The sequence below is a fragment of the Labeo rohita genome, chromosome 7, assembly GCF_022985175.1.
Source record: "Labeo rohita strain BAU-BD-2019 chromosome 7, IGBB_LRoh.1.0, whole genome shotgun sequence".
In the NCBI taxonomy this organism is placed as follows: Eukaryota; Metazoa; Chordata; class Actinopteri; order Cypriniformes; family Cyprinidae; genus Labeo; species Labeo rohita.
The window spans coordinates 8,378,554-8,438,533 of NC_066875.1; the positions used below are offsets into that span (position 1 = coordinate 8,378,554).

Consider the following 59,980-nt stretch of genomic DNA (forward strand, 5'->3'; position numbering starts at 1 on the left):
CTTTATATTACTGCGTCACTACCACAGCTAACGCGAACCACGAAAACAAAACAGAGATAAACTCTTTTCTACTATTAGCGCGAGTCACTCTCAACACTTTCACTTTGTGCTGTCGTCCTTTATCCGACGTAAGCCTCGATAATCTTCCGTTGAAGCAACTTTATCGAATGAGCTTCCCATAAAGACACGACACGACACGACACTCAATTCTATGTGCGACACACTCATATAAAGCGCTCTTCTAATCCCCTCTTCTTCGGCTCTCTTCTTCGGCTCTTTAGGCACGCACAAAAACTGGATCACTCGTCAAAATAAAAGTACCTCCAAAAATTAATCACTTCTTTAAACGAGTATATATTTATATATTTATATATCCGTCACATTCCCCCCTGCTAAACCCTGCCACTCCATTGACATCTCCAGCAGGTTCATCTCTGAAACACAAAATAACATATTAGCATCACGTTAAACACCTATAACTTTGTCATTACTCAGTTACAGAAACCTCTGAATTCTTCTCTGACATCTATTTCACAACATAATCATGTCTGTACTTCACAGGCAAGATACCCTTGTTTTGCCTCTGAGAACGTCTGAGTTCAGGAATACTTTCTCCTTCAGCTTCTGAGATATCAGCATCATCTGACTCATCTTGTACTCTCAACTCTGATTCTGCTACTACATTCTGATTCTCATTACCGTCACCCTGTTCTACTTCCTCTGACTCCCCTTGACCCACCCTTGTGTGTGCATGGTAAGTGGGGTGTTGTGAAGTTTCAGGAAAGCAGACAATGTCTGACATGTCTGTTTCTGTTCTGTCTCTCATACTGCGTCGGCAACGCGGTGTTGTGGGTGATGGCAATGAACAGTGCCGAAGCTGATCTCGGTGTACTACCTTTGTAGAACCTCCCTTTCTGGTTTGATGGTGAACACAGGTATGTCTGCGTGGTTTTGCTTTATCACTATGTATGGTGTGTTTTCCCATTTATCCTGAATTTTGTTTCTACCACGGTGTTTGTGATTGCGCAGTAGCACCCGATCTCCAGGCCTTACAAGAGCTCCAAATGACTTGCGGTCATAAATCCTCTTTCTCTTTCTGGAAGCCTCTTGAGAGGCTGCACTGGCCACCTCCACAGCCGTCTTCAACCTTGCATGATGACCTTTCACCCAGTCATCCAGGTTATCCACTTCATCCTCTTCTAGATCTTTCTCCCCAAAAATGTCCATTGGTAAGCGTGCATCCCTCCCGAACATTAAATAGAATGGAGAATACCCAGTAGATGAATGAACATGACTATTGTAAGCCAGTACCAGCTCTGGAAGGTGAGTTTTCCAATCTCTCTTTTTCTCTGGTGGCAAGGTTCTTAACAAATCGTGCATAGTACGATTGAATCTCTCACATTGAGAGTTTCCCTGAGGATGGTATGGGCTTGTACGACTTTTTCCTATACCATAGATCCTGCAAAGCTCTTTGATCACGCTAGCCTCAAAACACCTGCCCTGGTCAGAATGCAGGCGAGCCGGGCAGCCGTAATAAACGAACCAGTGCTTGAGCAAGGCCTTTGCTGTTGTGTTTGCTGTCTGATTCCTGGTAGGAACAGCAACTGTGAATCTGGTAAACATATCGGTAAGAACAAGCACATTTTCATACCCTCCAGCAGACTGTTCAAGCTGTGTATAATCCATCGCCAGGACCTCTAATGGAGCTGAAACATTACTGCAGGTCATAGGGGCTCGAAGTCTGGGAAAAACATCTTTGGCCAGTGTACATCTCTTGCACTGCCTTATCCAGCCTGGAACATCCGTAGCCATGGTAGGCCAGTAATAACTTCGTCTCATTCGGGTCAACGTACTTCTCTCTCCGAAATGACCTCCGTGTTCATGTTGTCCCTCATACACTTCACGCTGTAGAGGTCCTGGAACAACCATCTGCCAGATCTCTTCTCCATCCCTAGGATCTAGGATGCGTCTGAACAACACTCCCTGACGCAGCTTAAGACGGTCAAACTCTTTGGCAAGCCTTTTCAGTTCTGGCTCCATACAACTGCGATCCATTCTACTTGGTCTCTTGTTCTCAGATACTGCTTTATAAATGGGTCCAATCACAGGATCGTTTTTCTGCTGCTTTCCTATCTCGTTCCAGCTATACCCAGTTATTTCTCCTCTTATTGATGCTTGCACTGCAGCTTTACCTTCAGGTTCCTCTTGATCAATCCTCTTGCCTGGCCACAAACATGCCCTCACCTCATCAGCTCCTAGCCAGATGAAATCCTTCCCATCATCGTCCTTCTCCGGTTCCTCCCTGGAGGGAATCCTTGACAGCGCATCTGCATTCGTGTTGTGTCGGCCAGGTTTATAGCATACTTCAAAGTTGTATTCTGCCAGCTGCGCTACCCAGCGTTGCTCAACCGCTCCAAGATTAGCTGAGTAGAGGTACCGTAGCGGGTTATGGTCAGTAATCACAGTAAATTTTGAATACATAAGGTATTCTCTAAATTTTTCTGTGATCGCCCACTTTAAAGCAAGCAGTTCCAACTTGAACGCACTATAGTTTTTGTCATTTTTCTCCGAACCTCTTAGACCTCTGCTGGCATATGCCACGACACGCTCAATCCCTTCCTGCTTCTGGCTGAGGACAGCCCCCAATCCTTGGCAACTCCCATCTGTGGTGAGTGTAAAGGGCTCACTGAAGTCAGGATATGCCAGAATTGGTGGGGACATCAAACACCCTTTCAACTCATCCAATGCGGTCTGGCATTCCTGGCTCCAAGTGAACGTTACAGGGGTCTTGTTTCTCTTTCCCCCACTTACCAGCGCATGTAGCGGTTTGGCAATTTGAGCGAACCTTGGGACAAATCTTCGGTAATAGCTCATAAAACCAAGCACTTGCCTGACTTCTCTCACGTTTCTGGGAACTGGCCATGTTTCCAGCGCTTTAACTTTCTCATCATCCAATTTAATGCCTTCTGCGGAGATCCGGTGCCCTAGAAACTTTACTTCAGGCCTTAGAAGAAAGCATTTACTTGGCTTTAACTTCAGACCATGTTGCCTCAGACGATTAAAGACAAGTTCTAACCTCTCACAGTGGCTTTCGAAGTCTCTGGAGAAAATAATGACATCATCCAGATAGACCAGAAGAACGTCAAAGGCCAAGTCACCTAGCACCACCCCCATAAGGCGCTGAAAGGTGGCCGGAGCGTTGCACAACCCAAACGGCATCCTGGTCCACTCAAACAGCCCAAATGGGGTGGTGACAGCTGTCTTCTCTCTATCCTTCTCACTCACAGCTACCTGGAAATACCCGGCAGTCAAATCCAGCGTAGAGAACAATTTGGCGTTGCCCAACGCGTCCAAGGACTCGTCCACCCTTGGAAGCGGGTATGCGTCTTTATACGTCACTTGGTTCAGCTTTCGATAATCGCAGCAAAAGCGCACGCTGCCATCTTTCTTCATAACGATAACTGCGGGTGATGCCCAGGGGCTACTGCTCTCTTTGAGGACTCCTTGGGACACCAGATTCTGGACATGCCTCTTGACTTCCTGGAATATCTGCGGTGGTACTCTACGATGACGCTGCTTTATCGGTGGTGCTTCACCGGTAGGGATATCATGCACCACAGCCGTGGTGTAACCATAATCTTGGTCATCTCTGGAAAACACATCTCTGTGCTTTGATAACAACTTAGCAATCCTTTCACATTGTGTTGCTGTGAGACCTTCATAGTTTATTTCAACAGGAACTGATGGCTGCGTGAGTAAGTTTTTGTCAGCCTGGAACTTGTCTTGCTTCAATTCTTTGACATGAAGTACGCCGTCGTCTTCCTCGAATTCAAGAACATCCTTTGTGACCACCTCCTTTGGCTTATAAACGGAAGCCACTCTAGCTCGGGGTGCAATTCTAACGGCTTTTCCACTTAAGTTCACCATACGCACAGGAACCTTTCCACAGTCCGTTTCAGCGAGAACATGAGCCACGAAGAGTCCCTTCGGCAAACTTGTTCCAACTGCAGGCTCGACTAGCACATTACTCTTCACCCTAGGTGACACTCCACAGAGTCCCTCAAGTACCTTCTCACAGCGGGGAGGAATAGTGACAGCTTGTCTTCCAGCAATCTTAACATACCCAATCCTTCCATCAGGTCCTAGACGTGCTGCTTCCTTCTCAACTCTCGCAAGTATCCTCAGGACTTGAGCTTCATCTCGCTGACTATACTTGTCTACCTTTTCCATCCCCTCTGATGGGATGAACAGAGACTGAACTTCACTAAGTATATTCATACCGATGATCCCAGACACTCCTTTCATTTCCTTGACGTCAGGGCTTGAGTCAGTCAGAACAAATATACACTTCCTAGGAAGCACTTTTCCCAGACATTCCACATCGGCCTGCAAGCAACCTAAGACAGGAATATCTAATCCGTTGGCCGCTGTCAGTTTAACCCAGCATGCGGACGACAACTTCAGCTTTTGCTCCCCAAAGTGCTGTCTGAAGTGCGACTCTGAGATGGTGGACACCTCTGACCCGGTATCTAAGAGGCACTTGGTCTTGACACCTGCTATCTTCACCTCAACAGTGAGACAATCCCCAAAAGCGCTATTCTTCAGTTTTTCAGTAGTCTCATCAGCCAGCCATTCTGCCGTGTGGCATCTAATTAATGAGGGCCCCGGGCTTTTCTGTACTGCTCCTCCAGAATCTTTCTCTGTAACTTCTGTTGGCTCTACTGTACACTGTGGTGGAGTTGGTCCTCTTCCCGCCTTGCCACCTTGTGGACAATAGCGACTGGTATGTCCGGGTTCGCCACATGAATAACAAATATAACGGCCTTCACTGTCTTTTAACGGTTGTTTCTTTGGACGGACCTGCTGTGGCCTATATCTCTCCTTTGCATGAACGGCTTGATATAATTCCTCTTGACGAGCAGCTATTTTCTGGATCGCCTCATGCAATTTCTCCAGCGACAGAGCATCCTGTGCCGCAGCAGCATTCACTACTCCTCTGGCACGAGTACTGGATCTTACATTACTAGGAGGCTGCGCTTCTTCCTCCTCTGACCAGGTAATTGCTGCTTGCATCAATTGCACAAAACTCAAATCCGGCTCAGCCTTAATTCTGCGCTTCATCTCTCGACGCAAGAAGTCATCTTTAAGGCCTAGCACCAACTGCTCTTTCAGAACTTTTTCAGCATCTGCCACTCTACCTGGCTCTCTGCGTTGAACACGATTAAGTCTTTCTCGAAGATCATATGCATAGGAGCGTATTGTTTCTCCTGCATTCTGAGCACGGTCATAGAAATCTTTGAGCCTCGTACCTATGGGAACTTTATCTCCATAGGTGTCAAGGAGAACAGTGAAGATGTTTTCAACAGACTCCTCTTTTCCGTCCATCATGAACTTTACTGTTGCTTTGGCCTCATCTTTTAGGTGCTGTTTCACCAGCTCAACCCGGTCCTCAGTGGGCACCCTCATGACCTGAAACGCAGACTTCATCGATGCGACCCATTCTTCAATACTCAGATCCCCAGGTTTTGACACGCAACCAGTGAAATCAGGGAGCTTACGGTCCCGAGGGATATAAATGGCAGCTGGGGTCGTTTGCGCAGAGGCCTGGCTCTCAATTACCACCTTTGCTAGGGATAGGGCTTCTCTCTGCTCTGCCCTGGCCTGGTCAAGTGCCCCTGCCTGCTCAGCAAACCTCCGCTGCATCTCTGCCATATCTTTTCTTAGTTCCTCTAGTTCAGACATCTTCTTTACTGGACAATAAACAACTTGTGGGCCTGGGGACGTATGACTACTTAAATCCGCTTAACTCGATCCTGTTCGTGACGCCACTTTTGTAACGGGGTTTTAGCCCGTTGTGTAGGGGAAAATGAATAACGGCTGCCCTGGCAGTTCGGATAGCGAAAGGATCTTAGTCCCCGTTCTCCAAGCTTTTTAGTCTCTTTACACACTTATGTATGTATGTGGTTTCTCACCTTATTGTGTTGTGTCACCAAAGATCGACAAGGGTAGGCTTCAGGTTTACACGGTAGCCTCCTGAAGTAATTTGCATATGTGAGAATACTGTCTGATATGCCCCTCCCTTCCCGGATCTAATAAAGTAAGTGAGACTCCCCTACTCCCTGACAGCTTTCCACAAAAAGATACACTATAGATAGGTGCAAAAGGAAATAAGATTTATTCTTTTAGATTTCCTTTTCCTATGATTACTTATTCTCACTGTTTGAGCAATCAAGTAAATAACAAAAGAATAAAAGGGTTTACAGTTGTTGTGTTGTCTTTTGAAATCACACTATCACCTTCCAATACAACAGTTGAAACGTTCACTTACAGTATGACAAATCCCCTTTCAAACATCAAAATGAAACACTTCCAATTTGTCAATGTGTAAACTCACCAATTCTCAGTTTCAAATGATCACCTTCGAATAATCACATTTGAAAAATACAACAAATAAATAAATTAAAGCATTCACAAAGAAATCTCACTTTAAGATGAGCACTTATATGAGACGTCCTTACTTTAAACGTTTACTCACAGTTCTGTAGTGCACTTGAATTACCACAGTTCACTTATCAGTTCAGTCATCCAAAAAAATGGGGAAAATGAAGAAAAATACCAAATAACGAATTGGAGTGCGTTGTCTGGACGTGGGGTGCGTTGAAATAAGCTGAAGATCACGTAGCTGAAGTGGTTAACTTTCAAAATTCACTCAACTTTGTAAAGACGTTCCACAGATGAAATGTATATTAAAAAAAACAGAATTAAACTGGAGATGAGATGAATCAAATTGAGATGTCACTTGGAGGGCAGGGCAACAAAACAATCTGCAAACTTGAATCTTCTAAAAGTTACGTCTCTGCATCAACCTTATCTTACAGCGGTCGCAGTCTCACATTTGCGGGAACTCAAATACACGCGAATAGTCCCGTTAAAAGTTATTTCTTGGCGCTGCCTTCAATCAAAACACGTTACCAGTCTATTCGGATGACGAGAATCAAGCGGGAGTTGCACTTTAAGCGTATTCACAGTTTTCGTGGCCCATACTTTGTATTACTGCGTCACTAACAGCTGACGCGAACCACGAAACCTAAACAGAGAAAAACACTACTTTCTATTATTAGCGCGAGTCACTCTCAACACTTTCACTTTGTGCTGTCGTCCTTTATCCGACGTAAGCCCCGATAATCTTCCGTTGAAGCAACTTTATCGAATGAGCTTCCCATTAAAGACACGACACGACACGACACTCAATTCTATGTGCGACACACTCATATAAAGCGCTCTTCTGATCCCCTCTTCTTCGGCTCTCTTCTTCGGCTCTTTAGGCACGCACAAAAACTGGAACACTCGTCAAAATAAAAGTACCTCCAAAATATCACTTATACATTTATATATTTATATATCCGTCATCACTTCTTTTTCTGTGGGGAAACGAGTATATTGAGAGTATATATTTATATATCATTTATTAATACCGGCCTCCGCTGTCACTGTTTTAGTACATTAATCCACATAGCGTTTTAGGATTTTCCCAAATCGTGCCTTAAACTATAAGCAATTAAATGACTGTATTTCTATAATAGGCCACTTGAGTTCAAGTTCAGTATAAAACTTATATGAACCGCTCCGTTGTGAACATACTGAGCTGAGTAAACAGGAAGTGTTTGTCCGAACCCAACCGGTTTTGCGAGAGAACGCAAAAGTTTTGCGAGGAAACGCACAGTTTTGCGAGGGAACGCAAATGTTTTGCGAGAGAACGCAAAAAAATCTGAAAAATATTTTTCCTCCCACCCTGAATTTTTTTTTCACCACCATGTCCCTTAAGGGGCTCCGTATTACGTATAGTGGCATATGACAGTATGCATAATATATTGTAGGCATGATCAGTTTTATGACGGTTAGTGCTGTTTGTATATTATTTTATTGTTGTGTTAAAATACAGAAAGTACGAGATATTACTGATTAATTAATTTTCTTTGCTGTTTTGATTAAATTAAATTAAATTAAATATGACACAATAGCCTTTTTAGAAAAAAAAAAAAGGATTGGGTTCTGAAGTTTATGGAGTTTACAATTAGATTTGGAGGTTTAAGATTTAGGTTGTATTTCAGTATACTGTTTGAAAAAATATTTGTTTTTATTCACCAGCAGTACTTTAAGTTAGCATGACTGTTGACTTCAAGCTCTTGTTCTTAAACATAAGCAAGAAAAATAATAATGCATAATAAACGAACAGAATAAATGAATAAATAATTAATGATAAATTAATTATATATTTAAGATGCTAAAAATAATCAAATTAAATAAATGGCTAAAAACTAATGATTACAAAATTATATGAATAAATGATTATAAATTAATTTGATGCAGCCCACAGTATGCGTTTGATGATCCTTAGATACTTCAAACTATTCATGTGGCCCATTTTTAACTTATGCTATTTATTCAAAGCTGTCTGTAAAATTAATGCTGTAATATTTTTTGTGCACTTTCTTTTTTATATACATTGTAATATTACAATTGATACAATTTTGTATCTCAGTTTTCATAAAAACATTTAAAGTAATGTGTATCTTTTCTGTCTGTCAGTGTTGTCTATATTTTTAAACCGCAGGGAAAAAATGGAAATAAGTAAATAATAAGCAATATGTAATAATAAATAAATAATAATATTCTATTTTATTTTATCCCCTGCCGAATAAGGTATTCCCCATTATGATTTGTTCGTCTGAACACTAGGTGGAGCCAAACTTCCATCTCTGAATGCATATAGACTCCTCATAAAAAGCGCACTCTCGTGAAGGTTGTAATTTAATTGGACAGAACTTTTATTTAATACAAACACCTCCAAATATGATGACACGCTTTAAAAAATATAAAGCAATATATTTTCTTTTACAAAGACCAATTTACTGTTTATGTGTGAATAAATAAAACAAAACAAACAAACAAAATTGATACATTTTCTAAGCAAATTCATGTAAGTTTGTCAGAGTACTACATATGATCTGAATAATGGAAGTCCATTTCCACCACATAAGAAGAGAAATCATGCATTGGAAAGTCTAAATGACATACTTAAAGGGGTCATCGGATGCTAAGTTCACTTTTTCATGTTGTTTGAACATTAATGTGTGTTGCCAGTGTATGTACAAATCTACCCTATAATGATAAAAATCCATGCAGTGGTTTTTAATTAATCTGTAAAAATAATATCCCCTTTTTCAAATCGAGCCATTCTCAGATGCCTGTCGGTGTGATGTCACACTCACAGAGGCCGCTCCCACGATAGTTGATTGACATGAGCGTCTTATCTCAGACCAGTGGCGGTTCTACACGAAGGCCTAGGGAGGCCCGTGCCTCTGTAGACATGTCCCTGGCCACCCCTGTGCTGACCAAATAAAGCAATTATGAATTTATTAAGATTTTACACACGAGCGCCAAAAGCGGAACTAATGCGACGCATCGTTCTACACGGGTAAATTAGAGCGGCGCACCGAAACACTGTGGCGCTGCTCGGTGAATGAGAGCGCAGCAACAACTAACGGTGTATTTCCACTACAGCGTCAAAACCACGCTCAGTGCCGCCGGCAACGCTACAACGCCACTGCTTTGGGGCGTGTGAACTTTAGGGCAGAGGACGCCTCTGTTTACACCCTATTTGCGTTTTATCTTCGACTTTTAAGGCCTGTTCGCAAACTAAACACTAGCATATAACGAAAGCATGCAAAGTGCATTTACTTTTGCATGACTTGTTCAATGATATGTGATTTCATCTTAGTAATCCACCAGTTCCGCAAACACTCGGAAGCATACGTCAGAATCTACTTTTCAAAGCGATTGGTTGACGCCCGGCGTTTCCGCTCGAGATCTGCATAAAGTTCAGGAATGCCCCATCTTTTTGACACTCTCAGCCGCTCTAAACGCTTTCTCCGTGCCGCTTTCAATCCCATAATGCACCTCAAGAGCGTTTACGCTCAGCTTCCACAGGAATGAATGGAAAACGCTCCACTCCGCTCAGCTTGCTACGCTGTAGTGGAAATACACCGTAACGGTGTATTTCCACTACAGCGTAGCGAGTGGAGCGGAGCGAAGCGTTTTCCATTCATTCCTATGGAATCTAAGCTTAAACGCTTGCGCAGTGCATTATGGGATTGAAAGCGGCGCGGAGAAAGCGTCGAGAGCGGCTTTTTACCAGCAATTTTACACGCCCCAAAGCAGTGGCGTTATAGCGTTGCCGGCGGCGCTGAGCGTGGTTTTGACGCTGTAGTGGAAATACACCGTAAGGCCTCGATCACACCGAACGCGTTTTTACAGCGAGAGGCGCCTTTTTTGAATTGTGTTCTATTGGCAGTGAGCGTTATGCGCCGCGGGCGCCTCGCGTTTTTGCCGGAGCGCTCTGAGCACCTGAAGTTGAAAAAAAAGCAACTCTGAGCGGAAAAGCGCCCGACGTCATAGCGTTTTTTTCCATTGTCCAATCGAATGAATGGAGAGGCGGGCCTTCTATTGTAGTGACGAAAGTTTTACCGTTGCCTAAAAAGTCCGGAGACTGCAGTGATGGAGGAGAAATTTTTGGTGTCTATCGCGGGTTACCCTAAACTGTGTTTTTTAAGGTTTTTGCTGATATGACAGTTTACTAAACAGCTAAAAACCAAAGATTTTAGAGCGCTGGCGCTATAATCCTTTGATTAGATTGACAGGACGGCTGATTTGATGGTTGCCTAGCAACATAAAAAACCACAACGCACTGCTCTTTTTTGAAAAAGTCACCAGAAAGAGGCAGTGCGGTGCGCCTCGCGTTTTTAGAACTAAAAAACGCGTTTGGTGTGATCGGGGCCTAACTACTCTTGGATAGAGGAGCTACGATTCATTTCTCCTGTTGCAAGAGGCGAAGGTAAGCGAAACAATTTCATCTCGTGAGTGACTTGTTGTTCTTGCACATAACCGTGTTACTTTTGTTTTTCACACTGATAATGAAATCAAGTTTGTAAATGGCTGGTTTCGAGATGTTTAAAAGCTTGGTAACACTTTTACATTTGTTACTGTATTTGTTAATCTTTGTTAACGTTAGTTAATAAAAATATACAGCTGTTCATGTTAGTTCCATAATAAATGTTTGTATGATTTTAAAGTAAAATAAAGTTTATAATCTTTAAATATCATTTGTTGTCATTTTTTAATGTGCCCCTCTGGTTAAACACTGGCCCCTTCTTGGCCCCCCTAGTAAAATTTGTCTAGAACCGCCACTGCTTCAGACCAGCTATCACAGTTCAGTAACTTTCCGTGTTTTGATGCCAGAGCAGGGATGTAAGTTAGAAAAGAATATCTCCGATGGAGGTGTTGTGTTGCTGGATGTAATAATGAACATAGTGGTCGTCATTTACTTCCGACATCCGAGCTGCTGAAGATGCAGTGGATTAGGTTTGTTTGTGAAGGGAATGTGCCTCCCCATCTACATATATCCCTTTATGTGCACACGAATCATTCATGATCCAGCTTCACTTACAGCAGAAGTGAGTATAAGGTTTTTTTAATGAATCTTTGCGATCGCCTTTCCTTGTAACGTGGTAGTTAGCGGCTAATGTAAACAAGACCGTCTTTCCACAGACAGTAGAGAGGGGCGGGGCGAGCAGAGCTCATTTGCATTTAAAGGAACAACCCTTTAGAATGGGATGATTTTTGGAGAGCTGATTTTGGCAAGGTAAAAAGGGTGTTGTTTTACAAAACCATTGAGCATTTTTAATCAAAGTATATTATAGACTTTTCATTAAGACCCTAAAGAATCAAATCAACTTGTGGAAAATGGGCATCCGATGACCCCTTTAAGTCGTAATTGTAACATAAGTTGAAATTGACTTAAAAGGTTCCCCTAATGTTTTATTTTATTTTATTTTATTTTATTTTTATTTTTATTTTTGTGAGAACCAGGAAATAACATTCTGGGAACGTTCTTTCTAGGTTTTATTTTTTGCAACCATAAAATCAGGTTCTCAGAACATTGCGTTTTATTGGTTATTTTTGTGGTTATTTTTTAATAACCTTTAAAATTTTTTATTTATAAAAAATAATTTATACAGAATGTTCCCTAATGGTTATTTTTAGGTTACTACTAGTCAGCATTTGAAGTGGACTAAAACCTTTAATCACAGTTAACCTAAAACCAAAACAATATCTGTTCTTGTATTAGGACAACTTTGACTTGTTCATTTATTGATCTCTTTACTGAATGATTACTTCAAATGAATACAGTTATGAGAGTAAGTATAATTTCAGAGGGATTTGACATAACAGAAGAGAACATGAAGATTTTGTTTACAGATCAAAAAACGAATGTCCGACTTCTGGGAACCAAAAACTAACATTCTGGAAATATCATATTAACATTAGCAGAATGTTGCATTAATGTTGTACAAGCCAAAATCTGACATTCTATTTCCATGATGAAAACTTTCAAAATAACATTCTGGGAACCAAAAACGAACATTCTGCGAATGTTATTTTAACGTTAAGGGAACTTTAGAATAACGTTCTACAAACCTGTAAATGGTATACTTTATTAACTTTTTAATTCTGTACTGTGAACTGTGTACTAAAGTTGGTCCATCAAACTGACAAAAAATTTGTTTTAGAATGTCCCAAATAGGCCTAGTCTTCACAAATCAGAGATTAGACCATCTTGTGTCTTGTCAGACCAATACAAAGTCATTGAAGTCTGTGTAAAGCAGTAATTCACATAGATTCACATATAATGTACTGACCCCCTTGTCATCCAAGATGTTCATGTCTTTCTTTCTTCAGTCGTAAAGACATTATGTTTTTTGAGGAAAACATTTCAACATTTTTCTCCATATAATGGATTGAGAAAGGCAAGACGAGCCTTTGAGATTAAAAAGTATTTAAATTGTATTTTTTTAAATGAAAATAACAGATTGTTTCACTAGATAAGACCCTTATTCCTCGGCTGGGATCGTTTGAAGCCGCATTTAAACTGCATTTTTGAAGTTCAAAATTGGGGCACCATATCAGTCCATTATATGAAGAAAAATGCTTAAATGTTTTCCTCAAAAAAACGAAATTTCTTTACGACTAAAGGAAGAAAGGCATGAACGTCTTGGATGACAAGGGGTGAGTATATGTGAATATTTGTTTTGGAAGTGGACTTCTCCTTTAAGTTAGAATTTTGACTTTTGAAGTCATAATTTTGACTTTTTATCTCATAATTTTAACTTTGAAAGTCATATTTTTGAATTATTACATGTGCCTTTATGTCATAATTTCAAATGTTAAATTTTAAATTCATATCTTGTAATTCGACTTGTCATAATTTTGACTTTCTATGTCATAATTGTTTACTTTTTTTCTCTCATAATTAAAGACAGTTTGACTTTTTAAAATTTATAATCTAATAATTATGACTTTTAAAGTCATTATTTACTATTATTTATTTTATGGCTTACTTAGTAAGTTTGACTGAGTAAGTCATAGTTTCAACTTTTTATCTTGTAATTATGATGTAAGTATGTTGTAACTTTGACTCAGTACCTAATAATTTCAACTTTTTATCTCGTAATTATGACTTAAGATTGTCAGAATTTTGACTTTTTAATGCATTTATTTATTTATTTTATAGCATTTTTCACAATCCACTTTACACAGAACAGTGTTACAACTGCCAGTAAGATGGCTAAAGTGGACAGCGGCAATGAAAAGATGCAACAAAATATTCTAGATGAAAGAACTACAAAGAAAAATAGATCAACATTTAGAAATAAATATTTACTCTTTATAATATCATTTGCAGATTCCCTTCAGTGCCCTCTTACATTTACCGGGAGCTCTGTGGAGCCCAAATTGAAAACCACAATGATCCAAATGAATAAAATAATAATGAACTAGAGTGAGATGTAAGTGTGCAATGTTATCAAACAGCCGTTGGTTATTTTGTAGTCACATATTCTTCATTACTGTTGAAGTTGACTTGAATGGCTCCATTTGATGAGCTGTGTTCCTCTTTCTGTGTTTGACACATGACAGTCCAAAACCACAAGAAAATATAGACACCTAGAGGATGAAATGAACAGTATTAATGTTGGATAAAATATTTTATCAGGTGTTTCTGCTTCGCATTGTCAATTTAGGGCTAAAACCCCAAATCAAATAAATAAACAACTGGCAAAAGGGTCTAAAATATTCATTAAAATTAATTAAAAAAATGATGTCAACATTATAATATATTATAATATAATATTTTAAATAGTCAGTCAAATTATATGCTTAATTATCATAAAATGATGTTTGTCCACTTCATGAGGTCAAACTAATAAGACATAAACTTATAATAATACATTAACTCTAACTAATGTTAACATGTGAATTATGCTGTGAATGTGTAACTTCCTAGCAATAAAAATGAAACATAAAAAATAAAATAAAAAAATAATAATAAAAAAAAAAAAAAATAAATAAATAAATAAATACCAGAACAGGTAACAGGATTGGAGACTCTGACTAAATTAAATGGTTACTCAGTTCCATAAATTGGGAAAAAAGGTAAAATATCAGTTTTCTTGCAATAATATTGCTGCTAGCAACGTTGAATAGTTGAGCTTGATGTTTACATTTAGTGCTACAATTTGTGCAAAATTTGAGAAAATTTAGATCATTTTTTTGTTTTCCTGCAATGCTGTAGAAAGGTTCAAAATTGTTATTTCCTGGGTGTCACAATGTTATGAACTATAAAATTGTGGCATCCAAGAAATGACATCATCATGCAGGGCTGCATCCAAGTGGTCAGATTTTGTTTATGGACATTACTGCCTTTAATCCACAGACTGGGCAAACGGTCCTCAGTGCGTTCAGGACTTTCTGGAGCACAAACTTTCTCTGTTGCATAATGACATATGTGCTTGCGTATACTCAGCTGACACAGTTTATTTACAATAGAGAAGGAGGACTTGTGTGTGGACTTTCACCAGCAGTACTACCATTTAAAGCTAAAAATGTAAAAATCACAATGTTGATGATCATTGTGAAAGAGGTTAGAATTTAATTTTATGCACAGCCCTACTTGTGTGAACCAGTGTACTCTGACCAAGAACAGTCACTGTAACTTTTACATTGTGACCTGTAGACGTTGGTGCTGCTGGTGAAGGTCTGCACCACTGATCTATAATAGAGAACTGGATAGCTCATGACGTCATAGAAGTGAAGCCACTGCGCCGCCATATTGCTATTCCCTAGTATTCGCAAACATTCTATTGAATGAATGGGAAATAATACGACTTTAATGAGAAAACATCACCTAACAAGTCAGCGTTTTCATATCTGACGTCTCACTGTACATTCTCACAGCTCAAACGTCCTAAGCATGTAAACGTTTATTGTTTAATGTCGGGAATTCCCTCTGCTTATTAAAAATATACATTACAGTAGCGAACATCATGAACATGATAAACATCGGACGTTCACCATGTTTACAAATGACAAAATGCTCATTCTAAAAACTGAAAAAATTATGCTTTGTATACATATAATTTGCCTTGCACAGTTTGTGCTGTTTTGTTATAGTAATTTTATTCGTAAGGTTACAGGCTAAATGCATGTTTCAACAATGATTTCGTTAACATCATTCTGAAGCAGGTAATGATTTAAACGTTTAATTCAGCCTACATAACATTCGTGTTGAGATAAATGTTAATAATAAAGGTTAATAATGCAAAAATGTTAAATATAACATTTACATTTTAAAATGATTTAAATAACTAAAAAGATAAAATGAAAATGAAACTGTCAGCAGATGGCGTTAAGTCACTGATTTTATCACTGAATCATTTTTTCAGGAATGAAGCGACTCTCTTTAGGAATGTGTAATTGAATCAATGACTCAGATTCGTTTAAAAACGCCCGTTCATTCATAAACGGAACACATCTGTGTTTGAATAGAGATGCCGCTTGTTGTGACTTTGTTTCAGACTATTTTCATTGACGAAATTGAGCAAAATCAGGTAGTGTTATAGTCAGATAAATGTAATTTAAGGCACTTAATATAATAAAATTTGCGCAATCTTTAAGAGTTTAAAATAGATGTTGCTCACTTAGGGACATTAAAATATGCACATCATAACTTGGAGGAATAACGCTGACTAATTTCATTTGGTACGGATTTAAAGACATCATGCTTTATTTCCAAGATTTGAATTTCAATACAGCATAGAGCAATACAACAGGCTTGTATTGTATTTTTTATTATATGTTCGAATCAATTTTAGATACTAATTCCAGATATATGTTCATGTTTACTATTTCCTGCGTAATTCCTTATGTTAAGAAATATATTTTGTGTTAAGATCAGAACTGTGTCGGCAAATGCGCAGCTGACACACCCACCTGAACGATTTCAAAACATCGCTTATCCTGTTCGAAAAGACGATAAATACTGTAGATAAGATTTTAAGTAAAAATTAATTTACATACACATATCATAAAAACTAGTCCTGTGTGACTGATACGCTTAAAATCGGGTGATTTCAGGTCAGTGGTTTAGCTGTGCGTCAATGGTGCTCTCTGCCGGTAGGGAATAGTAAGATGGCGGATCGAACACTTCCGGTGGCTTCACTGCCTCATGGCAGTTTAGAACGCAATGAGCGATCCAGTCATATATATAGATCAGTGGTCTGCACACAAGTCCACACTGTCTGTAATAAACAAACAGTGTCAGCTTATGTGCATGCGCCCATGCATACGTCATTATTCAATAGTCGTGAACGCGCTGAGAACTGTTTGCCCAGGCTGTGGATCAAAGCTAGCAATGCTGTAAATAATGTTCAGTTTCTTGCACAGAGCAATCGTTTGGCTTCATAAGACCTCAGTGTACCATCAGGAGCCACAGGTATTCATTTGAGCCTGTCTGTATATGTTTTTTGACACTTATAAACTGGCAGCCAAAGATGTGCAGTGTATGAATTGTCAAGGACAATGGTTTTTCTGTAAATATCTTCTTTACTGTTTTACTGCAGAAAAAAAAAAAAAACCTACATCTTGAATGGCCTGAGGGTGAGTAAATCAACAGCAGGTTTTCATTTTTAGGTGAACTATCCCTTGAAGAGTGTTTCAACATGACATAATTAGCACCAGGTCTGAAAAATGCTAAAACTCAGAGCCCTTAACTCCCACTAAATCCACACTATTTCTAATAGTGCATCAGAGCTTAATTTGAGACAGTGTGTTCAATCATTCATCAGTTGGGATGGGCCCATCGATACTCATAGGCTACTTATATGGTATGGACACCATTAAAAAAATAATGATACTAAAATTTATTAATCACCATTTAATCACAGTTTTCACCATTATAACCTCACGTCATAAACAGTCAGGTCCATATATATCTGGATACTGACACAATTTTGACTATTTAAGCTGCTTGAAGTAATGTGGGCATAAAGTGCACACTCTGAGCTTTAATTGAAGGATATTCTCATCAAAATTGGAGAAAAGGCATAAAAGAACTATCTAAACTGCTAACAGATTGGAGATTAAAATAGTAGCAGATTTGTCTCATTTTAAATAAATACAAAGTTTAGTTTGTGCCCCATTAACTCCTATTGAGGGGTCTCATACTGACTTGTCTCATACAGTATAACTAATAGTTTTCACTCCAAAGAACATGCTTTTGTTTCAGATAACACTGCAACAAATTCTTACCCTGAAAACTGTTGAGAATGGTGAAAGCATAGAGCGAAAGGAGACTCAAGGGGCCATAGTTGAAAAAAGCCAGTATCCAGGGCACTCCCAGAACACAGCAGAACCCCAGTAGAAACACCCATTCTTTCCATGCCCTCCTCCAATGGACTTTAATTGGAAGAGCTGGTGATCTTAATTGGCACATTTTAACCAGCACCATGCCCAGCATAACTGCGTTAAAGAATATCACCAGTCCAAGAAGATTCACTGTAATGTAGCTCACTGTCTGTGTGGTTATCCAGCATCTTAACGAGAAGAAGCCAATAAAACACTCCTGTTACAGGCCGAGAGATGATGGAGAAGTAAAAGTGCAGTGTAATTTGAGTAGATTGATCTTACAGAGGTGTAAGAGTTGAGCTTTGCTTATCCGTGTAAAAGGTATATTTGCCATACACTTTAGTCATGCCGCATATCATCACTGTAATGGTGGGTACACCTACAGGAAAAGATTACTACAGTAAATGCATCTTATAATGCAAATTTAATCTTAAAAAGCAGGTCATGTCAGCGGCAATAGCCTTGTGGGCAGCACACTGACATACAGCATCGTTGTGCTACAGGCATCCAGAGTTTGAATCCCCCTAGATGCTTTTAAACCTTTTGTAAAGGACTCCAACACAATATTAGGACACTTTAAAATAGCATATTACCTACTCTTTAAAAACAGGTGGTGCACAATTTGATTCCAGAATTGGAATTTAATTTAAATTGCGGTAGCAAACAGGATGCCAAACTGGATTTTACATTTTAATGCAAGAACGAGTAATTGCATTTGTTTGGTGTGTGAAGGAGCTGAGAGTTGATTCTCAGTAACATGGTTATACTCGTCACAAGTTCTAAACATTATTACATTGTTTGAGAAATCACATGCAAAATGATTAATTTAATTAACAAAATTGTCAGACATACATGTATGTTCCATAAATATCTATAACATGGAATGTTTGTGATGTCTGAATGGGAAAATGACCTCCGACTGTAATCAAATATGAACCACAAGCTTACCAAACAATCAATTAAGTTTGGAAAAATATTTATGAAGCTGGATGTCATTTTGTGACTAGATGTACAGGTATGTGTCACATAATTCTAAATATCAATGACAGTTGATTTTACATTCCTGACAGAAATTAAGAAATTACTGTCATTAATAACAGTAATAATAATCTATTTAATGGTCGTTTCAAGATCAAATAAGATTACATAATTAAATGTTACTGTACAAGGTGCATCTAATCTATATTTGAAGAGTTCAGATGCAAAACCAGCTAAATCCATCTGACGTCTTTCTTTAAAAAATGCATTTTTATCAGGCTGGGATGTATAGGTTTCTATGTAAGTACTGGCACTTCTGATTGGGTTGAGGCTGGTATTTTAGCGAGTTTGAAGAAAAAGTATTTGATGGACGTATAATATGTGTCAAGAGCATTTACTCAGTATCATTATCTCATTTTTGACCGAGATGGCTTTTAGCTGCATTGGCATCTGAACTCTTCATTTATTTTCAAGGAAAGAAATGTTAAAAAAAAACAAAAAAAAAAAAAAAAAGAAAAACAAAACAAAACAAAACAAAACCAAAACAATTTTGTTAAAATTTCCTACAAAATGTTTCCTTGTTTTCCAGAAAATTCTGTGTTTGTCTATTTTTTCTGGATTCTGTGTTGAACTATTGTTGTTGTTGTTTTTTTTTTCCTACTGAAAACTGAACCTTTTTGGCAGGTTTGTAGTGAAGACAACTGACCTATGTGTATATGATATGACAATACCCTGCCCCCAGACATTTGTGCTTTAATATTACCAAGACACTATATTGTCCATATTGTGAAATTCCATATCATTCCACATTATACTCACAGAATTTTTTTTTAGAATGACTGGATTCCATCATTCTGTCCACTTATTCCATAATCACAGGGTTCTTAAATCTGCCAATAATAGTGTATAGCTACGGTTGACACCAAAATGTGAATTTGAACTCACCCCATCCCACAAGACTTAGTTTAAGCAAGTATCTCTTGATGTAGATGTTGAAGACCCGCACCAGCAGCAGGTACGGATGGAAGCCCTCGATGGCTGTCCAAGTAAAGGTGGCTAAAAGGCACCAGTGTAGAAGAAGTCCTAGACCCTGGCACACTAAATTAACATCTCTCTGACCTGAAAACCACATGTTGCGCAAGAACGAGAAGTGCAGCAAGTACAAGGAGCCTGAGAGCTGCATATGAATGATGACTGAATGCTCACATTGCTTCTTCCTGTGGGGAGGATGGTAAGAGACATTACCTGTTTATATCGGTACCACAGAACATCTCATTCTGAAAGTTATATAAATTATATTTAGAAGCTTACCTCTGGCACAGAAACATAACAATCGCTAGCGCTGTAAATGCTGTTGAAAGTGCAGAGCCAACATATGAAATGTAGTTGACACAGACAATATGAGACACTTCAGGAATTTCGGGATTCTTTCAGAAACATTGAGGACACAAGAGAACATTCGAATTTTTAATTTAAAAGTGAACATTTTAAAATAAACAAAAAAAGGTGACTGAAGAGCATCATATGACAAATGCACTTACAATGAGCACTGCTAAAAGGCCCAGACGATTACAACTGCACACAAAGTCTCGATTGTCAATGCTGGTGGTACAGCCGTCTGTACGCCAGTTACCTGACAAACAGACAAACATATGTTGATTTTTTGAAAGTAAGATTTGTTGAATGTTTAGCTGAATAAATAAGCTCTCCATTGATGTATGATTTGTTAGGATAAGACAATATTTGGCCAAGACACAACTATTTGAAAATCTGAGGGTGCAAAAAAATCTAAATACTGAGAAAACTGCCTTTAAAGTTGTCCAAATGAAGATCTTAGCAATGCATATTGCTAATCAAAAATTAAGTGTTTATATATTTACAGTAGGAAATGTACAAAATATCTTCATGGAACATGATCTTTACTTAATATCCTAGATAGATAATTTATAGATAATTTTGACCCATAGAATGTATTGTTGGCTATTGCTACAAATATACCTGTGCTACTTATGACTGGTTTTGTGGTCCAGGATCTCATATGTACACTAAAGCAAAAATATCTATTCAGGTGAGAACTATTATATGACATTAGTTTTCACACTGATAATGACAGTTACCAGGAAACAGTGTTTTTTCACTTTTCACCTTGCTTTCATACTCCATCATCATTTCTTTCTCTATCATAATTGACAGCTATCACTCTATGTATAACCTCATTGCTTAAAAAACTACCACTTAACAACACTTCCTTCTTACTCTTAACCTCAACATGGTTCCTGACACAACACATACTCGTTCACATGTTTTGACAACAACTTTTAACGTAACCTAAGCTCACTTTCACTCTCTTGGCTATCTGCTATGGTTTCGTCTGTACTTCCACACCCTAGACCGTTCTCATCACTTGATGTTAACAGTGCTACTGACATTCTCTGCTCCAATCTGTCATTTTGTTTAGATGACATCTTCCAGATAACCCCACTAAATAATAACCCCATTTGTAACTCTGCATTTTTAGAAAACTACAGACATCTTTCCTCTTTCCATCTTTCATTCACTGCAAAAACACTTAAATGTGTCCTCTGTCTTTCTCACACACAACCCCCTGGACAGCAACCAGTCTGGTCTCAAAAGTGGACATTCAACCAAGACTGCCCTGCTCCTGGTTGTTGAAGCCTTAAGAAGGCAAGAGCCTGCAATACTTCAATACTTCTCTTGCTGGATCTCTCCACAGCCTTTGACATGGTTAACCACCAGATCCTCAGGAACTGCACACCAGTGGTTTGGGGCTTTCCCACTGATCTATAATAGAGAACTGGATTGCTCATGACGTCATAGAACGCAAACGTCCTAAGCATGTAAACGTTCATTTGTTTAATGTCCGGAATTCCCTCTGCTTATTAAAAAGACGTTCATATAGTAGCGAACAGCGGAGGAACATGATAAACATCGGATGTTCACCATGTTAACAAATGACAAAATGCTCATTCTGAAAACTGAAAGATTTATGTTTTGTATACATATAATTTGCCTTGTACAGTTATTAATTATTTATGCTGTTTTGTTATAGTGTTTTTATTCGTACAGGCTAAATGCATGTAGGAATGCATTTCATTCACATCATTTTGAAACAGGTAATGATTTAAACGTTTAATTCAGCCTACATAACATTCATGTTGAGATAAATGTTAATAATAAACGTTAATAATGCAAAAAATGTTAAATATAACATTTTAAATATAGGAATATCAAATGATTTAAATGACTAAAAAGATAAAATGAAAATGAAAGTTTAAAAATGAAACTAAAACTGTCAGCAGGTGGCGGTAAATCACTGATTTTATCACTGAATCATTTATTCAGGAATGAAGCGACTCTCTTTACGAATGGGTAATTGAATCAATGACTCACGCCAGTTCATTCGTAAACGGAACACAGCTGTGTTTGAATAGAGATGCGGTTTAGTTGTGACTTTGTTTCAGACTATTTTCATTGATGAAATGGAGCAAAATCAGGTAGTGTTGGTCACTTATAGGGACATTAAAATATGCACATCATAACTTGGAGAAATAACGCTGACTAATTACATTTGGTACGGATTTAAAGACATCAAGCTTTATTTCCAAGATTTGAATTTCAGTACAACATAGAGCAATACAACAGGCTTGTATTCTATTATTTATTGTATATTCGAATCAATTTCCGATACGAATTCCAGATATACAGTACTGTGCAAAAGTTTTAGGCCACTAGTATTTTCACCAGCTAAAAAATGGTTTAAAGTAAGTTATTTCTATCTTTTGCTGTAGTGTGTCAGTAAAAAATATCGGTTTACATTTCCAAACATTCTGCCATTAACTGTAATAATCTAGTGAGATTTTTGTTTGCACAAGAGGTCTGACAACAGCCAGTGCTCCACACTGATCTAATCTCATCATCATCCAGTCTTCCTGGAATGACATGAAGACACAGAACAAACTGAAACAGAGTAAATCCAGAAGAACTGTGGCAACGTCTCCAAGATGCTTCAAGAGACCTACCTGCAAAGCTACCTGAAAAAAATTGCGCAAGTGCACCTAGGGCAAAAGCTGCTGTAAATGCAAAGAATGGTAGCACCAAATGTTGATTTCATTTAGTTAATAGAAGGTAATTGATAAAGAAAATCTATTTATGACAGCATCCTCATTTTACAGCATTTTTACACAAGTGCCTAACACTTTTAACAGTGCTGCAGCTTTGCAGGTAGGTTTCTTGAAGCATCCTGGAGACTTTGTCACAGATCTTCTGGATTTAGTCTGTCTGAGTTTGTTCTGTTTCTTCATGTCATTCCAGACAGACTGGATGATGATGAGATCAGATCTCTGTGCAGAGCACAGACTCCTTGTGCAAACAAAAATCTCACTGGATTATTATGATTAATAGCAAAATGAATGTTTGGAAATGTAATCTGATATTTCCTACTGACACACTACAGCAAAAGACCGACTTTAACTGACTTTAAACCATTTTTTAGCTGATGAAAATACTAGTGGCCTAAGACTTTTGCACAGTACTGTATGTTCATGTTTACAATTTCCTGCATAATTCCTTACGTTAAGAAATATTTTTTGTGTTAGATCAGAACTGTGTCGGCAAGTGCGCAGCTGACACACCCACCTGAACGATTTCAAAACATTGCTTATCCTGCTCGAAAAGATGATAACCACTGCAGATAAGATTAGTAAAAATGAATAAAGTAAAAAGTAAAAATTAATTTACACACACATATCATAAAAACTAGTCCTGTATGACTGATACTCTTAAAATTGAGTGATTTAGGTCAGCGGGTTGGCTGTGAGTCAGTGGAGCTCTCTGCTGGTAGGGAATAGTAAGATGGCGGATCTAACACTTCCGGTGGCTTTACTGCCTTACGTCAGTTTAGAACGCAATGAGCGATCCAGTCATTATATATAGATCAGTGGGCTTACCTCTCAGATAGGTCCTTCAAGATGAGGTATCCAAGTCGCAACATAGCTACAGGGGTCCCTCAGGGCTCAGTTCTTGGACCACTTCTCTTCTCTCCCTACATGGCATCACTAGGTTCTGTCATTCAGAAACATGGCTTTTCATATCACTGCTATGCTGATGACACTCAATTCTACTTTTCATTCCATCCTGATGATCTGGCAATAGCTGATCGCATCTCAGCATGTCTAAAAGTCATTTCTGGCTGGATGAAAGACCATCACCTTCAACTCAACCTTGCTAAGACAGAACATTTTTCACAGTTTTTCCATCTAGCTAGGCGCATCAGTGTAACACCTTCCAGGACAGCCAGGAACCTTGGAGTTGTGATTGATGGTCAGCTAAAACTGCCCTTTCCTGTAGATTTGCCTTATACAACATAAGGAAGATCATTTTTTTTTTCTTTCGGAATGCGTTACACAACTCATCTGTTCAAGCTCTTGTTCTGTCCGGGACATTACCCCAAGGGGGACTATAGGCTCACTCCCTGGTGTGTAGCTACAAGTTTATTTTTGCCTCTGAAGATTATATGAAAATCATACTGACCTTTGCCATTTTTATCGAAATGCCAGTAGACACAGATTCCATGTTGACTCTGAAATAATAAAAATACACTTTTACATAAGTGAAAATGGGGAACTCGTAAACAAAATCCACAGGGTCCGGGTGTGGTTTTACAATTGCAGTATACACTGTAAAAAAAAAAAATCCGTAAAAAAACGGAAAAAGTACTGGCAGCTCATTACCTGGACTTTGTACCATAAATTTACAGTCTGTTAATTTACAGTCTGCCACCGGTAAAAAAAAAAAAAACAGGACTTTTTCTGTTTTAATGGTGTATTTATATATATATATATATATATATATATATATATATATATATATATATATAGCAAATAAATCCAGCACAAAATACAAATTGAACATGGTTTATTTTTACTTCATGTAAACATTCTTAAAAGTGCATTCAATGGCTTTTGTTTGCCTTAAGTGGGTTAGCACTAAACAATATCAAATACTCAATTAATTTAACAATGTGTCAACTCAGGCAAAATGCCTGTATTGTAAAAGACAGTTTAGCTTTAAACAGTAACAGACAGAATTTAAAAAAAAAAAAAAGAAAACATGCGCATCTGTACAATACAGGTGTTGTACTAAAAAGTGGTCACTTTCAACTTCAAACTGTAAAACAGTCAAGATTCAAAACTTTTTTTTCTTATAAGAGAAAACAATATTGTTTAGAGGGATAGTTCACACAAAAATGTTAATTTAGTCAATTACTCAGCCTCATACCATTCCAAACCCATAAGACTTTCATTCATTTTTAGAACACAAATTAGTATTTTTAGTTAAATCTGGGTACTTTCTGTCCCTCTATTGATTGTCTATGCAACTACCATTTTCAAGGTCCAGAAAGGTATAAAGTATGTGACTCCAGTTGAATTTTGAAGTTCATTGTAACAGAAATATCATTGAAGTGATGCAATTCATTATAGGGGATGTATTATTTCCCATTTAACTGCATGTTTAATGCAAGTGCCATTTTTTTTTTTTCAATTTAAAAACTCAAATATTACATGGATTTTCAAAATTGTTCATGCAAGAGTCTTGGAGGAATGCATAGCCACTTGGTTGCCTTCATCTCAAACCACGTTCAGGATTTCTTCACAGGAAAATTCTAAAAGAAATGGATATGACAAAAAAAATGAAATGAATTAAACTGAACTACAGAGTAATATGCAGGTTGGAGTGGAAAAGTAAGTAAGTTCATTAAATCAACTGCAATCCATAATACTTTCCAACTGTTAGTCTATAGTGTCCATCTGTATCGGTCATATGAGCTTGTCAAATCAACTATGTCCTAAAATATACTTAATTATATTCAACTAAATAAACAGCAACACGACCAAATGCTTTATGTACTTTTTATAACATACGTGTTGCTTACTTCTGTATGAATTCCAGAGTAAGTGCCGCCTCCTCTGGGTATTTTGTAGCTCACAACCGCAACAGGAAAGAAGATTTGTTCATCAACTTCTCAAACAACAGCAATTTTGAACTGCCCATCACCTTAAACAAAAAAGACATTACAAAATGACCATATACATAACGACAAGCATCTTTGAACACCTTTGAAGGCGTGTTCAGCAAACAACTTCACATTGTTGTAAAAGTCAACAGAATAAATGACTCAAAGACTCAATTTCTTTTCAATATTGAACACTAATGTTAAATGAAATAAAATACAAACCCACCTGGTTGCCTTCATCTCAACCCTCATTTAGGATTTCTTCACAGGAAAACTCTAAAAGAAATGGATAATTATAAAAATGAAATAAATGAAACTGAACTACAGAGTAACATGAAGGTTGGAGATGGAAAATCAATCATACAGTATTTTAAGTTCATTAAATTAACTGCTAACCCTAATACTTGCCAATTAAAATATTTGTTTATAAATCGCTTAACTTACATTTCCAATAGTCTCCATTTACATCTGTCATACGAGCTTGTCAGGTCATCGGTGTCTTACAGTATAGTTCATTATTTCAATTAAATAAACAGATACACGTTTCATAACATACGTGTTGCTTACTTCTGTATGAATTCCAATGCAAGTGCCGACTTTTCTGGGTATTTGTAGCTTACAACTGCAACAGTGGTCATTAACTTCTTGAACGACAGCAATCTTGAACTGTCCATCGCCTTAAACACAAAAGACATTACAAAATTACCATATACATAAAATGACAAGCAGTTTGAACACACCTTATACACACAAGGATGATAACATCAAAGTAATCAATCCAATCATTTTGGTAACGTTAGCACGTTGTCTGTGACATGGCTTCCGACGCATCAAACAGCAAACAACTTCACATTGTTGTGAAAGTCAACAAAATAATTTACCCAATAACCATTTTCTTTCTGACACTTAACACTAATGTTAAATAAAACTGTTAACAAAACAGAATACAAACCCATGATAAGAATGCAGGTGTGCTGGAGATTCACAGTACAGCAGCAATTACATCCTGTCATTAGAAAAGAAAACGAAAGAAACACAACGGTCATTTTGACATAATATCGTGTGCATTTGTCCATTAGAGTGCGACAGATAACTCGAGGAGCTGACGTTACCGGTGTTACACCAAATTCTGTGACCATCGTATTCTGTGACCCTAGTAGGCGCTGTTGTCACTGTTTGGCTTAAACTCGATCACACAGGCGGATTGGGTACGCAAACAGCGTAGGCTAACTTTAAAATATAGGTGAGATCTGTGACACGTTCATAAATTGTTTGCGTGTGAACGCAACTGTTTGGCGCTCGTGCACATTGTATTTATCTATGCACAATGAAAGATCATGATTTTACGGAGTTTTGCAAATGAACTCTTCATATATAGGGAAAATCTTTAACACAGAAACACTTGATGTCCAACAAATGTACTGTGTACTTAAATAAATTAATACATAATTAAAAAAAAAAAAAAAAAACTTTAATAAGTTTTAATATGAACAATGCAACTTTTACAATACTAAATTGTCATTTATTTTATTTATTCATTTTCTAATACTTTTTATTTTTACAGTTACTTTAATTTCTATTTAATTAAAAATATGGGGTTAAATTGTGGTTTGTGTGCATTATCTCTCTTCTCTCTGTCCAGTTGCTCTCTCTCCCTTACTCCAGGTTCCTGTTCATAATTGACTGGAGAAGCGGATTGGCTCCTTCTGCGTGCTTGCATCTTTTAAAAAGTCACAAAAAGTCAGTGTTAAGAAGACACAGAGGTGCTATTGTTTCAAAGCTAGTCGTTATACTTATACACACAACATTTTGTTGTTGGCTTTTCTATCTTTTTTGTTACTATTATTATATTAGTGTTAAAAGGTAAACTGTAAAGAGAGACAATGCTTGTAGTAGAATTCCTTTTGATCTTTTTATCATTACTATTGTATTGTATTAAAAGGTAATGCATTGATTGCATGTAAAGTACGCAGTTTTTTGTTCTGAAGAAATATATTTTTCTTCTCTTTTGGAACAGATAGGGATGACAGCTGTATTTTTGTTCATTTTTATTTTGGGGTATATTTGTTACAGCCCAGTGAAGGAGCAGAGACAAGCAACGCAAGATAAATGAGTATCAGCAACAAGGAGTACAATTCATTTTCATTTATTGTGGAAGTGTTCAGATAATTTTCCCCTAAATGCCACAATACAAGCTTCCGAGACAGAAATACTGCTTACTTTAAGAGCTACCATAGCCTAACAAAATAAAAATGAACAAAAATACAGGCAACAAATAAAATAGCTCTTGAAGCTGGCATCACACATGAAGCAATTAAAGTCTTCACCTTATAAGTTAGAAAATAACTCATGGTCCACTGGTAATACTAAGGACTAACTTGACTGATGTGCATATATTAGTAGGATTATTTGCAAGTTACAACAGTGCATAATGGATTCTAACATGGTAACTGAGCTTAAGAGGTATCTTCTCGTGGGGGAATATCCCAAAAATGCTGACACAACATCAGTGTTACATCATAAAGAGGAGAGCCTCAAATTTCTGCATGATTGGTAAGGGAATAGCATAAAGTATAAATTAAATAATTTTGTGCAGTGTTTGCTGCCTGTAAATTTGACAACACTTAATAAAATTAGAGTGCTGTTAATGGTTTGTAAAACCATGGCAATAAAGCTACTTGAATCTTAATTTGTTAAGTGCTGATTTAGTCACTGTTCATGTAAGCACAATTATATATTTTGAAATATAGCCTTGATCCCAAAAATTACAATACAGTGTTCTTTGATAACTGTGATCAGTAAGTCATTAGTGAGAGTAACAAAATCGTTTGTCCATATATATATATATACGTATACACACACACACACACACACACACGTTGTGTTTCCATGTTTTATAGGGACATTCCATAGGCGTAATGGTTTTTATACTGTACAAACTGTATTTTCTGTCGCCCTACAGCTACCCTACACCTAATCCTAGCCCTCACAGGAGACTGTGCAGACTTTTACTTTCTTCAAAAAAAAAAAAAATAAAAAACTCATTCTGTATGATTTATAAGCCTGTTTCCTCATGAAAACACAAATGTCCCCACAAGGTCAAAATTTAATGGTATTACTATCCTTGTGGGGATATTTGGTCCCCATAACGTGATAAATACCAGGTACACACACACACACACACACACACATATATATATATATATATATATATACACGTATATATATGATAGAGAGATAATGATACTGAGTAAATGCTCCTGACACAGTATACATCAAATACTTTTACTGCAAACTCTCTAAATTCCAGCCTCAGCCCAATCAAAAGTACCAGTACTTGCTTAGAAACCTATACAAAGTAGCTAGAAAGAAATGCTAATTTTAAAAAAATATGTCAGATGGATTTAGGGGCTTTTGCATCTGAACTCTGAAACAAACAAAAAAGATACATGCAAGGACAGATAAATTACCTGAAATGGTTTAATTGTGTCAGGAATTTTCAAACACATAACAATGGGGTCACAAATTCTGATACCCCTTTTAAATAGATTAGTAGTCTGTTGTAGTCTGTGACATTAGCTTCATGAACATTTTTAAATGTTTCTGTTGCATACAAGATGCAAAAATATGCTGCTCTGCAAACAATTGGATTGTGTTTTATCTCCTGAAATAATTTGGTTTAACAAGCCTATTAAATAACCAGCATTTCTAAACAAACATTCCACACAGCTACTTTAATTTTTATTTATTTATTTAGCAGTTAAAGAAACTGCACAAACATATATAGGAGAACATTCAAGAGGATCTACAGTAGCCTGCATAACACTTAAGGTTAAAACATAAGCAGAGGGGGAAAAAAAATAAAATAAAATAAAATAAAATAAAAAATAAGAGGTAGATTTTTATAAATGTAAAAGTATTAGAAAATGAAAAATAAATACAAATTATTTAATGTAACAGCTGTCCTGCGCATATTTAGACCAAAAATCTTTGGATAGCCTATAAAATAAAGGAGGTTACACATTACCAGACTGTACTGACGCGCTCATACAATGTGCAGAGGCGTCAAGCCCGTTCACGCGCGAACATTTTATGAACGTGTCACAGATCTCACCTATATTTTAAAGTTACGCTGTTTGCGTACCCAATCCGCCAGTGTGATCGAGTTTAAGCCAAACAGTGACAACAGCGCCTACTAGGGTCACAGAATACGATGGTCACCGAATTTGGTGTAACACCGGCACGTTGACCTGAAGCGGCATTCTGGCGCGGCTACCGCACGTCGGACGCCTCTGTGTACACAGTCGCTTCACAGACAGCTTGCTAGTAACGTTACCGAATCAACTTGTGTTTTGCATTTTATCTTCCGTGTGTGTGTAAAACAGACAATAAAAGGTCAAAACTTACCTCATTTGGCAGAAAACTCCACGAGGAAGATGTCTGACGATATGCAGAGAAATGTTGAGTGCGACGTTCATTTGCCAAACAAGCCAGACAGCAACTAAGTTAACCTTACGTAAACAATTTATGTGACATATAACTCCTTTATCACGAAGAGTATATGAAAAACATGTTTCCCAAATTCGAAAGCCGACACTAAAACGAAACTTTGACCGAGAAACTCTCCGCGTCTCCTCTTCACTGTTTTCGCTCCTATGTAAGCCACCAACGTTCTTGTTCCCACAATGCAAAGCGTAATTCAAAAATACGGAAAAACACCTGTAAAAACCAAAAACGGAAAATTTACTTTAATTATTAGGGTATATCGTACTGTATTTTTACGGATTTTTTTGCAGTGTAGTGTGATGTGAAAGCATCTCACCTGATTGATGTTATTTAAGAATCTGAGTTGAACAGGCTGAGAAAGGTTGTGAACTTCTTTCTCACCAAGCCAAATGCCCAACACACTTTGCCCATGTAATAATGGGCCTGATTTATCTGGGTCATTTCTATTCTCTGTCAACACCACAATGACAAATGATTCAAAGAACAAACCACCAAGTTATGAAATACAGATCTTGCCCAAAGAAGATAAATTCAAATTATATTAGACACAAATAAACAAGGCTTTGAAGGACAGACATACAGTAATTCTGGATACCTTGGTGTCTAAACTGCTGCTGACCCCGAATAAGGTATCGCTGAGAAGAGACACAATCAAATTCACGTTTTTGCGATTGCTGCTCCTCTGTAATGCTTCATCTTAGATGTGGATTACATATCCTCTATTTGTATCGACTGTTTCCTGAGAAAAAAAAGGTGAAAACACAATCCAGCGTCCTGACCAAATTGATCTTCCTGTGCTGCTGAATATGTTGCTGACACTTAAACTTCATTTCTTGCTTTATGGTCTTTTTTAAAGTTAGTCAGTCAGACAGTAACCACTGTTTTGAACCTAATATTCCATGTATAGAATAACTGTTTATAGTATATGTAGATGATGCGACTATACAAAAAATTTACTTTGTCTCTAGGTTCAGTAAATGTTTTTTTTTTTTTTTTTCATTTGCTATTTAGTCTTACCTCTGAGGAAATTGTTTTAGAGAAATAGTCTGGTTTTGGAGACCTAAGCATTCCAAACGAGCAATTTCTCATTCCAGCTTCAATACACCTGTTAAAAAATACATTCTTTTTATACCTGTAACATTATATAATATTACCTGTCCATCTCATACATTATGATGATAAATGATAAAATGGAGAATTTCATGTTTACTCTAATGTTTACAAAGCCAGTTAGCAAAATATTCTTAGAACATATTTTGTTAGCTGGGTTGTTACCCGATTAACAAGGTAACAAAACTCACAACAGAATATTATTTTCTGGGTGCACATTTTTCTGACATTGTCCTGGAACCATGCGACAAAGCACACCTGTAAACATGAATTACATCATGGGAAGTAAATAGTATTGTAATCAGTTATTTGAATCCAAATTATTATCACAAAACTTTTTCACATTTATAAAAACAATAATTTTCACAACAGAGTAAACGTGACTATGATCAACAGTCACTCTTTTCGAGTTAAAATTACATGATTATACTAATATTTCTGAGTTAAAACGTAGCATATTCATACTCACATTCTCCAGTCCGTATTGTGGCAAAGAATATCCAAAGAACAAAACAGTGTAAACCTCTCATTTCTCTCGTCGAGTGCTCTATTCCTCTAGTGCGTTTAGACTCTGTCAACTCTTGTCTCTGAAAAGCAGGTCTCATGTGATTGCTGTGGTTTTCTGTCCAACATCAGTTTTAAGTTCACTTCATAAAGAACCATGATACATTTAACTGGAAGCTTACCAATTTGTACTTACCAACACGGAACATGTAATGTTACAGTGAAAAAAAATCCAGACATTTCTAATTTAGAATTAATTAGATAAAAAAAATGCAATAAAACATTTAAATGCACATATATAAAATTATATTATTGTAATGTGTTTCAAATAGGCTCAACACAGCATTTCAGACTTATAGGTTTATTATAAATTAAAAAACACTAATAATACAACAACTGCACATTTATCATTTGTATTTACAAATCACAGCTTTTAAGATTTTTGTTAGATATGATAAGTAGGTTTCATTAGATTAGATATGTTAGATCATAAATTAAGGTTTAAGTATGTCTACAGCTACAAAGAGGCTTGTTTCTTTTTTTAAAGTGCTGTTATTACTCCAAAGGAAGTACACTTGCAAACAAACAAACAAAAAAAAGCTCATGATGAAACGTTCTCAAGGTTGCCATTTATAGTTTGCATGTTTTTTTTTGTTTTTTTTTTAAACCCCAGTGTGCATTTCTGTGGGTGAACTGGAACTTCCCTTACCAAAAAGAAGTATACTTTAATTTTATTTCATTAAGTAAGTAAGTACTTAAGTAAAGTTCAAGTATATTATTAAGTATACTTTATGTAGTAAGTATACAAATGTCAGTGTACTAGTAGTATACTTGTAAGTGTATACTTAAGTGTATTCAGTACTCCTTGGGACAAAATTGGCCCACTTTCTAGTATATAAATTATACATTTAAGTATAATTTAAGTATAGTAAACTTTGAGTACACAACTAGTTTATATCTATGTTTTAGTTTGTACTGTAACTATACTAAAAGTGAACTTATAGGTATACTGATAGTTTACTAATTAAATACTTGTAGCATTTTTAGTACACTTTTACTAAAGTGTACTGCGAAGTTTATCGCAGTAAACTTCTAGTTTTGTAGTTTTATATCGCATTATACTCATAAGTTTTCTTTAAGTGAATTTTACATTAAAGGAGAAGTCCACTTCCAAAACAAAGATTCACATATAATGTACTCACCCCCTTGTCATCCAAGATGTTAATGTCTTTCTTTCTTCAGTCGTAAAAAAAAAAAATATATGTTTTTGAGGAAAACATTTCATTTTTTAATTTTTCTCAATATAATGGACTGCCATGGTGCCCTGATTTTGAACTTCCAAAATGCAGTTTAAATGCGGCTTCAAACGATCCCAAATGTGGTTGTAAATGATCCCAGCCAAGAAAGAAAGGTCTTGTCTAGCATAACGATCGGTTCTTTTCATAAAAATAATACAATTTATATACTTTTTAATGCCAAACGTTCGTCTTGTCTTACTCTGCCTGGACTGTTTTGTTCCAGGTCATGACAGTTAGGGTATGTCAAAAAACTCCCATCTCATGTTCTCCCTCAACTTCAAAATCATCCTATATTGCTGTTTTACCTTTTCTCTTAAGGGTGTTTGATCATCTTTGCATGTTCACTTTGCAAAGACTGTGTTGGTACTTCTGCAGTGATGTAGGATGATTTTGAAATGATTTTTGAAGTTGAGGGAGAAAATACAATTGGAGTTTTTCGACATACCCTAACTGTCTTGAGCCACAATACGCAGAGTTCATGGAGAGCAAGGCAAGACGAGTGTTTGAGATTAAAAAGTATTTAAATTGTATTTTTTTTAATGAAGATAACCGATCGTTTTGCTAGACAAGACCCTTCTTCCTCAGCTGGGATTGTTTACAACTGCATTTGGGATTGTTTGAAGCTGCATTTAAACTGCATTTTGGAAGTTCAAAATCGGGGCACCATACCAGTCCATTATATGGAGAAAAATGCTGAAATGTTTTCATCAAAAAACATATTTTCTTTACAACTGAAGAAAGAAAGACATGAACATCTTGGATGACAAGGGGTGAGTTCATTATATGTGAATCTTCGTTTTGGAAGTGGACTTCTCCTTTAAACTTTAAGTATACTACCATGTCCCTATTTACGTATTATTTTGAATATTTTGTTATATGAATATCTGAACATACAAAACATCAAAAGAAAGGACTGCTTGTAAACAAAAACATTTTATATTTTTATAAACACTTGAATGTGGGTAATTTCATAAGTAATAATGAAAAAAGAAATAAATAAACAACATTTTGAACAAAAATCTGAAGAAAGACTATGAATGACTGATGGTCATGTTAAAAATATGTGGAAACATGGGTTGTTTTGGTTTCTTCTTTGTTTGTGTTTTGAAAATTCTGTACAGAAGATGTGTAATAGCGCCCCCTTCCATATAACAATGAAAACATGGATTCTCTGAGTACAAAAATATATTTAGACTTTTTCTAAGTATACTTAAATGAAAGTATACCTTCTTTTTTTTTAGTTTAAAAGAAGTATACTAATAGCACACTTGAATAAACTTCTTTTTCGTAAGGGTTGTGTTCTTGTAAAACCATGTCAGAGGTTTTAGTAAGAAAACTGCATGAGAGGATCTTATTTGGAGGTGTCCAGAGTGGATGTAGACTTGGAATGAGGTGTTTGCGTACTGTTTTTCCTCGCTACAGCACACATCCACACAAAGATGTAAAACCCTGTAAACAGACAAATATGATGTTTCAGTCCACCTTTTTGTTAGTTTTCAAAAAGTTTCCATTTCCTTTTTCTTTTGTCTTTATATCATTGTATTATTCCACTTATGGTTTAAAACAGGGAAACAATCAACTCGGTCTCTCGTATTTCAATATCCTCCAGACTAGCGTTGTTGTGACTAAAAGCGTTAAATGCATCAGGGCTTCTCTTCATATTGCAACCAAAAAACGCAAAATGTAGCACTGTATCAGTATTTTATTTTCCGAGTTGTGTTGCTGTAAAAATAGCAACAGGTAGTGCCAGTAGAGTGCAGCCATTTCATGTAATCAAAATAATGGTGCCCCCCATAGTCCAAAATATGTATAAAACAATGTTGATTTTTTAATAACCCATGGGTTTTCTACTACATATACTTTCATATAACTTTCATGGGTTTTCTACTACATATTTAAGTGAGAGACATCATTTGTTATTTTAAGCCATACAAATCTTAATACTCAGGGTTCCCTTTAAACAATATGTGTTTTTTTATCATGAACACTAGTATGTCATTAACCCACATATTCTCTCTTGTACCCTGAGTAAACCTACCTTGCATTGTGTTTAAGATGCAGAATAGGTAGAGTATCGGGTAGTTGGTATATCCAGAGCTGAAGAAGGCCAAACCCCATGTTGTACCCAGCAGACACATGAGGCTCAGCACTGTGCCTAAATCCTTACAAACTGGCATCTTGTTGTGCCTGTTGCCCATTTTTCGTAGCTTAAATATTTGTCTGGACACTGTGATTAGGATTCCTAAGTTGAACAGGAATACGATGCTGAAGTAGGAAACGCTCACGCCATACAGGACGCGAGGCTCTTTGATCCAGCAACTGTATTGTACAAAAGAAAGTTTGACAATGTGAGACGGCTGTACTTCATATGTACATTTAAATTTGATTGACTGGCAAAGAGTGCTACATAATTTAATTACATTTGTCTGTATCTAATGCAAAGTTATAATGTGAAGACTTACATTTGATTTGTTGTGTTAGTATCAGATAATATACTATTGCTGATGCCATAAATGTTATTAACTGACAGCAAGCATCCAACAATAACAGCAGGGACTCCTGTCAAGAGGATAAGATCACAGGATGAACCACCACATTTCAAGGTTCCATTTGCTTGCTTTTTATGGTTTTATTTTTTCTACAAATGGAGCTGTTTGTAAGAAAATGATGAAAATGAGCTGAATACAAGTAATCAACACAATTTCAGCCCATCAGTTAAAAATGTTGATTCCTTGATTTTAATAGATTCTCATTTTTACGAAACAACATAGATTCTTAAATCCCAAAAAACGATTAGTCTAGCCTGTTTTCAGTTCATGGAATATTGTAGCACACCTCCCATCCAAGAAATCGCAATAAGCTTTGTACTTTGTTACTTTTGATATGAGACAAAGTCTCAAATTTCAAATTCTGTCCATTAAATACGGTATTAAAAAAATTTAATTCCATTTTGGCCCTGTTTAATGTGGAGTGATGGATCTCTGTAGTGCCTCAGTTCAAGAGAACTTGAAGCGCGAAGCATACATCAAATAAAACCAGTTTCAGCATGAAATGAACATATATAAACATCCAAAGGTATGTTAAAAATAGAGTACAACTTACTACACTTAAACAAAGGGAGATATTTCAATTTTAAAAAAGACATCTCTTTTCAAGAACCTCAACGAATGGCTCCTTTGGACTAGAGCATTGTTTAATGCACCGCAGATGCGTGCAGTGTGTTGTAGGAGATTTATTCATCATACAGTGTAGATAGCTTCACTTATAACGCGAGTGTTTTTTAAAATGCATAAACTTGCACTAGACTAGGCTAGGCTAATCAGTGATGATGCTCTTTGATAATGTTAATGTTCTTTGCTCATTTTCTGTAGCTGCTTTTTCAATAACTAAGAAAATGTAAGCATTATAATTAGTAACTTACAATGTTTTTATTCAATTGTTGTCATGTTAAATACAAATTAAGTCATATTAAAAACATTAGGCTGCTTTAGCCTTATGCTGGAGCTGGTTTCGAGCAATGAAGCTAAGTATGTAAATAATGAAATAAATTAGCACGATAATATCATGTATCGGCGATCTGCAGGCTGACGATAGGACCCAACACTACTGTAGCATCAACTATACCTTAATATATCCTTAACTGTAATGGAACAAATGGAACTTGCTGCTTTGGCAAGGGGCGTGGCAGTACTGAAACACTGTCTAAGCTGTGTCGCCAATCACAACTAACTGGGACAGCTATAACCAATCACAACACATTTTGTTTTTCAAAAGGCAGGCCTTCATTAAACTAATTGAGCCATTTGTGCCAGGCTGGGGAGAAATGTATTGTAATAATGTAAATTATGTGAAAAATAATGCGTTTTTCGAACCACCAAGCATGAGAGCATGTTCTAGTACACCCCCAGAACAAAATCAAGACTTTGTAAAAGAACATAATAGGACCCCTTTAAGCATTTGTATGCAAGTTAGTTAATTTTAACCTTCAGTGTTATAGATAATGTAGTACCAACTGACTCTCATGTATATTTTACAGCATTAGTTGAGAAATTTTATTTTCCTTGAGAAAATTTGGCATGTACTGATCCTGATATACTGTATATGTAAAATGATACTGGTAATCAAACTGAATCGAATCGAATTGCCCTAGTTAACATCTTGTGAATCAAAAAGCTGCATGCATCATTAAGATGCTTTTAACTTCAAACCGTTGTTGATTTTGATGTAAAAGGAATTTGTTTATTACAAACGCACAGCTTTTTCACACAGTGTTAATGGACTGGAGTTGTCTGGGTAACTTGTGGATAATTATGATGTTTTTATCAGCTGCTTGAACTTTCATTCTGATCAAGTGATGTAATGCTAAATTTCTCCAAATCTGTTCCCGATGAAGAACAAAACTCATGTACATCTTGGATGGCCTGAGGGTGAGTACATTTCGAGCACTTTTTTTTTTTTTTCTTTAGGGTGAACTATTCCTTTAAAGAGGTCATCGGATGCCCATTTTCCACAAGTTGATATGATTCTTTAGGGTCTTAAGGAAAAGTCTATAATATACTTTGGTTAAAAATTCTTAATGGTTGTGTAAAACAGCACCCTTTTTAGCACCCTGCCAAAATCAGCTCTGCAAAATTCATTTGATTCTGGTCGAGGCTGCTTTAAATGCAAATTAGCTCTGCTAGCCCCACCCCTCTCTTCTCTCTGTGGGGAGACGAGCCTGTTTACTTTAGCCACATTTAGCCGCATTTAGCCGCTAAACTTGCTAACTAGCACATTATTAGGAAAGGCGATCACAAAGATTTATAAAAAAAAAAACCCTTATCTTTAATTCTGCTGCAAAGATTTGCACGAACATAGACGGATATATGTAGATCAGGAGGCGCATTCCCTTCACAAACAAACATAATCCACTGCATGTTCAGCGGCTCAGATGTCGGGAGTAAATGACGACCACTATGTTCATTATTACATCCAGCAACACAACACCTCAATCGCTCAATCGGAGATATTCTTGTCTACATCCCTGCTCTGGCATCGAAACAAAGAGGGTGAATTGTGACAGCTGGTCTGAGGTAAAACGCTCATGTCAATCAACTATCATGTGAGCGGCCTCTGTCAGTGTGACGCCACAACGACAGGCATCTAAGAATGGCTTGATTTGAAAAAGGGGATATTATTTTTACAGATTAATTAAAAACCACTGCATGGATTGGTATCATTATAGGGCAGATTTGTACATACATTGCTAACACACATTAATGTTCAAACAACATGTGAACTTAGCATCCGATGAGCCTTTTAAATTTCATTTTGAGGTTTAAATTTCCATTGTTACATGAAGCATCCCTTTAATGCTTCCTGCAAGTCTGTTTTACCTGCTATGTTTTTTCTTTTTTTTTTTATGTTGTTATGCATTTACTCTTGATGCTCACCCCATCCAATCAGGGACAACTTGACCATGTAGTGTTTGATGTAAATGTTGAAGACTCTGATGAGAAGAAGGTAAAGGTGCAAGGCTTCAATAGCCATCCAGGTGAAAGAACACAGCAGGCTGTAGTGTATAGTCGCAGCAATAAACACACACACTTCTTTCACTGTCCACGTGGCGGCCCACTCGCTGAACATGAAGCTCATGTTGAGGAGAAACAGAGCACCACTCAGAGACACGTGAATGCTGCTGGACACTTCTGCCCTTGCATTGCTGCAAAAACACACATAAATGGATGCAAATGAAGCATCTTCAAAATTAGTCACGTTTCACAACTTTTATATCAACTCAAAACAGAAGAAACGGCACCCGTTGAAAATGAACATCAGGACAGTGGAGGCAGAAAAGAACGCAGACAGACTGCAACCTGTATAGCTTATATACGACAAGATTTCCCATTGGTTTTTGGATATCTTCAAGTCAACCTATAGATAATAAGGTATATAAATGAGATGGGGAGTGAAATATTATCTGATTTATTCAAAGTGCTACTTTAACTTAATTATTAGTGGATATTTCAGAACTCACCAGAAGCACAGCAAAAGGGGTCATATGATCACAGGAACACTCCACAACATCATCACTGATCATAGCGGTTTCACAGCCATCCGTTTTCCAGGTTTTGTCTCCTGTGTAACAGTTAACTAAATTCAATACAAAACTAAAAGACCTATGTGCCTCATATAAGACTGTTCATTGAAACTACCTTTTTCATCATAGAACTGGCAGGACACAGTGTAGGTCTTTAGATAAAAATACAAAACATAAATAAATAATTATCAGGACATTTTTGGCCAATTTGCAAATTTTTAAAAATTCTATTTAAACTTACACTTGCAGATGGGTCCTTTGTGGAATTAATTTTGAAGTTCATTTTAAGTGGTTTCTTTAAATTTGCAATGTCACGGTCAGGGACCTCAATCCGTATGACTTTGGAGGTAAAAAATTTATTTCTTACTTTAGTCTGTAAAAAAAGACAGTAAGCTTACCTTAAACTAAAGAAACTGTGTGACAAGAACCACAGTTTTCTAATTGCTATGACACTCAACAGAAGAATAGAGACATTAAAAGTGGGTGTGATTTGAACCTTAAAGTGCTCATCAGCATTGTAGGTAACTACGCCGATTTTGTTCTGGGTCTCATTTTTGAAAGGCTCAACTGGGATGAATGTGTCAGCTACTTTATCATAATTTAATACCTTTAATGCAAAAACATGAGTAGTTAGCATCTTTTACATTCCTATATATCATACATTGTTCTATACATAGTTATATATGATCTACATTGTTTAGAAGTGTCAGAAAATGAAGCTGAAACCAGATGTTATCAAAAACCTGCTGTAAGTCATTTCTTTTTAGGATAATCGTGCATAAAATGCAGTGGCGTGATGCAGTCAGGCCCTTTAATCCCCGAAACTGGGACAGAAAAAAGAATTAAGAAATAGCATTTCACCCTTTCAATAAAAAACCTATGCATTCAGGTAATACATTAAATATACAGCGGCAATAAAATTATGCATTACATCAAATGTCATTCCTGTCGGCATTGGTCTGTGATAGCCATTCAAAATTGCAATCAAAATTATTCAAACTCCTTGACCTGCAAGACATTTAGCTGCGGAGAACAAAATTTTATGAAAACAATTCAACAAAGGCATCCGTAAACTATTAGAGAAAGTTTATTAATACACATTTGAGTGATTCTGAAAATGTAACAATCGTGAATCATGATAAAATTTAAATCGGCTCAAAACATTCATGTTCAAAATTATTCAACCCCCAAAAGTCACATTTTGCACAGAATTGTTTAGTCTTTAAAACCACCAATAAACGCTGCCTGTAGGTGCTTAGAAGTTTCTTGTCACTACTGCAGTCTTGGCCCACTCCTCGCCTGAAAAAGCTTCCAGATCACTGATAATCTTTGGTTTTCACATTGCCACTGCTTTCTTTAAATTCTACTGTATATTTTCAATAAGAATTAAATCTGGAGACTGAACAGGCCACTCAAGTACATTCTAAGACCATGATCCCTGAACCAAACATAAGTAGATTTGGATCTATACTTTGGGATGACTGTCCTGCAGGAAAATTCATTGATCATCAGCTTCAGTCTTTGCATCAAAGGCATCACAATTCTTGCCCAAATGGCCTTATACTTCAAAGAATCTGTGATATCCTTCATACCGTCATGATTTCCACTTCCTGCTACAGTTTGATGATGGAGATGGTGTTCTTCTGCGCATAAACAAATGCCTTTTTTTGCACAAGACATACCGCTGTTCCATGGGTTCAAAAAGTTCCAGTTTGGTCACATCACTCTTCCAAAACTCCATAGGTACAGGTCTATCCAAATTAATTTTAGCACGTTCAAGTCAGCCTTTTTGTTCTTCTTGGTCAAGAGTGGTATTAGGCAAGATGCCTCAGCATGAAAGCCATACTTGTCTAGTGTTCTCCTTATACACTGCATTAAAATGTTTTTACTCCTTTCGTTGGGTCATCTTGCAAGTCTTTGGCTGTACATTGGAAGTTTTTCTCAGTTGCTCTGATTAAATTTATTATGATTTTGTGCTTTTTCTTCAACAGCCTGAAAGGTTTTGTGGTACAACATATTTTAAGCTAAGGAATAAGACTGGCAGCGGTGTCTCTACAAACTTTTAATGTCTTGGAAATGTATCCTTAGACTTTCTAAAGTAATAAAACTAATCTTCTCTATAGCTTTTGAGAGAGCTCCATTTTTGCTACTCAACTTCAGCATATACCTGGGCTAAGTTTATGTGTGTGTGTAACAGCTCAAGCTAATTATGTTTTTTAAAAGAGTTTCTAAGGACTTAATTGTGTTGTAAGACAATTTTGTTCCCCACCATACAACTAAGTGACTTAAAAACAGCAATGTTGAACAGGGGTTGAATAATTATGACATAACTGTATTATTAAAAAATCCTATAACTCAAAAATATGACATTATATATTGACAATATCACTTTTAATATTTCAGTAAACTGTTATAGATGCAATTTTTATAAAATCATGGATCTTCAGAAAAGCTTGTTCACTATGCCTGCCAGCTCTGAGGGGTTGAATAATTTTGATTGCAACTGGTAAATTTTACCTGGGGACTGCAACCCCAGGTAAATTACAAGCAGTGTGAATCTCTAGGATTCATTTTATCCAGGGTTTAGAATGACCCAGGATGAACTAATTCAAGTGCGCAAAACATAATATGGGAGGTCTTGTAAATAAAGTCACGCTTTCTAAATAAAAGAGCCCAATGACAATTGATAACATCATTGTGTCACTTCAGTTGCTGTTATGCTGCCTTCACGCCATGTCATAATTACCGTCATTCCGACATGACAACACGTGACATTTTACTCATAGCTTTCCATGTTGTCGGACTCAGAGGTAGCACCTAAAAAGCGCCAAAATGACCTTTTGGCGCTTTGTAATTAAAAATGTAATTAAATTTTTTTTTAAGATTTCAATATTTCGATACAAATAGATAAGAGCTGTTTTTGACCAAAATAGCTGCTCAAAGGCATTGCTAATATTGCCGCAGAGTGAACTGACTTTCTTTGAAAGGGACGTCCCAGCACTGTGAATGTAATGACACAGAATGGGCCTAATGTTGTGTTTAGGAATTTTTATTAGTTGGGTTATGTTCAAATATGATAGATATGTATGCATAACACACAAGTATTTTAAAAACTGCAGCTTGTTCTGTTGCTGTTTGCCCGTTTGTCCACATGCAAACACAGTATCAGGTCACTGAAAGCGAACCATTTTGAAAACTGTCAAGATGAAGATTTTCAGAAACTCTGGTGAAAGTTGATTTTAGCTTGTGATTGGCCAACATGGCTTTACGGTTGGAGTTATATAGCCACCTACTGGTTTGGCATGCTCTTTCCAGGACTTCATAGTTCATTCAAATTATGGAGATTTTTTATTTTTTTACTTTTTTAACAAAGGAGGAAAAATTCATAAAAGTACTTGTCTAGGCCTAATAAATTCTTTGATTTGAAAACGCATCTTTTTCTCCGTTACGGCCTTCTGTCCACACTGGGATGGCACTTTTGTTAAGGAAAACTGAGCTTTTTGAAAAACTCTCTCCAAAGTGGATAAATTTGAAAATGCAGTTTTCGTGTTGTAGTGTGGACTGTAAAAATGTAAGTTTTTAAAAACACGTTTAGTAATGTTACGTACTGTATATTCTTCCAATATATACATATGTTTATACAGGTACTGTACCTGTTAAGTGCTATTCACTTTTACATTGCTGCTACAGAATTGTTACCTTATACACTCTTCATACTAGAGTCCTGCAAAGACGACAGAAAATTTACTCGTGATCCCTGTTTGTGGCAACTTGAGGCATGAAGGCAGATGTATTTTAGATCAGAGATATAATGGTGAGTGAGTGCGACTTGGATTGTCCTGAATAAAATGATCCTGCCAGAAAAATTGTTAAAAATTTAAAAAAGTTAATTTAATGTTTTCTGACATTTCAGCGTTGCTGAGAAACGTTTGGAAAAGGCTTGAAAATGCTATTATGCATATATTATATTTGCAATTATGCATTTTAGGCATAATGAACAACACATTTTTTTCTTAAGGTGTGCCTTTAGCCCCATTGTACCCAACACATATTTAAGGAAAGTCATTTTACTCCACAGCTGTTACATGTTCCCTGAGTCTTGTCTGGACTTTCTTCTGGATGTTTCCTGTACTTTCTTTGGAGTCAGTTTGTAGTCTTGTTCCCTATGATTAGTTACTCTAAATGTGTCTTGTTAGCCCTGTGTATATATCCACTTAATTTTTCCTGTAAGAGTGGGTATGGCCATTTTTTATATTTTATGGGTCTGGCTTCCAGACTCATCCGTATCCAGCTTTTTTTTTTAGCTGTATAAAACAGCTCATTTTGCTGCTTGATATTGCAAAGTTGGTGTGTCTTACCATGTTATTTTAATGTATTATCCTAATTATGAACACACTGGTTTATAGTGCAGTTTTACCGTTTACTGCATGTTGTTACTACTCTTGTTATTTCCCTATAGCGGCTAATGAGCCTGAAGTCTTGCCCATAGGCTTACTTCCACGTTGAAGAATAAGGTGGATAGTCCCTGTGTTTCACTTGTTCTTTGTCAGTTATTAAATGTGTGTAGGTGCCTGTAATCTTGCCTAGTTTGTCTCCTGGTATTTCCTTGTTTTGTTTAGTAAGTCATCCTGCAACTAGTTTCACATTTTCTCCTGTTTTCACTTCTGCAGCCATATTGGCAATGCCTTTGAGCAGCTATTTTGGTCATGCAAGGCAAACATATTTTTGTGTGATTTTTAAGTGCTTTTCTTTCTTCAAACCAAAATTTATAATGATATGATTCACCTCTGAGTCTGGTTAATGTTTTTGAAGACTTCAGTTTTTGAATTTTATCTATGGACAAAATTGAGATGGAAAAATATTTTCCAAGGTGACTGCCGGTGTTGCAGAAATCACTCACAGCAGTTTAGCAGTTTACAGAATTATGTCAGCTTTGACTTTTAGCATTTACGGTATGGGGCAAGAGTCTTACGCTTGGAGCGGCGATTGGTACAAAACCATTTGTTGTGTTTAAATAAATCTTAACCACAGTCATGGAAATATCCTCTTCATAGTAGTTCTTGGATTGCTCAGGAATAGTCATATTTACAATGCTGTTGATGGCTTTCTTCTCCACTCTGCATAAAGGTGAGATAAGCGTGAAACAAAAAGAGGCAAAAGGTCTAAGCAGTGTTTCCAACCCTGCTCTTGGAGACAGCCACAAAACTGCACATTTCCTAATCTGCACATCTGATGCATTGTTAGGCACTTCCAGGAACAGGGTTTGGACCATCCACCTAAATAATTGTGTGTTTTAAAATCTTTAACAAGGTTATATTTACCTAATGTAGGTGTCCAGAACAGCTTCATGAAAGATCACTTCTTTGCACATTTGTTTAATATTGAGAATATTTCTCATGTCTTTTGGGATATTCATTTGTCTCTCTTTCCTTGTCAGGAGCTTACTTATTTCATCAGGCAAACAGTCTACCACAGTACAGCTGCATGATGTTTGATTTACTACTATAATAGATAACAGGAAAATGTTATGTCCTGAGAACCACCAAGTTATCATAATCAATGCATTTCTTATAAAGCTGTTGTGTAACTGGTTAAAGTCTTGCTTACTTATGTTGAAGTCAATTGTTGTGTTTTCCACATTTATTATTGTCAGTTCCAATTTTTCCAGTACTGTGAAGCTTACGTTTTCAAATAAATTGTGACTGGAGCACTCAATATAACATGATTTTTTGTTTGAATTACAAACTAACTGTCCTGCAGTGTCCAAAATAGTAACATTGTGTTCAGTTCCAAATGAGATTCTCGTCTCTATTGTGTCATTTGTCAGAGCTAATGTTGCTTGACCTGACAAAGAGAAAATACATAATTACACAGTGAAATGTAAGTATTTAAATGAGCTTATCAGTTTTAAGTTGTGTTGTAGGGGAGACTGGGGCTAGTTGTCACATGAAATACACAAAAATGTGTATTATGTGAAAACTGATTCTTATTAAGTGGTGGGTCATGTTTCAGGATTCTTTGCTTTAGCAAAGTGTACTTCTAGAGACCCCTGTTGAAACAACAGCATAAGCTGTTTTTTTTTTTTCAACAGGGATTCCAGGCAGTCTATGTTTCTGAAAATGGTTCTTTCATGAGACTCTAGATGGTGCAGGCTGAACGTGTTAACAGAACTGATGATATTCACAGCCTTAATAAGACTTGGCTGATTGGTTCACATCGCATACACAGCCAAAGAGTTTACACCTTTACCTTTAAGTGGCTGGTTGGCATTCATTTGAGCTTTTCGCAGCACACTTTCAGAGTTCCTCTGAAACCCTCCACCTTCCCCAGCTCCACATGTATAGATCTGTATTTTATATGCTATTTGTGAAACAGCAGTATGTCTTAAATAATCACAGCACCATATCGCCATATGCTTTGGCAGTAGCAAGTTCCTGTACTTGCTTGAAGCAGCAGCAGCAGCAGCAGTAGCAGCAATAATCTACGACGAATACAGCGATAACCAACAGCAGCAGTAATTCAGCAGTGTAGCAGATCTATTCTGCCAAGACCAAATACATTAGCATTGTCATTTCCATTACCATGCTAAAATCTTCAGAGTTGTCATGGAAGAAACTGCTTTAAATACCTTTTTTCCACATCAATCTTCACTCCATACACTATAACAGCAAAGCAAAAAATAGATTTTTATCATCTCTGCAAATTTGTTAAAAATAAAAAAGTATAAAAAAATAAAGTATTCATACCCTTAAACACTAGAAATTTAACTCAGGAGCACTAATATTGCTTGAAGATGTTGCTACTCTTCGAGTCAAGTTTTTTTTTTTTTTTTTTAAGTACAGTTTATGTACTTTATAACCTCAAATGATCGTCTTGTCTAGCTCTGCAAATGCACATGCATACTCTGTGTAATCTTGGTCAGTAGGGTATGTCGAAAAACTTCCATCTCATTTTCTCCTCTAACTTCAAAATCATCCTACATTGCTGTTTCACCTTTTTTATTGTAAAGGATGTTTGACCTTCTTTTCATGTTCACTTTGTAAACACTGTTATTCTGCAGCGAAGTAGGAAGTTGGAAGGAAAAATGAGATGTGAGTTTTTCGACATACCCTAACTGTATGATCTATGCATCAAGTCTTAAAGCGACAGCAGCGTAAACCTACTGCTGCTGACTGTGTCATAAATGTTAACCACACAACAAAAGAAAAATAGAAAATCACTCACTGCTCTTGACTGAATTACTTCAGTAACTTTAATAAGAATAATTTATATTTAATGCATTCAGTAAAAATTGTGCAGTGTTTTATTTTTACATTTATTACTTCATTAAATGCCTTTAGTAAGCTATTTCACTAGTAGCCTTTACTATATAGACCTATCAAAAAACGTAAAAACCTACTTCATTAGTATTTTTGATTAAAATTATTATTTCTGTCATGACAACTCTCAGAGGCATTGGCATGGTAATGTACATGACAGTGTAAATGTATTTGGTCTTGCCGGAATAGATCTGCTACGCTGCTGCTGTGGCAAAGCAAGTACCGAGACTTGCTACTGCCAATATATCCACAACACGCTGCTGTATGTAAGAAATATTGCTGCTGCACATATAACATATCTGAATAACCCCCATAGCGTACATAAATCACCTCGTAGCAGATCTATACAGGTGGAGCTGGGGGAAGGTGGAGGGTTTCTGAATCATGCTGCAAAACTGCTTACAGAGCAGAGAACATTTAACTTACATTAGTTTAGTTGTTTGCTGTTGTATAGAAGTTATTGTTTTTTTGGTGGCAGCTTCTAGCTTCAATGAAAAAGAATGTTTCTAACGTCTTTGTGACAATAGATTTTATGGGTCCAAAACCACCTTGGGTGTGCATTATTATCTAATAATCCCATTGTCAATTATTTTTTACATCATGTAATTTATTAACTCTAAATGCATTCAAAAATAAAACAGTTATGAGTTGGCTGTGAGTTATGGTACACATAGGGCTTTTATACACTGCATGCCATTGTAAAGACTAGGTTTATCCCTCACAGCCTCATTTTCATCCAACTAACATCCGTCTAACCATTTGTCATATAAAACCTATGCAAAACACACACAGCCATAAACAGAGATAAGAGATGCATTTTCTGCTCTTCATGTCCTATTCACCAAGCTACCCTCCCACCCCCAGCTTGAATATATACATTTATTGTGTAATAAAAAAAGTATAAATAAATAAATAAATAAAGTCAAGTCCCGCCCTATAATTTTTCACATTCTGAAGGTTGTTTCAATCTCAAATACGTCACAATACGTAAATCAACTTTATTGAATGACTTTTTGCTGAGCAGGACACTAATTATGAGATGATGTGAAATCAAAAATGAAAATTGCAAAATGCAATAGAGGTTTGCTTTTGTTACATTTAAATTGACATTGTCCTTTTCTGGTAGTAGAGGTTAAAACAAGGTTAAGATACTGACAAACAGTACTGTTAGGTTGGACTCTGATTCAACTCAGTCTCTGATCTAAGTCCGACTCGGCCCATATGAGTATCACTCATAATATCAAGATGGGATGGGTCACAGGTTGTTACAATTTAACAGGCTGTAATTTTATAAAACATTTATATCATATTTATAAAGATGAGTCTTTTCATTACATTTTTATGGTGCTGTTAAATTTAGTTTTTCTATCTGAATTTTGAGGGAAATTCTTTAATAGACTGTTTAATGGCAGGTTCTGTTATACAATACAATATATATATATTTTTTAAATATAGCTGCTTAAAAGAATTAGAAGCCCAGACTCGGTCTCCCTTACATCTAAAAAACAAAATATCCACTGTATGAGAATTTACTTAATGTGAATGTCTATGGAAATTGTATGCAAATATTTTCCTTATTAAAACAAAAGTTGTCAAAGTACAGATTCTGAATACAAGGAAATCAAGTATTTAAATAAAGTATTTCTTATTTCAGGAAGAAGGATTTAACCGTTTATTACCTCTTTGAGTTTTTTGTAGTTTTCCACCATTCGGGCCATACATCATGATCAGAAGTAGTAGAAGTGTCATATCTTTAGCTCTCTGGGACATCTTAGGATTTATGGAGGTAAGAATACAGACATGGAAATCACAAATGTTATATATGCACTACTAGTCAAAAGTTTTTGAACAGTGAGATTTTTTTTTTTTTTAAGAATTCTCTTCTCACCAAGCCTGCATTTATTATTACAAATTATAGAAATGAATACTTTTATTTAGCAAGGATGCTTTAAATAGATCAAAAGTGATGATTAAGACATTTCTATTTCATATAAATGCTGTTCTTCTGAACTTTCTATTCATCAAAGAAATTTGAAAAAAATAAATAAAAAAAAACTCAGCTGTTTTCAACATAATAATAAATGTTTTTGACAGCAAATCAGAATATTACAATGATTTCTGAGGGATCATGTGACTGTAGTAATGATGCTAAAAATCAGCTTTGAAATCACAGGAGTAAATTACTTTTTAAAATGTATTCAAATAGAAAACTCTCTCTACATATGTTTGTTCATTTAGAAAAATACCCCAAAAGTAACTATTTTAATACAATACAATATATTGCTTGACATAATATATTTAAATGGCATAATAATACAAACACTCCAAAATGAACCTAGAAGAACCTACTTACCTGATTTTCTAGCAGGTCGAAGTGGTGACAGCTCTGTATGGAAGGTTCAGAACTCACACTAAGAGTTGATCATCAGCCATACTCAAATTTTGTGGCTTCAGATATATCCAATAAGCTCTAGTGTCAGCAGAGCACAACGACAAGCTGTGTTGGCACTTTGTATTTATGACTAGTCTAGACTATAATAAACTATGGTTCCAAATTATTGTGATCTAACATTTGCCTTGCATTTGAAAAGACAAACATTTGAGGTGAAGGATAATCCTTACCTCTGAGACTGTGTTATGATCTGTATGATCTGTATGACCTTATTATTTTTATTGTGAGTAATAATTAGGCTTCTCATTATTGCTGATCACTGTTGTTGTGCTATGATATTGTAATATTTACCATTATATAATCAGAAGAGTATAGAAAAGTGTATGAAAGTGTCACTCCACAATACAATAGCAAAATATATAAATATTAGGGGTGTAACGATACATGTATTCATACCGAACCGTCACAGAACAGGCATCTCGGTTCAGTGCATGAGGCCTTACAACGAATACAGGCAATTTACCCTCAATCCAGAAGGAAGCGCACGCAGTAATGCAACTGTTTGATAACCGACTGCAGAAGAACAGCGAATGCCAGGAGTTGCGAACTTGAAAACAAAGCCCACTAGACAGTGACCATGTGCTGATTCTGAACGCGTCTCCCACCGACAAAGGAGTATAACGTTACTTTAAAGGGGTCATCGGATGCCCATTTGATATGATTCTTTAGGGTCTTAATGAAAAGTCTATAACATACTTTGGTTAAAAATTCTCAATGGTTTTGTAAAACAACACCCTTTTTACCTTGCCAAAATCAGCTCTGCAACGATCATCCCATTCTGATGGATTGTTCCTTTAGATGCAAATAAGCTCTGCTCGTCCCGCCCCTCTCTTCTCTCTGTGGAGTGACGAGCTGCTCGAAGAGATTGTTTACCTTAGCCGCATTTAGCACGTTTAGCCACTAAACTTGCTAACTAGCATGTAATTAGGAAAGGTGACTGCAGAGATTCATAAAAAAAAGACCTTGTACTCACTTCTGCTGTAGGTGAAACTGGATCACGAATGACTTGCGCGAACATAGACGCATTTATGTAGAGACGCATTCCCTTCACAAGCAAACATAATCCACTGCATCTTCAGGGGCTCAGATGTCGGGAGTAAATGACGAAAGGTGGAAAAAATTTAATTTGTACTACTGTCTGTTTAAAATAAATGAAAAGAAACCTAGCATAGTAGATTTTTTTTTTTCTGTTGTTCTGAAGTCGTATCGAACCGTGACCCTCAAACCGAGGTATGTACCAAACTGTGACATCTGTGTACCGTTACACCCCTAATAAATATGAATAGTATTTTTGTTACATTAATCAGTGTCTCTTTAATACAGTGTGGTTTATATACATGTTGCTGCTGATTGGGCTGACATTTTTAACACACCCACCAAACAAGAGAAAACCTATCTCAAACCCTGTTGCACAACGTTGCACACGGTTTCCAGGAAACATGCCGTTCAGCACGGAAACCATAGCAAAACGTTGGGCACTGGTGTGAGCTTGAACGTGCCCCACATAATTAAAATGGGATGCCCTCATTGGTGTGTCATCTTGTAGGTGGGTGGGACATGCATCAAACAGGAAGCTGACCATGAAACGTATGAACGGAGGAAAATGACATAAGCTTTTTTGCTAGTTTTCATTAAAAGGCCCTAAAATTGTCATAGCTACTGTATTATACAAAGTTTTGAGGGAAACATAAATATGATGCACTACTTCTACATCAGTAAAAAAGTGTTAATATCATGTTTTTATTTTCCGAATTAGGTTGTTTTTATTTTGTCCCAACCACCCAAACACAATTTGGGTGGATGGGACAGCATAATTTTGCGTGATTGGGACAGTGCATAAAGGCTTTGCTAATTAAGAAAAATGATTGTCCTTGTAATATAGAGAACTGTTGTATATGCTGTTTATGCCCTGAATCAATGGTTTCCAACCGTTTTATTTGTGCAAGCCCTAATCAACCACAAGGATATTTATGAACCAGCTAGATTTTTGCCAAAATTCAGAAATAGACACATTTTGAAAATAGAAGCATTATAGATAAACTTGTTTAAAAATGTTTTGTTGCAGAAACCTGGCTTGTGCAGGTTAAATGTGTTTAATTGGTGATGTGTCCACCCAACATTTTCTTTTTTCTTTTCTTTTTTTCTTTTAAATTGTCTACTTGATTTTTAAATGTTTTCAATGACTTTTGGACTTCGGGCCTTCTTTTACCTCAGTTACCTTTGTTGTATTGTATACATTTTGGATAGATTTATGAACTGAGAAATAAAGTTGAACGGAGATAAACATGGGCACTTAATGATGATGAACAGAAAGAACATATTGTTAATAAAATTATAATAAAGTATGAACTTGTGCAATACAGTAAATATTCTTACAATACCTTAAATCAATGACAAAATGTGCTGTAAAATGTAATACATTTTTTTTAATAACATTTTTGGCTCAGTTTACAGAAAAGTATATGTCACACATCCTTTCATTCTAATATAACATTGTTTCCTCCTCAAATGGGTATAGTTAACATCTTTAGCATTACATGAATATATAATGTGTTGGACTGATGTTTTAAATTTATGGCAAGAAACCTTTGTTAGGTTAGTTCACCCAAAAATGATCCTAGGTGTATATGACTTCCTTCATTCAAACGAATCCAATCAGAGCTGTATTAAAAATCATCCTGGCATTTCCAAGCTCTATCATTGCATAGGCGGGTGATCATCAGTCCAAAAACAAGTCTAATAAAGCGCATCCATCCATAATAAAAAGTGACTCACATGGCTTCGGGGGGTAAATAAAGGCCTCCTGTAGTGTGTTTTTGCAAGAAAAATATCCATATCTAAAACATAATAATCACGCCGCGTATGACGTGCATGTGCTGGTTTGTTTACAGGAGGAAAGGAAGGAAAGTTTTCTTACTTTAGCAAAGGAAAACCAGCCTCCTCTTGGTTTATATTAAAATCCTCCAATTCCTTTTCAAATCCTCATTTTACACTTCTAATTCATGACTTTTGGGGTTTGTTTTGTGTTTGTTTTGCTGTAGACCGGAATATTTCTGTATGACCGTACCGGGTCTGGTCATACCACCGCTTGCATACTGTGGCTTATTCTGGTTAACAAACACCCACTTAGACAGAAAGGCTGTCAGACTGATTGTGATTAATCATGATCTATTTACATGCACTGTATGTGCCATTTGAGAAAGTTCTTGCTAGTTCAAAAATGTACTTTATAGTTTTGTATTTAATGTGCATTAGACATAAACAGACTATGAGCGGCTCGATGATGTGCAGCCTGAGACTGAGACAAACTAGCATATTATACTCTTACTGTTTCTGACATTGTAGAGTATACTGTACAAATACGGTGCTCCAAAGTCAGGGTAATGTTTTACTGATCTTCCACTGTTGGTGACAAGGGACTACCTTTATGATTCCTGTGGTCATTTACTCAACCACCTCATTCAAAACCACAACTGTGTGTTGCTCAGAGACGCTCAACAAGATGATCCTGCTTTGGCTTTTCTTTAAAAGTGTTTAAATGAGACAAGCTCAAGTGTTCATGCAAGAACTTGATGTGTTTGCACAAGACCTGTGTTTGTGTAGCTTCATTCACAATGGAAAATAACATTTTATGCTTTTATCTAGTGTCAGCCATCGTGTTTCACTAAAGCCAGACTAATGTCATTTATTGAAGTCAGAAGTCTGAAGACCAGCATCGGCCTCCGCTGTTTCTAATGGATGTGAACCTGTTTGCTTCACGTGCATTTTTATGAAAATCCTGTGCGAATATCTTTCTTTGGAACAAAGCCACGGTCCCAAAACAAAAATTCTGAATACAAGGTATTCAAATATTCTAAGAAATTAAGTATTTCATATTACAGGAAGAGAGATTTTTGTGCTTTAGCAAATGTAGTTAATTATCTACAAGAAAGTGTGACTGCTTGGTTACTAACATTCTGCTAAATATTATTATGGGAATGTGATCTTTTTTCCCCTTTTTTTCATAATGAATCCAATGCAAATTGTTAACAGCAACATTTGAATGAATTTGCCTATTGCATATTGGTTTCATAAAAAATAATCTGCAATGTGCAGTGCTGTGTTAAGCAGGCATTGTGTCATTCCAAATGTACGTCTTTCATTTCTGTCAATATTTGATATAAAAATACTCCCTGTGCCATTCCAGACAAATATGACTTTACTTATTCAAATTAACACAACTGAAAACAATCTCTCTCAGCTTCTGTGAGTCTATTTACTGTAAATGATTATAAGTCCTGAAATGATGATACTCCAAAAACACACACAGACATTGTAACGGTAGACTGATAAAAGACCGCAGTTATGAGACATCAAATAATAGTAGGTCTATAAAATATGAATATTTTAAACCTTTTTATTATAAGACATGGCTTTTTTCATCAAATTTTTTTTGATAAACTGTTCCTTTAAGTAAACGTTTCCTGTTATGGGAACATTGTTTTGTTGTGCATGTTGAAGGTTTGATGTTATCATAATTTGATAATATTCTTGGTGCTTAGTTGGTAAGATGACACTTTCTGCTTGCTGTACCAACCTGAAATCTCTACGACATGATTTACAGTGAAAAAAAATTCATTTTCAAACAATGACTTACTATATAATTAATTATTCAACAGTGTTTACTCATTTGTTTAGTGCTGAATTTGCGCTAACCTTGTAGGTTAAGTTCTGTGATCTAGGAAAAGAGGTAAAGACTTATGTTAAAGGGTTACTCTACCCCAAAATGAAAATTTTGTCATTAATCACTTACCCCCATGTTGTTCTAAACCCGTAAAAGCTTTGTTCGTCTTTGGAACACAATTTAAGATATTTTGGATTAAAACGTACTCGGTTACTGTCGTAACCTCGGTTCCCTGAGATACGGGAACGAGTACTGCGTCGCTTAGACGCTATGGGAAAAAGTCCTTTTTTCTCCTTGACTGAAGCCTTTTTTATAAACGCAGTGAAACTGCACGGCCATTGGATCGTGCAGAGAAACGAAACGAACCAATGACTTGGCAGCGGTGCTGCACGAGCCTATGGCGAAGATGCCCGCCGAAGCCCGCCAAAAGGGGCGGGGCCAATGGCTATATAAGCGGCCGCTTCACCATAGGAAGCCAGGTAACTTCGACTGAAGCGACGACTAGGTCGTGCAGCGACATGGTATGGCCCGTAACGCAGTACTCGTTCCCGTATCTCAGGGAACCGAGGTTACGACAGTAACCGAGTACGTTCCCTATCGATACTACACTCGTACTGCGTCGCTTAGACGCTATGGGAACTGATCCATACACGCCATGCCATGAAGAGAACGACCGAACCCGTACGTAGGCCCAGCGGGGCCCATTTATGACGAGTGGGACAAGGCATTGGCCTGGGGTCGTCCTCCTGTGATTACTCATGCAGAAAGGATTCCAGCCTGTAAGGCGGGGATGTCTAAGCTGTGGAACCTAGTGAATGTGGACGGCGAGGCCCAGCCGGCCGCCGCACAAATTTCCGCCATGGATACACCGCTAGACCACGCCCAAGAGGAGGCCACGCCTCTAGTTGAGTGGGCACGCACACCGATGGGACATTCCAGACCCAAGGAGGAATAGGCTAGTGTAATAGCGTCAACTATCCATCTAGAGAGTCTTTGCTTTGTGACCGGTTGTCCCTTATGGTGGCCACCAAAGCAGACAAAGAGCTGATCCGACTGTCTAAAAGAGGCGGATCGCTCGATGTACAGTCTCAATGCCCTGACTGGACAGAGCAGACTCAACTCCTGATCGCCTTCTGAGGAAGGGAGAGCAGAGAGCGTAACAACCTGTGCCCTAAATGGAGTGGAGGGCACCTTAGGCACGTACCCATGTCTTGGTTTCAGGATAACCTTAGAGTCGCCTGGTCCAAACTCAAGACAGGAGGGACTTATAGAGAGTGCTTGCAGATCTCCTATACGCTTGACTGACACTAAGGCTAGCAGTAAGGCGGTCTTAAGTGTCAGGGGTTTAAGGTCTGCATCTGACAACGGTTCGAAGGGGGGACTCTTCAGTGCCCTCAAAACTGTAGATAGGTCCCAAGTAGGGATAGTGTGGGGACGAGAAGGATTTATCCTCCTAGATCCCTTCAAAAATCGGACAACCAAGTTATTCCTGCCAATCGACTGGTCTGCTATCGGGGGCGTGAAAAGCCGCTATAGCAGCCACATAGACCTTGAGTGTGGAAGGGGAGCGGCCCTTGTCCAACAGTTCTTGAAGGAAAGACAATATCACAGATATGTCGCAGGAGGCTGGATTTTTGCCACGGGTAGAACACCAGGTGGAAAAAACAGACCACTTAAGAGCGTAGAGGCGTCTAGTAGACGGAGCTCTAGCTTGGGAGATCGTGTTCAGAACTCCTTCTGGGAGATTCTCAGACTCCCGTCCAAACACCAGAGGTGTAAGGCCCACAGACTGGGTTGGGGGTGCCATATGGACCCGTTCGCCTGAGAGAGGAGGTCCCGCCTCAGGGGGATCGGCCAAGGGGCTGCACAAAGCAGCTGGCACAGTTCCGAAAACCACGGCTGGGTCCTCCAAAGAGGGGCCACCAGGAGGAGCTTGTGATGTTGTTCCCTGACTCGCTTGAGTACCTGAGGAATCAAGGACGTCGGGGGAAAAGCATACAGGAGGAGGTTGGGCCAATTGTGGGCCAACGCATCCCTGTCCTTTGAAAAGTATATTGGGCAATGAGAGTTGTCTTTTGAGGCGAAGAGGTCGACCTCCGCCTTGCCAAAGACCTCCCATATTTTCTGAACCGTCTGCAGGTGAAGCGTCCACTCTCCCGAGGGGACATTGCTTCGTGATAGCATATCCGCACCCTGGTTCAGTCTGCCCGGTACGTGAACCGCTCTCAACGAAGCCAGGTTGAGCTGAGCCCATTCCAGAAGGCCCTTCACCAGGGTGAAGAGGTGTCTGGAGGAGAGTCCCCCCTGACGATTTATGTAGGACACCACAGTCATGCTGTCCGAGCGGATCAGTACATGGTGTCCCTTCAGGTCTGGCAGGAAGGCGCAAAGGGCGTGACATACTGCCAGCATTTCCAGGCAGTTGATGTGGAACCCTTCCTCTGCTTTCGACCACAGGCCGAAAGCTGGGTTGCCATCGCACAGCGCCCTCCAACCCTTGTTGGAGGCATCTGTCGTGACTACCTTCCTTCTGCAAACCGACCCTAAGGGCACGCCCCTCTCGAACCATTGTGGGCCCTTCCAGGGGACCAGGGCTTCCACACAGGTCTGGTCCACCTTGACACGCAAACGTCCGTGACGCCATGCATGAGGTGGAACCCGTGGTTTCATCCAACGCTGAAGGGGCCGCATACGCAGCAGGCCCAGTTCTAGCACTGGAGATGCAGAAGCCATAAGGCCTAGCATCCTTTGAAACCTCTTGAGGGGGTAGAGGGCACCGGCCCTGAATGAGCCCGCTAGTTGCCGTATTGCCAGAGCTCTCTCTGGCACGACCGTAGCTCTCAAATGAGTCGAATCGAAGATTGCTCCCAGAAACGAGATTTGTCGGCTGGGGTGCAACACGCTCTTGGCCAGATTGACCCTGAGTCCTAGGCACTCTAAGTGGCTGAGGAGAAGGGCTCTGTGAGATAACAGCTCCGCCTCTGACTGGGCCAGAACGAGCCAGTCGTCGAGGTAGTTGAGGATGTGGATTCCCTTCTGTCTCAGAGGGAAAAGAGCCGCGTCCATGCACTTTGTAAATGTGCAGGGAGCCAGGGACAAGCCGAAGGGCAGGACCGTGTATTGATAAGCCACACCCTCGAAGGCGAATCTCAAGAATCGTCTGTGATGGGGGACTATCTGGATGTGAAAGTACGTGTCCTTCAGATCCAGTGAAAGGAACCAGTCCCCTGGGCGAACGTGCGAGAGGATCTGCTTCAAGGTTAACATTTTGAACGGCCGTTTCATGAGGGCCCGATTCAAATGCCTTAAATCGAGGATGGGTCGTAGACCCCCATCCTTCTTGGGGACGAGGAAGTAACGGCTGTAGAACCCCGACTCGCTCTGGGCTGGGTGGACTACCTCTATGGCGCCTTTTTCCAGCAATATCAACACCTCCGAGCGTAGGACGTGCGCGTCCCTGCTCTTTACCACGGTGGGGACCACGCCGCTGAAACGCGGGGGCCTTCGAGCGAACTGGAGTGAGTAGCCTCTTTTTATTATCCCCATTACCCAGTCTGACACTCCGGGGATAGCCTGCCAGGCCTCTGCCCGAGTGGCCAGGGGTATAATTGGCTTGGGTAGCCGACCATCTTGATGGCACGAGACACCCTTTATGATTTGAGGAGGAAATTTGCTCTCTTTTCGAGAATGTTTGTGTTTTATTCTGTTCGCTGTCACAGCGACTGGTTGTGTGGGCGCAAGAAAAATGGACCCAGTATTTACAACAGGTTTTACACAAAACACATCGACCTCAGCACCCGGCATTGAGCGGAGTGCTTGGAGGTTCAACAGAGGCTTTTTGTGGGGTGGTCCGGCTAGTGCAAGACTTTGCCCCCTCCTCTTCTTTCCGCCTGGATCAGGACGATGGCGGAGGCGCCGGATCCAACGCCAGCCTGGGACGTGGCCCCTGACGCTTGGGGAAGGGGTAGCGTCTAGCGGAGCGAGAACGTAGTCTCGGCTCGGCCTTAGCTGGCTGAGCTGTGGCGGCGGCGGCGGCGGCGGAGGGCGTGGTCGACGCAGGTCTCACCGGCTGCTGAGGCGGTGTAGGCTTGGGGCGCCCGGAAGCAGCCGTGGAGCTCGAGCGCTTTGGCAGGAAGTGTCGCATAGCTTGGGACGTCTTCTGAGCCGCAGAAAATCGCTCCGCGAATCCTTCCACAGACGGACCGAACAGGCCTGTGGGGGAAATAGGAGCATCGAGGAAGGGGACCTTATCCGCGTCCTTGATCTCCGTCAGCGTGAGCCATAGGTGGCGCTCGAGCACGACCAAGTTGGCCATGGATCTGCCAATTGCCTGGGCCGTGGCTTTAGTAGCGCGCAGAGCCAGGTGCGTGGCGCCTTGGTCCTGGGATCGCTGGTATCGGTAGACGGCAGGGGGGCGGGGTCATTGACAGAGCCCGACAGCTCCTCCGCGTCCGATGCAGCCAGTGACATGCTGTCCAGCATGCTGTCACCTTTTTTATAAACGCAGTGAAACTGCACGGCCATTGGATCGTGCAGAGAAACGAAACGAACCAATGACTTGGCAGCGGTGCTGCACGAGCCTATGGCGAAGATGCCCGCCGAAGCCCGCCAAAAGGGGCGGGGCCAATGGCTATATAAGCGGCCGCTTCACCATAGGAAGCCAGGTAACTTCGACTGAAGCGACGACTAGGTCGTGCAGCGACATGGTATGGCCCGTAACGCAGTACTCGTTCCCGTATCTCAGGGAACCGAGGTTACGACAGTAACCGAGTACGTTCCCTATCGATACTACACTCGTACTGCGTCGCTTAGACGCTATGGGAACTGATCCATACACGCCATGCCATGAAGAGAACGACCGAACCCGTACGTAGGCCCAGCGGGGCCCATTTATGACGAGTGGGACAAGGCATTGGCCTGGGGTCGTCCTCCTGTGATTACTCATGCAGAAAGGATTCCAGCCTGTAAGGCGGGGATGTCTAAGCTGTGGAACCTAGTGAATGTGGACGGCGAGGCCCAGCCGGCCGCCGCACAAATTTCCGCCATGGATACACCGCTAGACCACGCCCAAGAGGAGGCCACGCCTCTAGTTGAGTGGGCACGCACACCGATGGGACATTCCAGACCCAAGGAGGAATAGGCTAGTGTAATAGCGTCAACTATCCATCTAGAGAGTCTTTGCTTTGTGACCGGTTGTCCCTTATGGTGGCCACCAAAGCAGACAAAGAGCTGATCCGACTGTCTAAAAGAGGCGGATCGCTCGATGTACAGTCTCAATGCCCTGACTGGACAGAGCAGACTCAACTCCTGATCGCCTTCTGAGGAAGGGAGAGCAGAGAGCGTAACAACCTGTGCCCTAAATGGAGTGGAGGGCACCTTAGGCACGTACCCATGTCTTGGTTTCAGGATAACCTTAGAGTCGCCTGGTCCAAACTCAAGACAGGAGGGACTTATAGAGAGTGCTTGCAGATCTCCTATACGCTTGACTGACACTAAGGCTAGCAGTAAGGCGGTCTTAAGTGTCAGGGGTTTAAGGTCTGCATCTGACAACGGGGGGACTCTTCAGTGCCCTCAAAACTGTAGATAGGTCCCAAGTAGGGATAGTGTGGGGACGAGAAGGATTTATCCTCCTAGATCCCTTCAAAAATCGGACAACCAAGTTATTCCTGCCAATCGACTGGTCTGCTATCGGGGCGTGAAAAGCCGCTATAGCAGCCACATAGACCTTGAGTGTGGAAGGGGAGCGGCCCTTGTCCAACAGTTCTTGAAGGAAAGACAATATCACAGATATGTCGCAGGAGGCTGGATTTTTGCCACGGGTAGAACACCAGGTGGAAAAAACAGACCACTTAAGAGCGTAGAGGCGTCTAGTAGACGGAGCTCTAGCTTGGGAGATCGTGTTCAGAACTCCTTCTGGGAGATTCTCAGACTCCCGTCCAAACACCAGAGGTGTAAGGCCCACAGACTGGGTTGGGGGTGCCATATGGACCCGTTCGCCTGAGAGAGGAGGTCCCGCCTCAGGGGGATCGGCCAAGGGGCTGCACAAAGCAGCTGGCACAGTTCCGAAAACCACGGCTGGGTCCTCCAAAGAGGGGCCACCAGGAGGAGCTTGTGATGTTGTTCCCTGACTCGCTTGAGTACCTGAGGAATCAAGGACGTCGGGGAAAAGCATACAGGAGGAGGTTGGGCCAATTGTGGGCCAACGCATCCCTGTCCTTTGAAAAGTATATTGGGCAATG

General features: G+C 38.4%; 1 protein-coding gene and 1 long non-coding RNA gene across 2 annotated transcripts; both read right to left on the reverse strand.

Moving 5' to 3' along the window:
• Positions 1-26,030: 26,030 nt before the first annotated feature.
• Positions 26,031-26,862, reverse strand: LOC127167734 (uncharacterized). The gene is made up of 3 exons (XR_007828020.1): positions 26,763-26,862; positions 26,378-26,487; positions 26,031-26,086 (listed from the first exon to the last, which is right to left on the reverse strand). It is a non-coding gene; the product is annotated as an uncharacterized LOC127167734 (long non-coding RNA).
• A 7,171-nt stretch (positions 26,863-34,033) lies between these two features.
• Positions 34,034-49,005, reverse strand: LOC127167730 (adhesion G-protein coupled receptor G2-like). The gene is made up of 14 exons (XM_051113924.1): positions 48,980-49,005; positions 48,306-48,396; positions 44,915-45,151; positions 44,629-44,809; positions 44,280-44,424; positions 39,804-39,914; positions 39,549-39,680; positions 39,423-39,459; positions 39,245-39,345; positions 39,026-39,141; positions 38,661-38,929; positions 35,691-35,787; positions 35,267-35,547; positions 34,034-34,677 (listed from the first exon to the last, which is right to left on the reverse strand). Exons 2-14 carry the CDS (start codon positions 48,394-48,396, stop codon positions 34,580-34,582), a joined length of 1,896 nt encoding a protein of 631 aa, XP_050969881.1. The 5' UTR covers positions 48,980-49,005; the 3' UTR covers positions 34,034-34,579.
• Positions 49,006-59,980: the final 10,975 nt, after the last annotated feature.

Excerpts from the sequence above, each read along its gene's own strand:
- LOC127167730 (XM_051113924.1), bottom strand. The coding sequence starts at position 48,396 with ATGTCCCAGAGAGCTAAAGATATGACACTTCTACTACTTCTGATCATG. Across the intron at positions 39,915-44,279 it reads TACCAATCGCCGCTCCAAGC|GTATTAAATTATGATAAAGT; the intron begins GTAAGACTCTTG and ends TTTGCATTAAAG. Across the intron at positions 39,346-39,422 it reads CCAGTTCTATGATGAAAAAG|GAGACAAAACCTGGAAAACG; the intron begins GTAGTTTCAATG and ends ACTGTTACACAG.